The sequence below is a fragment of the Ursus maritimus genome, unplaced genomic scaffold (genome assembly GCF_017311325.1).
Source record: "Ursus maritimus isolate PB19 unplaced genomic scaffold, ASM1731132v1 scaffold_17, whole genome shotgun sequence".
NCBI lineage: Eukaryota > Metazoa > Chordata > Mammalia > Carnivora > Ursidae > Ursus > Ursus maritimus.
In genome coordinates, this window is record NW_024424119.1 from 13018658 (window position 1) to 13090746 (window position 72089).

Consider the following 72089-nt stretch of genomic DNA (forward strand, 5'->3'; position numbering starts at 1 on the left):
TAGTGGGGGAACTCAGGCAAGTAACTTAAACTCTTAGTACTTCCAACTTCTCAGAAGTTGCTACCCCCATAGGTTGGACACCTGCAGTCCTGGACCTTGCGGCTCAGTGATACCTAGTAAAAATGGCCAAATACACTATTACTAACTGGAAAAATGCATCTCAACCCAAACTCTGGGGCAGTGGCCCTTCTTGTTCATGTATTTTGGGATCACTTATGATATGTACACATTCACAGACTCACAATGTGGCACCCCTTCAAACCAATATTCTTTTTTTTTTAAAGATTTTATTTATTTATTTGACAGAGAGAGACAGCCAGCGAGAAAGGGAACACAAGCAGGGGGAGTGGGAGAGGAAGAAGCAGACTCCCAGCAGAGGAGCCTGATGTGGGGCTTGATCCCAGAATGCCGGGATCACGCCCTGAGCCGAAGGCAGACGCTTAACGACTGAGCCACCCAGGCGCCCCGTCAAACCAATATTCTTTGAATATTTATTCCAAATGTGGAGTTTGGGGAAAAGGAACTCTTTTCCTATTAACAAAAAAATGTTTTCTGAAATAGATTCATATTACTAATTTACTCTCCTTGGTTGAATTAGACTCAACATGCAAAAGAAAATTCAACAAAGTATAGTGGGAAAAGATGAGCGACTTAAAAATATTTTAAACATAGATGTAATGAGCTCTTAAATGAAAAAAAAGTACTGCTTACATCTTTGAACTACAAGTGAAGAAGCTGCAAGAAGTATGTCACAGGGAAAATCATCAAATTGTATCGACTGGAGAAGCGTATACAGTAGCCGTGAGACAGTAAAGCCTCCTATAGTCAAAGTGCTGAATGCCTGCTGGATGAAAAGTCAGTAAAAAGAATTCACAGCACTGCCACTTTCAACAACCCCATCACTTAATGAATTAAAGATTTAACTGGAAGCACGAAAACTGAGTTATTCTCTCTTCTGCACAATTGGACTTCTGCCTTATAAATGGAAGAGTCTAGAAACATGACTATATATTGCTTGTATTTATCCAGCATCAGCACTAAGTGATCATTAAAAAAGATCATCTTTTATGTGACTGTTTGATAACAATTATGAGTGGTGCTGAAAATATTCAAAGAGCTCAATCTCTTTTTTAAAAAATCTATCGATTAATCCTGGAACCACCACGTCCGCAGAGCGCTGATGTTGCAAAAGCAATAGTGGATAAAACTGCTGGTGTCGCGTCTGGGCACAAATCATGGCACCAAATTGTGCCAGGAGCCATCGTGTTCTTTACCACTACACACGAAAAGTAACGACAAACACTTTTTGCACTTACTAATGTTTAATAAAACAAGAAAAAGTATTCTGTTGTGAAACTTGGCTCTTTGGTACACATTTTTTAACTCTGTATGGCAAAATGGGAAGGACGCACAAAGCTCTCCGGCATATGGAAGTGTGATAGTTTACTTCCATGGACGTCTTGACGAAAAGCACTTGTGTGCTTGAGTTGCAGGCTCAACTTTTTTCATGGACTGCCACTTTTACTAGCAAGAATGACTTATGTAAAAACTGTGGCTATTTAGACTTGAGTATTTACCCGACATGTTCTAGAAAAGGAATAAAGTGAGCCAGTCACTTGTCACTTTAAAGGAAACAGCTGATGGTATTTGTTGCCAGTGATGAAACTTGAGCTTCCAAACACAACTTAGAATTTTGGTAAACTTGTCACCATGAGCTTTATAGCTTCCCAGTACTTACAGACTTTTCTGATGAAGTCAACAGTGATATTAATAAATCTTTAAAACTTTTATGTTCACTTATGATGTTTCATTGTTATTATATTTATATTATGTTTACATTATGATCCGATGTTTTATAATGAAATGTATCTGTGGTTTACTCAGTGAACCAATCAATGTTTTCCAAATGACTAGTACCTGATGTTACAAAATCACACCGAGTTGAAAGATCATTCGAAGTGCAAGGTAGACCAATAATACATTTTTATATGACAGGATACAAAAAGTGTATTAATTAATTTCAGATGCCACATTGCAACTACTTTTAAGAAACTATCACTTGTTAAGTTTTGGTGTAATGTCAAAGAGGAATATCCATCATTATCGGAAAGGGCTATTGAAATACTAACCACCCCCCCTTTTCCAACTACATACCTGTGTGAGCCTGGATTTTCTTCGTGGCCTTCAACCAAATAACATCTCACATCAGACTGAATGCAGAAAACAAATATGAGAATCCAGCACTTACGAAGCTAGGCTTAGAGACTTGTGAAATGTGAAACAACGACACCCTTTTCACTAAATTTTTTGTGAAAGAAAAATAACAAGATACAGTTATTTTCATTAAAATACATTATTTATATTAATGTGTAATTGGTTTATAATTTTTAATTAGTTAATAAATCTTTTTAAAAATTTGTTTTAATTTCTGGTGCTATGCATAGATAGTACTATATATGCCTCACCAACAAAAGTCCTTGGGAATCTTCAGTAATACTCAGGAGAAAATAAAGGAGTCCTAAGACCAAAATATTTGACAACTGCTGATTTACACTTTTATACTCGTTATTTTTTTATTTTAGTTTATTCTTCTGTCTCCCTCATTTATACTGAACTCCTTAGATAGGATAAACACTGTATCTTATTTGAATCTGTAACTAACTTCAGTGCTTAGTTCTCAGCAGATATTAAGTAAACATTCACTGAGGGAACAAATGAATAAATTATTCCACGTTAGTGTCTGAAATTTTCCTGCATTTTGTGATCTTGGCCTTGGTCTCACTGACCAAGAAAATCTTCAGCAATTACAATGTCCAGGTTGTAGAGAAAAACATAAAGGAAAACCACACATTCTTTTGTCTATCTCCTAAGATCATGCATGACTTACCCTTTGCCTCACCGCCCCCACTCCCTGCCTCATGCTTCACGTTTCAGCGACAGAAAAATGCTGCTGAATCATTCTTTATCATTGCCCCCCACCTCCAGTATCTGGAAGCTGTTCTCACACACACGCGCGCGCGCACACACACACACACACACACACACACTCTTCATAGTTCTAACTCTGAACTTGGAAGATTCAGATCAGGCTAGGCAATGAGGCTTCTGTCTGTTCTCTGAGCTACTATAGTACAGTCTGTATATCTTTTTAATTGTTCAGGCAACATTTTGCCTGTAATTTTCCCTTTGTGTGTCTGTCTTCCTTTCTGGACTGTCAGTTAACACATTTTTGTATCTGCAGTACCATCCCTAAGTCTGATGCTTAATGGGTGCTTAATAATATTAATTAGACTGAACTGAAATGCTCCCCATCCACAATGTTAAAGGTGAGGTGTAAGTCATGCAAAGTCCATTCCACGTCACTTCTATTGAGCACTTATATGTGCCAGTCACTATGATTGGCATTGGGGATTACAAATATTTATATCAATGGGGGGGAGAGAGAGAGAGAGAGAGAAATGGCGGCATATAATAAACAAGCTCCATGCACATGTTTCTATAGAGCCCGGGAAAAGCACATTCTTTCAACAAATATTTAGGACACCTTCTATGTAGCAAGACATGGTGCAAAATACTAATGGAAGTGTGTCCCTTCAGTGAACTTAGAGTCAAGTCTTGTGATGGAGACAGGCATTAAACAAACGTCACATAAATAAGTATATAAATTACAAGTGGTGTGCAGGGCCGAGGAGGAAAAAGAGTATAAAGATGCCATTATTAGGGGTCTAATGTAGAAGGAGGAGGGAAAAAGGATCAGAATAGGGGTTTCTGAGGAAATGATTGACATGTCCCAGAGTGTAGGCATGTGTAGGAGCAAGCCACAGGCATACTGGGAAAAGCATTCCATGCAGTGGGCAGGGTGGTTAATTTGGCTGGGGGGAGGGCATGACGTGACAGTAGGCATTTGCCAAGTGTCACCAGGCTAGCAAGCTAGGCAGGGAGGTCTGGAGAATAGGAGAGGGATGGTATGGTACAGCACAGAGGCCTAAAAGAAGCCTCGAGCTAAGTTTGGATACTTTGTTTTCCTCTCGTGATATGCAGAACCACAGTTCTGGGGGGTCTGTATTCATCTCACGTAAGCCCTCACAAGATAAATGGAGCCTGTTTCCTCAAGTAACTACTGCTAAGAGAAAAGTTTTCTTCAGATGTATTTCTCCATCAGCACTATCCCCATAGGGCACCTAAAAATCTTGATTTATCATAACTGTTTCACCCAGAATACACACACAGTAATACAAATGTGGCATATTTAAATGCACTCCTCAGAGAAATTTGCTGGCAGTGATCACAGACCATAAATAAAGGAAAAAATAGCCCAGTTATGGTCGTTTCCAGAATGAGTAGATAGACCCCTACTCAGGCTATTGCCTGGAAACTGAAACATAACTCAAGAGAATCATGGCAATGCTATGGGAACACCCATCCTCGAGCTGGGACCAACTCCCACTGAAGGGTCAGCCACTGGACTGGGAGGATACTAGCAAAGCTCCCTGAATTTCTTCAGCTGATTCGTTAGACACGGGAGGAAGGAAATGGAGGCGGGCTAGTCAGTGGCATAGGTCCTGTTGGTTAGTTAAGGTGCACTGCCTATGTTCAAACCCCAGCTCAACCATGTACTAGTTATTTGACCTATCTGTCACTTCTTTCCTCCCCTGTAAAACGAAGTCATATCTATTTCATAGACCATTGTGAGCATTAAATGAGATCATATAAAATCAATGCTTAGCAAAGCATTCATTAAATGTCAGCTATGATCAGGATTGCCCATAACCAGTCAGTCAAGAGTCTTTCCAAGTCTCAACGCACCAGGCCTCAAGACCAGCATAACTGCCTTTTTTATCTCCATCTGTAACCACTTGTTTGGCATCTTACGGACACAGTTTTTGTAATGAATCACCCTGTTTTTAGTCTGCTTGCAGATATAACACTCATTTGATGAAATCCTAGCCAACCAGCCATGCAAGAAAACTACTTGTTTTTTTTTTCCCCTTCCTTATTGCTCAGAACCTTTATATCCTGTTAAAAACATTCTAAGAAAGCCCTCTCTATTAATATCTAAAACATGATTCTAAGGAGCCCTTTCTTCACAGAATTTGCCAACTGCCTCCTTTCTGCTCCAAACAGACACTGCAGTCTGAGAACTGCAGTCCCCTCTGCTGTCACTCACCAACGTGAACCCCCACCCAGACGTGCGCATGTCGCGAGTCCTCATTTCACATCCGGCAACACCTTGAAACCAAGCGCCTGCCACACTTACCCTAAGACTGGGCAAAGCATGAAGTAATCACAGACTTTGATATTTTTCCAACCCCAAGGCCCCTCAAAGTCCAATGTGTCCGTGAGAGAAAAGTGACTCTTTCTTACCTAATTCACAGTGGAACAAGGGTCAACAGAGACCACATCAAGATTGTGCGGGGCAAGAAATAAGAAAGACTTTCACGAGTGTACATTTGGTTTAAGCACGCCTGGAATATGAAATAACTAAAACAACACCCTTGACCTTTGCATGAAGACTTTCATAGCAATATCTCAGCATCTCAAATGAAAGAAAGTACTTAGAACCTTGAAACACTTTTTAAAACCTGCAGACAGCTTAATTTAAGGGAGCTTGTGAACAGTTCATTGTCAGGAGTTTCTGACAACTGTTATTTCTTCCTGAATTCCAAGAACCAAGGACTCTGAAGTTTACATTCATATGGGATGAACGAACCCGCCACAGCATTAAAAGGGATAAAATACCTGATGTGGTTTCTTTGAGGGACAGGTTTAACACCCCTACACACACAAATACACACACACACGCAGACCCACTACCTGGCAGATGGCAGAAAGGCAGGTGGCCTCCCACGGTTGGGGCTAGACTAACATCACACCCGAAATTTAAAGCAAATGCTGGCAACCAGAAAAGTAATTTATGACAATAAACAAATGGCTCTCAAAAAAAAAAAATCTGTCAGGTGATAGAAAGCAAGGACAAAAGACAAATGTTTGGCAAAATAGCATTAAAAGAAAAGAAGAAAGGACGGACCAAATCACCATGCAGAAGGTTTCGTGCACCTGAAGGGTGCCACGTGACAGGGCTCGTAAGTCATGAAGGGAAAAGATGTCTGACATGAGATTATCATCACAATCACACGGCTGTGCCCAGATCCTTCAGGTCTGCCTCGGTCAGACAGTCAACATAAGCCCTTTGGGTCTTGAATGTGTGCCGGAAAAGGCAGAACTTTAGGTTTTATGAGGAGAAACTTGATTTTGGCAAGAGGAGGGGGGAAAAATTCCTCCTGTGACAGCCATGAAACATACATCTGATTCTTGAAGACCCCTCAGAAATGGCCCCTGGTGCTAAGTTCGAGAAAACAATGTGTAAAGTTTTAATAAGCATTTGCTCTCCCAGTTGGTATTGCTGCTTGATTCTTCTCTCTTTTAAAAAATATCCTTATTTTTGTGATTGTAAAGAGAATACATGTTAATTGCAAAACCAAGGGACTCAGAGTGAGTATTGAAACCAGTTAGCCATGGATGTCAGTCCAAATAACTGTATCAAATATGGTTGCAAAAACAAGGGCTTCTTCTATAAACTACTCTTGAAGGATTAGATAGAAAATATAAAAATATATAGTAATAATTGAATAAAAAGAATTTAGTGCTAAGGCCCCAAATTATATTTTCTCCAAAAATTGGGAAATAAGGGTAGAGCTTGAAGAAATATAAGAATATTAAATTCTTTGTTTGGAAAAGGAGTCTCAAAAGATTCATGTGTATTTTTTACTTTAATAAATAAAGAGACATTGGTCAAGGAAAAATCTTTTTAACTTAAAAAGAAAGAGAATTAAAGTAGAAAATGAACTTTCTAGAGCACTGTAGAAGATAAAAGAGAGTATAGTCTCTCTGAAGGGAAAAAAATGGGAAATGACAAAGAAGCCTAGAGAGAATAGTTAAAATATGATGTTAGAAGTAAAATCAAAATAGTTACATCAACAAATGGGTTGACATTCCCTATTAAAGTGCAAAGAATTTCAAAACAAATTTTTAAAATTCAGTGATAGTTTATTAAAAGTGTTAAACCTTAATTATAAAGATACAAAAATGTCAAATGTATTCCTTCCCCCTTAAAAATAGGTGCCACAATACTGATACAGAAAAAAAGGAAAATTTAAGGCGTAAACATAAGACAAAGTATGATTTCATGTTGATAAGTGGTTCAATTCACAATGAAAATATGAGTTAATAAATTTTATATACCCAAAACTCATTGCATCCAAATATACAAAAGGAAAACGTAGATGCCAGAGAAAGAACAAAAAAGTTTGTTAAAAAAAAAAAAAACTGGTAGAAGGGAGGATAACACAAATAAATGACTTAAAAGCCTAAAAAGCAGAATCAATAAACACATTCAAGCATAAAATAAACTTTAAAAAGTTCACGTAATTTACCAACCTCTTCTCCTTAAATCTAAAAAAGAAAAAATAAATTAGAAGGAAAAGTGTAGGCAACTACAGACATGAAGGTTTTCAAATGACAAGATAGTACTCTCTTTTATGCTGATATAAAGAAGTAGGCAATATTCTCAAGCAATTGATATTACTAAAATTGGCCGAGAAACTTAGAAACCAATACAAACTAATAGTTATTTTTTTAAAAAAATGGAAAAAGTTGTCAAATAGCGGTAATAATATTTTTTAGTGCCTACTATGTGCTCTGTCTTGTATCAGGGGCTTTATTCATTATCCCTGATATAACAACCCTGTAAGGCAGGTATTACTATCTATATCGCTCTGTCTCCACACCACCCTGTATTTCTGTTACCAAAAAACGTACCAAATTCTGTTTTTATCACCTGTCTTCCCTACTCAAGTCTGAGCTCCACCGGGACAGTGCTGGGTGTTTGTGCCTGCATGAGCATCCCTTTGTCCCCAGAACCTGTATTTGCATTGAGCCTGTCACACAGAGTAACTCAATAAACTATTTATTCAAAGAATGAGACCTCTGGGAGATCAGAGTAGAGTAGAGTAGAGTATAGAAAAATCACAGTCTTGTCTCACTTATAAATATGGATGCAAAGATCCTAACTTATATATCCTATCCAAAAGACAGGTAGGTAGGTAGGTAGATAGATAGATAGATAGATAGATAGATAGATAGATAGATGATAGATAGATAGGAAAGATCAATCAATCCTATAGATCCTATCATATACATATATATTTAACTAATAATGTAATAGTTACATTTCTAAGAAACCTCATATTATTGAGAACTATGTTTAAAGACAATTATTTCAATGGGAAGAATGAGAAGAGTCACAATAACAAAGTTACTCTCTTGCAGGAAGTTTAATAATATGTTTTAATAGAAAAAAAAATGCTTAGCTCTAGCAAACGTATACTGAGCAAATCTAGTCTTTGATTATGTTACGTGCTTAAGTAAAGCCTTGTCCTGTCATTAGCCCAGACTTTTTATACACACTTAACAACGCTATCATCTTTATCAGACCACTTTCCCTTTTTTCTTGTACTATTTCCATCAGTAAGCTGATACCTTCAGCTGTCACCCTTAAAGTGCTAGGCTATTGCTTTTGTCTGCCAGCACGTCCCCTGACCCTTTCTGGTAACAAACCTGCCCCTGGAGTGGAGGGCCCATGACCCAGGCTGAGCCCTGAGACTGCTTCAGTCCACACCAGCCCCAGCCACAATGAGTGGCCCCAGGAATGAGCACTGATCCAAAATGCATGGGTCAAACACCCTAGAGAGAAGACATGCCAGTGTCTCATGCTTGTTCCTGGTCCTGAGGTCTTACTCTTCAGCCATTATTTCAAGTCTGCAATGTTCCTAATATCCTCCCAATAAAACCTTTTGGTGTTGTTTTTGTTTTTCAAGTTACGCTGGGTCCATTTCTGTTACAGGGGTGGGAAAAAAAAAAACCTTAATTGGTAGATACATTTTTTAATGATAAATCACAAAGCCATTCAAACAAAATGAGAGGTTTTTTCTTCTATATTCTATTGCAGTGTTAGTTCCTGGTATCAATGTTGCCTTGGGCAGTCAGTCTAATGCAAAATGTGTTTCCTAAATAATACATCATATTGTATCCAGTTTGCCTCAGGAAAATGTGCGCTGTAAGGAAATGCCAGTGCTAGAACAGGATAACCTGTCAGAGATTAAATTTGATTTGGGTTTCTTTCCCTCTGTCCTCTCCCAAAGAGGAAACAGAGGACAGTGTAGGCTTTCCTTGGAAAACGAATTTCTTCTAAGAAAATTTCTTCTTCTAAGACAAGAAGGGGGGGTTAGAGGTTGGGGAATAGGCATATTTAAGAGGCTTGTGTTATACAAGTCTTGACCTCCCTTAGGTAATAAGCTCTATTGTTTTTATCAGAGAAGGGAGAATCATCAAGTGTGTCTGTTAAAGAGTGTCAAAAAAGGAGCATTCCTTTTCAACTTAATGGCACACACAGACCATGATATTTGAATGCACAATGGGGTAAACAAAGAGGTTGATCAGCCTCCTCGAGGTTGGTTGGGGGGTTCTCGAGACAATCCAGGTAGTAACTCTTGGTTTTGACCCTCTTTTATTGTCTCCTGGGACAGTGATGACATCCAATGTCTCCTTTGTGGTAGGTTCAGTATACAGGTATCCCTCTGCTTTTCAGTTGTGCCATTGAACAAAAAGCTGGCTCAATTTTTGAACAAAGGTTTTGCACAGGATGCTTTGTGCAACATTGTGTATTCCACTTGTAATAATGGTTCGGAGAAAGATATACAGAGATCTTGGTGTGCCTTAGTTGAGGATAATAGCTAATATTCACAGTTGGTTGTTTCCATCTTTTCCCAGGAAGAGAGAGGAGAAAAAATAATTAAATGTGTTTTGAGCTCATGGTGACTTCAGGCATAAAAAGGAATTTGGAGAATGTTATCTCAAAAGACTCTCAAAAGCTGATTAAGACTAAAAGAAATGTATACATATGCTCACCAGGAAAACCAAAATGGTCATGATAGACTAAACCTGAAACAACCCCATGTTCATCACCAATAGAAAGTGTAAATATGGTCACACAATGGAATACTATACAACAATGAAAGTGGAAAATGTAGAACTACATTCAATGAGGCACATGAAACTCACAAAGCTAATGTTGAGCAAAAGAAAGCAGACATAAAAATTGCCAAGTGGATGGTGAGAATGTGGAGAAAAAGGAACCCTTCATGCACTGTTGGGGGGAATGCAAACTGGTGCAGCCACTGTGGAAAGCAGTATGGAGCATCCTCAAAAAATTAAAAATAGAATTACCATATGTTCCAATAATTCCACTGCTGGGTATTTACCCAAAGAAAACAAAAACACTAATTCAAAAAGGTATATATACCCCTATGTTTATTGCAACGTTGTTTGCAATAGCCAAGATATGGAAGCAACCCAAGTGCCCATCGATAGAAGAATGGATAAAGAAGATGTGAGATATATATAGATATATATATTATATATATCTATATATAATATTACTCAGCCATAAAAAAGAATGATACCTTGCCATTTGCAATGACATGAGTGGAGCTAGAGGGTATAATGCTAAGTGACTTAAGTCAGAGAGAGACAGATACCATATGATTCCAGTTATGTGTGGAATTTAAGAAACAAAGAAAAAAGCGACAAACAAAAAATGAGATCCTTAAATACAGAGAATAAACCAGTGGCTGCAAGAGGGGAGTTTGGGTGAGGGGATGAGTGAAATAAGTTAAGCAGACTTAAGAGTATACTTAACTTGATGAGCATTGAGAAATATATAGAATTGTTGAATAGTATCCAAAATGTACAAAGAACTGATACAACTCAGCAACCAAAAAAACAAATAATCCAATTTAAAAAAGGGCAGAAGACATGAACAGACATTTCTCCAAATAAGACATACAGATGGCCAACAGACACATAAAAAGATGTTCGACATGACTAATCATTGAGGAAGTGCAAATGAGATGTCACTTCACAACTGTTGGAATGGCTAAAATCAGAAACACAAGAAACAACAAGTGTTGGCAAGGATGTGGAGAAAAAGGAACTTTTGTGCACTGTTGGTGGGAATGCAAACTGGTGCAGCCCCTGTGGAAAACAGTATAGAGATTCCTCAAAAAATGAAAAATAGAACTACTATAGGATCTAGTAATCATACTACTGGGTATTTACCTTCAAAATACAAAAATACTAATTCAAAAGGATACATGCACCCTTATGTTTACTGCAGCATTATTTACAATAGCTAAATTATGGAAGCAACCCAAGTGTCCACCAATAGATGAGTGAATAAAGAAGAGTGGTGTACATATATGTACAATAGAATATTATTCAGTCATAAAAAAGAATAGGATCTTGTCATTTGCAACAACATGGATGGAGCTAGAGGGTATAATGCTAAGTGAAATAAGTCAGAGAAACAAATACCATATGATTTCAGTCATATGCGGAATTTAAGAAACAAAACAAGCAAAGGAAGAAAAGAAAAGAGAGAGAAACAAACCAAGAAACAGACTCTTAACTATGGAGAACAAACTGATGGTGACCAGAAGAGAGGTGGGTGGGGGGAGGGGTGAAACAGGTGAAGGGGATTAAAGAGGATGCTTACCATGATGAGCACTGAATAATGTATGGAATTGTTGAATCACTATATTGTACACCTGAATCTAATATAACTGTTAACTATACTAGAATTAAAATTTAAAAACTTAATTAAAAAACAAAAAAATTCAAAATGCTTTATAGTTTACACTTGCAAATAAAAAAGAATTATTGAATGTTATATTGTACACCTGAAACTAATATTACACTGTATGTTAATTATACTTGAACCAAAAAAAAATTACCAATTTTATATGAAGTTCGAGTTCAGACAAAACTGATCTGTGCTGTTGGGGGGGGTGGGTAGTGATCAGGAAAAGGTTACCCTAGGGCATGGGGGAAAGGGTACGTCTGGAGTTCTACTGATGTTCAACATCTGAATCTGGCTGCTGGTTACACAGGTCTGTTCAGTTTTTATAATTCACTGAGCTGGAATTTGCTCTTCTCTATATGTGTACAATACTTTGATGTAAAAATTTTGATTGATAGTGTTTAGAAAGGAACAAGCAGAGGGTGGGGGTGGTTTTCTCGGCCAGTGAGTCCTGGCCTTTTTAAATGTATGGCACAGAGAGACCTTGATATTATTTGAATGACTATTGGGGTAAAAAAAAAAAAAAAAAAAAAAAGAGGTTGGTCAAGCCTGAAGAGCTGGTCCAGGGGCTCCAGCTGCTCTGAGGGCTGAGAAGATCAATTTCTTAGAACTGTCCCTTGTCTTCATTACCAGTATATCATCTGTGACATTCCCTTCTAGCCAGACGGATCTGAGTGCACAGCCAAGAAGGACTGGAAGAGCATGGCCTCAGACACTTACACTTGCAGATATGTATCCTCCCTCCATATTCATTGACCCTCTCCAGCTGTGGTTTCCAAACCCAGTGTGGCCAGTGTTGGCTGCTGCACAAGCATTAGAGACCCCATTTGTCTTCACAGTGCTATCCAGGTCTCACCACACTAATGCTTTCCAAATTGCTTTCTCCCGGAGAGTATCTGTTTCAAATTATTGTTCCCCAGATGTTTTGGGTTCTCGTTCTCCAATCTGAATCACATCTGGCTATTTCCTGCCCATATTCCTGATCTCGGTCTGCTTTGGGTATTGCCCTTCTATCTTCACTGGAACTTTCAACACCTCCCACTTTTGTATCCTTCAAGCATTTTGTTAAATCAATTATATCCATTTTTCAGCGATCTCAAAGAAAACAGTCAGCTGGAAATTAGAAGCCCCAGATTTATTTCCTGAGATGATGCTATGTGGCTTTAGGCAAACACTTTGCCTTCTCTGGGTATGATTTGTGAATCGAGGTAACCATTTTCCTAGCTCTCCAACGTAGGAGCATAGGAGTACCTATAACATTGAGCCTTGAGGTTCCAAAAGGTACTCAAAGAGAAAATTGATTCTAAACAAGGAAGTCACCACAGGCCACCATGATTAAAACCTACATCTCCAAATCAATCTACTCATTTGCTCTGATTGGTTTTCACACCAAAATCTCTATGAATTCTACCTCTCATATTTGTCCATTCGGTTACTGATGTCTCTGATTCAACCCCTAATAATAGAATTGTTTCCATGTCATTGATCTGTAATTAGATTTTGCTATTCCATTCTACATTCCCTTGGATTTCTAATGCTCCATCCAACTATTCTGGCCCCATTAAATAAGCTGCTTTACTACCACCACAGCACACACACTCACCTCCCCCTCACACACAGGCACTCAAGCTTGTGTTGGGCGCATTGCAAACCACTCCGGAAGTGTCTGTGCTCCATATTTAGAATGACTTCAAACCAGGGATTTTTAGACTTAGACTTTCTGGATCAGTACAAAAAACCAAAAATAATAGGGGTCACTATCACGAGATTGTTCCCTGGAGTTCTAACATCCTAAGAAGTTCTAGTTCTGATGCCGGACATAGTAAAAATAACTTATTCAAGTTCATATGGGATTGGCTCAAAGAAAGTAGTCCATGTCTTTTAGTACCCAGTTGTGTTAGTTTTCTATGTCATGTAACAAATTGCCAAAAATTTAAATCAAAACACACGTGTATTATCTCCCAGTTTCTGTAGTTTGGAAGTGAAGGTACAGCTTAACTGGGTTCTCCATCAAAGGATCTCATCAAGCTGAGGTCTGGCTGTTAGCCAGAACTGAGGTCTCATCAGAGGCCTAACTGGGGAAAGATCTGCTTCTAGGCTTTTGTGTTGTTGGCAGAATTCATCTGTTTGCACTTGCAGGACTGAGGTCTCCATCTCGCTGGCTGCTGGCTATTGACTATTCTCAATTCTGAGAGGCTGCTCAGAGTTCCTCATCATGAGGCGCTGTCTATGGGCCCTCTTATAATCTGACAGCTTACTTCTTCAAAGCCAACAATGGAGAGACATTGTTTTTTATTTCCAGTTTTACTGAGATATAATGTACATATAATATTGTATAAGTTTAAGGTGTACAACACATTGATTTAATACACTTATAGATTGCAAAATGGCAGTATCATATTAGCTAATAGCTCCATCCTGTTACACAATTAGCATTTCTTTTTTTGTGGTAAGAACACTTAAGATCTACTCTCTTAGCAACTTTTAAATATATAATATAGTATTATTAGCTATACTACATCAGGTCCCAGAACTTGTTAATCAAGATTAACTGGAAGGAGAAACATTTTCTTTGCTAAAAATAAAAATATACCATCCTGAGGCTCTACTAGGCTTCCTCCATTCTGCTATCAAAAGCTGGATAACTGACCACATGGCCCCTTTCTCTGAAAGCTAGGAAACTGAGTTACTCAATGAAGTTTGGTAGACCCCAGAACATTCCCATTAATAGATGGTTTTGCGGGCGCATTGTTAATATGGATAGCAGCAAGTATGAAGAAGACCATGTACACTTGCTGGTGAAATGAACTAAGAGGAAGCTTCCTGGTAGCAAGTGGATACCCCCAGTGTGAAGCAGGTTTCCACTTAGATATAGGAACACTCTGGAAAGCTACAGTGAGGTAGGTCTGTTACTTACGTCAGTGTTGCAGCTGGACACTGACTTGAAGAGAAAAGAGTGAGACTTTTCAAGGAAGTCACCTAGGACTGAAAAAAAATTTGTTTTGTTCTTCTTGATCCTCTTTGGCAATGCTTCTATGGGGCTAGACCAATTTTGGAGATTTTAATAAAATTTCCTGGGTTAGATGGGCTCAGACATTGGCTGTGCTAAGGTTCTCTTACTGGGCAAATTGTGCTTATGTTAAGCAATTCTTAATAGTGCCTTCACTGGTGGATGATTAAGCTTTAGGTAAATCAACAGTAGGTCTTCATCAAGATCAATGACCCCTAGCACAGGATAATTGCCATGAACACTTGTATTTCCTGTTCCTGAATCTGGTGTGGTCTTTGGGTGTTGGCACATTTGGCAGGGCACATGATAGAATATTCAGTGCACAAAACTTAAAATTACTAGACTTGCTGCCGGGTCCTAGGTGGGCCATGACCATGACTGGTTTTGTGGTGTTTGGCAACTAACAATAATTATAATTCATAATTCCTCTTGATCTTAACTGTAAAATGGAAATTGATATAATAAAGTGTGATTAAAAGCACTTCATTCACCCAGAACTGTTCTAGATTCTGGTGGGGTGAGGAGGGTAGGAGAGCATGGCTAAAGAATTATGGCTCAGTTCTTGCTTTCAAATGAGCCAGCCTATCTACCTCATAGGGTTGAAAATATCAAGTGAATTGGTTTATATGCTTTGAAAAAGTGGAACATGCTATGTAAATGCAATTTATTATTGCTTTTACTGAAGAAAACATGCTGGTTCCTATAGTCCAAAATACTTTGTTTTCCTGACAACATGATGCTTCCATGTATTTTTGACCAATTCCCTATCCCCCCAAAATGTGTGCCTCTTTAGGTCAGTGATAGCATCCTCTAACGTTGTCACCTGGAGAAATGGAGGTCATTCTTTCCTTCTTTGTCATTTCGTCTTCAGTTTCCAAGACTATGACTACCCTCTGCTCTCCCTTACAAGGGCTTGGTGGAAAAGTAATCCCTTTGTTTCAGCACCACCTTTGATGCACCCCCATGCTGACTCCAAACAGCTCATGTTCACTAAAATTGAGCTTTCCTCTTATTCTCACATATTCAATCAGAGCTCCATATGGGTAAGCAGGAGATCCCAGATGGCCTGACCACTTCCTGGATCATAAAGCTTCTCAGTATATAAAATAGAAATCTCTTTGATGATCCGTGTATTTGTCAGGATTTGTTACACAACACATGTCCCAGGAAAGTCTCCTGTGATTTCCAGCACCTCTATCATAAGCCCAGAAAGACAGTTGGTTGGTTTGTTTGTTTATTTAGTTTTCACTTGGGCAGTTGGTTGCAAAGTTTCCTATTTCTTTCTCTTCTGCATGCCTCATCATCTCCGAACTTAGAATGCAGTCATGAAGCCCTTACTTTTAAAAACACATGAATGCTAAGATCCAGGATGGAATGCTAATTCTCTGAAATAGTGTCATGTTCTTAGTTACTTGAAATATATTTCTCATCATTTATTTGAGTTCCCTGGCTCTCATCTACGTAAGTGGCAAATACCCAATCTGAATAAATTATAGCACAACAGGAACTGCCCAAGACTTGCTAAATCTAGGATAAATTTTACTTTACATATATGTTTTTATTTAACAAATATGTAATGGGAGGCACTTAGGTGGCTCAGTTGGTTAAGTGTCCAACTCTTGGTTTCAGCTCAAGTTATGTTCTCAGAGTCCTGAGATCAGACCCCATGTTGGGCTCCCTCGTCAGCACAGAGTCTGCTTGAATTCTCTCTCCCTCTCCCTCTGCCCCTTCTGCTCATGTTCCCCCTCTCTCTGTCTCTCTTGCTCTCTCTCTCTCTAAAATAAATAAATAAAATCTTAAAAAGAAAACAAAAAACAAATATGTAATGAATTCTTACTATGTATGACACTGTTGTGGGTGCTGAGCAGAGTAACAAAATAGACAAAAATCCTTATCCTTCTAAGCATCCTATTCTTATCTCACTAGAACTTACAAGCTTGTGAGAAAAAGGAAAAGGCTATGACAGAGAAGAAGGAGGAGGAGGAGAGAAGAAGGAGGAGGAGGAGAGAAGAAGAGGAGGAGGAGGAGGAAAAGGAGGAAGAAGGAGGGGAAGGGGAGGGAAGGGGAGGAGGAGGAGAAGAAGGAGGAGAAGGAGAAGAGAAGAAGGAGGAAGAAGACAACAGAGAAGGAGAAGATGAGGAGGAGGAGGAAGAAGAAAACAGGTTAATTGTGATAAGTACCAAGGAGGAAAAAAAAAAAAACAGGAGCAGGGATGAAATTTAACATTTTAAATGCTAAGAATAGGCTATGAGGACAAAGGAGAAGCAGAAGTAATGGTGGCTTAGGGTAGTGGTGACAGTGAGAGTGGTGAGAAGATATCACTTTCTGGGTTTATTTTTAAATTAGTGCCGACAGGATGGGTGATGAAGTGAATTGGAGAGAAAGAAAAGGCAGTGAGCATGAGAGAACCTAACATGGGGTAGAAGGTTAGGGACTTGCTCTGAATGACGACGGTAGAGGAAGCGTTAGATGTTTGAAGAGGAGAAAGTATGAGATAGAAATTTAGGAAGGAACAGAAAGGAGAAAACAAAAAACCATAATAAATAGTCATTTTCTAAAACTGAAAAAAGACATAAATTCTTAGATTGGAAGTGCATCCTCAAGTCTTGAACAGTTACGTAACAATAAATTCCCATCAGGGGCTCCTGGGCGGCTCAGTCAGTTAAACATCCAACTCTTGATTTTGGTTCAGGTCGTGATCTCAGGGTGGTGAGATCGAGCCCCACATCAGGATCTGCACTGAGCATGGAGCCTGCTGAAGATTCTCTCTCTCCCTCTGCCCTTCCTTCCTCTCTAAAAATAAAACAATAAAATAAAAACAAATTCACATCTGGACACATCATTATGAACCTGCAGACATCAAAGAAAACTTGAAGACAATTAAAGCTCTCAGCACACTTTTCCTTCATGGCAATCAAAGCCAAAAATAATAGAATAAGACCCTCAGGGTTCACAGGAAATAACTGTCAATCCACAATTTTTATGCCCAAACAATCTTTCAATTGTATAGACAAATAATGTCATTTTTCACCACAGAAAGACTTAGGGCTAAGTTTACCACCTACGGACCCTTACAAAAGAAACTATTTAATGATTACCTCAATCAAGAAGGAAGAAATGAAACAGTGAACACACACACACACACACACAAAGAACAAAAAAGAACTATTTTTGAATTTTTAAAGGTACAACAAAAACTCTAAACAAAATTCAAAGATGAGAGTGGGGCATTTATTCATTGGTGGTAAAGGCAGGCTATGGATCTTGTTATATTTAGCAGGAAGACAAATATTAAATACTGAAAGCCGGTAGAAAAAGATATGCTTAAATATTTTGGCAAACATCTAAGAGTAGCAGCTAACATGGTAGACAAACAATCTAGCTTATAAAATAGCAGAAGGGAGGGGAGCCTGGGTGGCACAGTTGACTAGGCATCTGACTCTTAGTTTTGGCTCATGTCACAATCTTAGGGTCTTGGGATCGAGCCCTATGTCAGTCTCTGTGCTCAGTGCAGAGTCTGCTTCAGACTCTGTCTCCCTCTGTCCTCCCCCTGTTCCCTGCTCTCTCTCTAAAATAAACAAATAATCTTCTTAAAAAAAAAAAAAGGCAGCAGAAGGGAGAAAAGAGCGTAGGAAGAATGTAGGTATCCTATCAGTCCAGGAGAAGAAAGGAAGTAAAGGAAATAAGCAAGAATAAAGATGCAGTCAGAAAACCTATAATAAAAGGTTAGAAATAAACTCAAATATATCAGAAAACACAATCAATGTAAGTATTCCAACCTACCTAATAAAAAACATCGCTTGGCTTCCAGAGTCTTTTGTAGGCAATATAAAACTAGACTGTGTCTTTGTATACCATATGGTAATCTTTGCTTCAGAGAATAAAAGAAGAGGTAACATTTTCAGCTCATTTTGCAAGGCTAGTATAGTAACATTGATATTAAAACCAGACAAGGAGCGTAGGATTGTATAAAAAAGAAGACATATTTGCAAAAAGATGCAAAATCCTAAATAAAATACTGGCAAATCATTAAGCAGTGTACAAAACCAAACAGTTTATCTCAGGAAGGGTCAGGATGGTTTAACATAAGGAAATTTCTCATATACTTTACAGATTCAAGGAGATAAGTATATAATCATCTCAATAGATGCAGGAAAAAAATCATTTGATAAAATCCAATATTTGTCGATATTTCTAAAAATCTCTGCAAACCAGAATAATAAGGGACCTTCCTTAACACCATAAATCTGTAGCAAGCATTATCTTAATAAAACATTTCACCTGCTATAACTGATTCACTTCAATATTGTAACAAAAGTCCTAACCAATAAAATAAGAGAATGAAAGGAAATAAGTCTAAAACTTTGGGAAGGATCAAACCAACTTCTCTTTATTTGTTGATGATTTTTTGATTGTCTAAGAAAGAGTAGAAGGCAAAGTTAGAATCGATAAGAGAGGTTTAGATATACAAACATCAGTGGTGTTGCTGTCGACTAGCAGTAACCCCATAGAAAATGTAACAGAGGGGCACCTGGGTGGCTCAGCCAGTTAAGCGTCGGACTCTTGGTTTAGCTCAGGTCATGATCTCATGGGTTGCGCTCAGCAGGGAGTCTGCCTGAAGATTCTTTCCCTCTGCCCCTTGCCCCACTCGCACACGCTCATTTGCTCTTTCTTAAATAAATAAATAAATAAATAAATAAATAAATAAATAAATAAATATTTTTAAAAGAAATGTAATAGAAAAAGAAGATACCACTCAAACATCAGTGAAATGTAAAAAAAAAAAATCTAGGGATAAACTAAGGAAAGATACGCTGCAACTTTGTGAGGAAGGCTTGAAAATAGCATTGAAGGACACAGACAAAGACCTGAATAAATACAGAGACATGCCATATTCATTGATGGAAAAAATTCAATAACAGAAGACATCTAGTCTAATCAAATTAACATATTAACTAAATTCCGATCAAAATCAGAAATTTTCATGATGCTTAAAAGGCTGATCCTAGAATTTATATGGAAGAAAAAGAAAGACAAAAAATATCCCAGAAAACTTTGAACGACAAAATGAGTAGATTGGCCCTATCAAATATCATGATTTATCATAAAGCTGTAACAAGAGACTGTGATACTGGTACAGGGAAATAGACACATAGATCAATGGGACAGGACAGTAAGACCTAAAAGCACATCTGTGTGGATCCAAAAAAAATGACCGATTACAAATTAGTCAAGATAAGACGGTTTATTCAGTAAATACTGTTAAAATAATTGGCTTTGGCGGGGGGCGGGGGGGCAGAGGGAAAGGGAGAGGGAGAGAGAGAATCTTAAGCAGGTTCCACGTGGGGCTTAATCTCACAACCCTGAGATCATGACCTGAGCCGAAATCAATAGTCAGACGCTTAACTGACTAAGCCACCCAGGTGCCCCAGAATAATGGGCTATTTATATAGAAACTAAAATTATATGCTTTAATCTACACCCCCCCAAATTTGTGGATGAATAAGGATCTGACTATGACAAATAAAAACTTAAACTGTTTAGAAGAAAACGAACTGTCTTTCTGTCTCTGAGCTAGAAAATAATTTCATAATAATTGCAGCAAAGAAATGCATAAAACCTAAAGGAGAATATAAAGTCGACTTTATAAAAATATAAAACTTATGCACATCAAAACACACCACAATGTAAAAACTTACACAGAGGGAAAAGGTATTTGCAACATATTAATGTATATGGATATAGATAGATACACATTAAACTGCTTGAAGGGGCCATGTGAGAGTATCTACTAGTATGGATGTTCGTATTCAACATTTGTAAGGACAGTATTTCAGATACGCGTGAACACTCCTGCCACCTCTCCTCACTTTCATTCCCCTCTCTCCTCCCCTTTGCAGGAGTCTCCCTAGAGCTGAAGCGCCCAGAATCTTTTTTGTTTTTTTTAAGGATTTTAGAAAGAGAAGTGGGGGAAGGGCAGAAAGAGAGGGAAAGAGAATCTCAGCACCCAGTGCCGAGCCTTAGTGGAGTTAAACCCTACAACCCGTGATATACCTTCTAGGTATATCCTAGAACAGGGTTTTAAAAACTTTAGGTTGTGCCCCCTTGACAGAGAACAAAATCAATTTTAGCGGGCACTGAACGGAAGGGAACGGTAGAGAAAGAGAGGGAAGGGAAGGAACAATACATTTAGATCTTTATTCATCCATGCATTTGTGTGTATGTGTGTACACTAGGGATACAGTTTTGCTTTGTTTTCTACATAAATAGCCAATTATTCTAGCACCATTTATTGAATAATCCATTTTATCCCCCCCCAATTCACTAAATTAATGAAATCCACTTAGTAAGCAATGTATAGAAGGAAGGGGGAGGGGAGGAGGGAGGAGCATCGTATCAGAATGTATCACAGGTCGGAACGTGTAGTCAATGCCGGTGCTGACCTGCCCAGATTCCTTTATGGGGCCAGTGCACTCACCCCCAGCTGCTGCTAACTGCTTACAACTGCGCTCTTCCAGAGACTGGCTGTTGGCTGATGGGAACTACTTCAACTGGAAATGCCTGAGAGGTTACAATCTTCCCCCAGCCCCCCCACCAGGTGGCCTACAGCCGATGGCTTATAAATAACAGGGCGTGGGGGCGCCTGGGTAGTGCAGTCGTTAAAGCGTCTGCCTTCGGTTCAGGGCGTGATCCCGGCGTTCGAGGATCGAGTCCCACATCGGGCTCCTCTGCTGGGAGCCTGCTTCTTCCTCTCCCACTCCCCCTGCTTGTGTTCCCTCTCAAGCTGGCTGTCTCTGTCAAATAAATAAATAAAATCTTTTTTTTTTAAAAAAAAATAAATAAATAACAGGGCGTGAAAGCCAAGCGCCTTTGCCTCGGTGAGGCAGATCTGTCTCTCCTCTTCACGGCCCAGAATTCCCTAAGAGCTCAGACTGAGGCAAGGTTGGCAGAAATCACGTCTTTGCTTAGCTCCTTCGTCTCTTCTGTCTTGCTTCCTTCACTTTCTTCAAGGTTTTCTCTTGTGTTGAGCAACTCTGTCCCAGGCCCTGCTGCTAGGGAACCTGACCTCAGACAGCAGGCAAATGCTTTTAAGAGTTTCTGTAGGTGTAGAGGGTAGTTACGTAAAATATGTTGTTAAAGTTTGGGGGGCGCCTGGGTGGCTCAGTGGGTTGAGCGTCTCTTGGCTCAGGTCCTGAGCTCACGGGTTGTAGGGTTTAACTCCACTAAGGCTCGGCACTGGGTGCTGAGATTCTCTTTCCCTCTCTTTCTGCCCTTCCCCCACTTCTCTTTCTAAAATCCTTAAAAAAAACAAAAAAGATTCTGGGCGCTTCAGCTCTAGGGAGACTCCTGCAAAGGGGAGGAGAGAGGGGAATGAAAGTGAGGAGAGGTGGCAGGAGTGTTCACGCGTATCTGAAATACTGTCCTTACAAATGTTGAAGAAACTTGGAAGAGTTTGGGTTTTACTAAAGCTGGGACATGAGTGGGTACACCTGGTATCTTCTCTATTTTATGGGTCTGATGATTTTTTTCTGATTCTTGCTCTACTTACCTGTTAAAATGTTTCAGAGCGGAAAAAAAGAGCTAGGGGGCTCTAAATCCTTCAAACCTGTCTCCCTCTCCTCCCCTGGTACACTCCCATGGATACATCTATGTGGAAGCAGTTGGCTTTTTCTTTTTTTCTTTTAAAGATTTATTTGCGAGAGAGCAAACACAAGTCGGGGAGGAGCAGAGGGAGACCATCTCAAGCCAACTCCCCAGTGAGTGGGGAGCCTGACCTGGGGCTTGAACTCACTACCTTGAGATATCGTGACCTGAGTAGGAAACCAAGAGTCCCCGCTTAACCGACGGAGCCACCCAGGCGTCCCACTCTTTCTTTTTGATAACAAAACCTTATGTAAAATGTTTCCCTGCTTCAGTCTTTATTCTAAGGTCACTCACAGGAGAGCTGAGTTCTGTGGAGGCTCCGTAATGCTAACCTCCGCTGGTCTTTACCGTCGGCTTGTGCTCTGTTGCTGTGGTGCTGAGCTGATTAATTGCATCTGTTCTTGTTTACGATCCCAAATCCTTTTATGAAGTGAGCAAAATGTGTACGTCCACAGGAAGGAGGGAAGGGGAGAGGACATGGAGGGAAGAACAAAAGGAAAGTTCGAAAAACAAACTGGGAATCACATTTGTCAGGGGAACAAAACCTTACATTTCCTTTCAGTTTCTAAGGCTGAATCAGAACTAGCCACTTTGGAGAAAGCCCCAGTGGCCCATTATATCTTGACTGCAGGTTGGCTTTTGTTTTTGTTTCCTCTAGTTGCTTTTTGAATGTCTAAGGAAATTCAGGAACAGTTGTCTTCCCACCCCCACCCCCCAGGGCCGCGGCCCACTGTAGCTTCACATACGGTGGTTCCACGAGTAGAGGCTTCCCGTATTTTCTGTCCAGAGCTCCCCATACTGCGTGTTTTCCTCTACCACATTTCGGAGTAAGGTGAAGCATGTGGGGAATTCGCAGGAGATCAAGTCCATCAGCCAGGCATCAATCTGTAGTGATTTGTGGCCATGTACATATAAAGAGACCATAGTTGTCTGCTAACTGCATACATATGGCATCCGGGAACGTAAACTCCTAGCCTTTGCCTTCAAAACCACATGCTACCCAGGGAGGTAAAATCGTGGTTCACAACATGTGGGTTGTGACCCTGAGTAGTCTGCCAACATTTGGCAGGTGGGCTAGAGATGAATTGTGTGCCTACTGCAATTTCCTTTCTTTGGGGCTCCCTTGGGTGTATGTGTGCCCATACTCTCAAGGCCATGATCTATACCTGGCATGGAGTTGAGGCCATAGTGACGAGACCGGCAACAATATACATACATATTCCTGTCTTGTCGTCTCGCAGGCACGTTCTTCCATCTGTCTTTATTTTAAATACATTAGATACGTGTTTATATATTGCATGGGCCTATGCAACTTTTGTAATCTCTCTCAACCATGTGTGCGTGTTACAGCCCCTATGGGGAAACTTGACCATTTGCAAATATGTACGTCCAGGCAGTGAGATGGACTCTAACATCGGGGAAATAATTTAGGACTAGAGTACTTGTTCTGATTTGAGTTAATAGAAGGGGGCGGGGGACCTCATAGTAAGGACCTACTTGAATAGCTCTTTTTTCCATCCAAGGGAAATTCCCAAATCTTTTCTAACAGATTACATTGTTCATTCTATAAGTCCAAACAGCAGTAACTTCATCTTAGCATTATTATTAAGCTCTTTTTAGACGGCTTGTGCTCTGGTTCTGAATGCCTTGAAATGTTGCCTCTTTGCAAATGGTCAGGTTTTCATATATGCCAGGACATAGTGAATTGTTTTAAAATATAAATATGAAATGTTGGTTTTGCTGCTGGACTCAAATATTTTAACTACACTTTGCCAACGAAAATCTCTGGTTTATTTATGATTTCTTTGGTATGTGATGGTGTATAACCTCACTTTTCTGCAGCCTCGTGATTCTGTAATAACCTGGCAAAGTGGTCCATACCTATTTGCATCATCTTCCGGGTGTTTTAATACCCAGTCAGCCATAAAAATACTCAATGACACCTCAGCCGGTGGAGATGAAGATCTAATGGAGACCTAAAAGCATAATCTTATGCATGCTTAGATATCTCTAAGGAAAAGCCTGAGCAGAATGAATTGCAGATAACGTGACTGCTTCATGGTACCAGTTTCCATAATAGTCCGTTACAAAAATAGTGTCTTCTCTACCCTTCCATGTACAGCTATCAGCGTGACCTTGGGGCATTCCAGAATAGTCTAGGCAGCCAAGTAGGCTCAGTAACCACCCGAGCTCAGGCTGGAGACTTGATCTCTTAATATTGCTTCCCACAGCTCTACTGGGGCAACCTCCCCAACGAAGTCTTGCACATGTCTCCCAACAACTCAATGGTCAGGGACTGTATGCTATGAAATAGACCATTCCACCCTGCAAAGGAAATAGTTACAGAACGTCCACTCCATCCAGGATGAAAACAACCTGCTCCGTTTTCTTTTTGGAGTTCAAATCTGGACCCTCTTTGTTCCAAAACCGCATTTTCACTTGTCTTTGCAAAATTAAAAGGCTCAATGAAGTCCACAAAAACCGGTTATATTTTTCTCCATATCTCCACCTCCTGTACCACAAAGAAATGCTAGAAGCTTTGAAATGACAAATTCCTTCACTTGCACATTCTCAGTTTACAATTCTCAAATACTGTAAGCCAAGCTTTTTTTTGTCACAGGACTTGAGAACAAATGAAATTTGGAACTGTTTTCACATAATCTCCCCATAACTAGGGGAGAGTCTAAACAGTGTTTTCTGAGGATCAAACCTTAGGGCTCAAAGTCAAAGTCCTTGGGTTTCCTTTTCTCCTTTGGGAGGTGAGCTCTTCTACAGCTCTTGCTCTCAGGTACAAAGACCAGCTCTGATGGGAGGGTCACAGGTCTGTTTTCTACTTCTATGGTAAACCCAATTGACTTACATATACACCTGAAGCAGGAAAATTGAGGCTGGAGCATGAATCCCCAAGTAAGGGAGTAGGCACCCAAAGTTTAAAAAAAAAAAATCAGCAGAACAAATGAATCTGGAGAACAAGAGATTAGGCCAAGTCAGAGTGGACAGGGTGGACTGACGGGCTGGAGCATGGGCACTTGGCTGTAACCATTTTCTCAGCTCTCTGCTATTGCCCCAAGAGGGAAGGAGAGGAACACCCCTATCCTTCTGATCCAGGTAGATGCTGAGACCTAGAAGAAAAGCAGATTGTGACAACCCCAATTGTGGGTACAATCCAGCCTATACCCAGGCCCCAACCTGTCGTGGCCCCCCACTGCATATATAGCTGGAAGCATATGGAAGAGAAGAGCCTGCAGCAGAGGGAGGAGAGGCGGGGATGCTAAGGGCCTTGCCCTGGGTACGGGCATCTGACGGCAGTAAACAGAAAATCAAGCATTATGGTTGTAGCATGTGGATTCTCTAGGAAGCCCCAAAGGCCACCAACTGGGGCCAGTCACCCCTGGGAACATGGACTTGTGTGGAGTTATAGAAGTAGATACTTGCTTTGGGTCGAAGAAAGGGATTTAGTAAAACTGCAGAATCTGGGGCAGGTGATGGGGGCAGGGGGTTGTGATTTAGCCACACTACTACTCTATTGCTCTCCTGTAACCCCCAGTGTGCTAATCTTTGGGGGAAATACAGGCTATCCAAGTTTCATTTCCATTTGTTTCTTATTAAACACAGCTCATCACATTCCTATGGTCAAGACAGAGCCCATTAACTTGCAGGAAGCAGTGTAGTACTGTGATTAAAAATTGAGATCCTAAAGTCTGAGCCAAGGTTCAAATCCAAATTCTAGCACCTAATTATGTGACCTTGATCAAGTACCTTAGCCTCTTGGTGCCTTAATTTTCTTATCTACATAATGAAAGCAAAAGATTTCATCAGAGAGAGCGCATGAGCCAGGGCAGGGGCAGAGGAAGAGGGAGAATCCTGAGCTGACTCCGAGCTAAGTGTGGAGCCCAACATGTGGCTCGATCCCAGGACCCCGAGATCATGACCTGAGCCAAAATCAAGAGTTGGATGCTTAACTGACTGAGCCACCCAGGTGCCCAATGAGGGCATCATATTAATACCACCTCAGACTTCTGAGGAAGTAGTGAATCAGTTCATAATCATATGCTTTTTTTTTCTTTACCCTTATTTTTGCATCAAAGTTTCTAAACTTAGATTTTGTGTAAATTTTTTTCTTTTTAAACTATTTGTCTCCCCTTCCAAGAGCAGGGACTAGGATCTAGAGATCGTTGTATCCCCCTTGTCCAACCCCAAATCAACATCTTAGATGCTCAAAGAATGTTTGTTGAATGATCCCTAGTTATCTTCAGTTCGTTTACTTTCTAGATGTTCTCATTAGAACGCAGCACAGGAAAGGGGACAAGTGGTGAGTGTTAAATATCTTAGCACCAGCAGCGCTTTCTTAACAAAAACAAAAAACAAAACAAAAACAAAAAACAAAACCACATGCCTCCTTGTGCTAATCATTTCTCCGAGAGAAATCCTTTTTCCAAAGAGAACCTGGAACCCCTGGTACCTTAACCTTAAGCTGTTTTCTCATCTGAAACAGGAAAACATGGCATCTTGGTCGGCAAGCAGGTAACTTAACCTCCATTTGAAATTCTCAGGAGGAAATGTTGGTACTATTTTAATGGAGGGTAGAGAGGAAGAACTTACTGGAACTAAATGTCTATATTATACATAAATAGCTGTTTGATTTCCAAAATCTTTCTGCTAATGTTGGCTTGAAAGGGAAGGGGTTCTCATGCATGTAAGCACTCCCTTTGTATTGGCAAGAGGCTGCGAATCAAAAATTTTCAAAGATAAATTTTCCTCTGCTTGATTCGTCAAAGGGATGTCCACTTCCCTTGTCCATATTCACTGTCATGTTTGAGACCTGAGCAGGTTAGATCTAAACCAATCGAGTCCGAGCTTTAGGACCAGCAAATGCTGAATTTACAATCCTGTACTCAGAAACCCCTGAATAATTGAACTAAAAAAGACCAGCCTCCTGAATAATTGAAAGGCCTGTGCTGCACAAAATCTGTCTTCTCCAGCCCTGAAAAGTAGAATTGTTTTCACCTGCGGTGGGTGGAACTGTTTGCAGAGGGGACCGCAGCAGGAAGCTTGTCAGGGCACTGGTACCAGACTGTGGGGTGATTATGCGATGTGGAAAGTATGTGCCTGTGATGTCTTAATTATGGCTCCCTACTTGTTTGGTCCTGCAGGTAATCAGGGATGGTTACAGGAAAACGTGGCCCAGATCAATGAAGGATGGAGGAGGTGGGGACGAGCACAGTGAGCCAGCAGAAGTAAGGTGTGTCTCATGCTGTCAGGCCAAACTAGAGACTGAGTCACAAATGTGAGACCCAAAGGAGCCCACCAGTCTGGGGGCTCAGGGCAGGAGGGACCCCCCCCCACTACTCCTTTGGCTGTCTTGCTGCTTTTGTGTAAATCTTGCAAAGAGAACATGTCAGGAAGTATTCCATTCATTCTTTTTTGAAAAGATCTTATTTATTCATGAGAGAGCATGCGTGCATGAGCTGGATAGGGGGGTAGAAGCAGGCTCCCCACTGAGCAGGGAGCCCAAGGTGGGGCTCAATTCTAGGACCCTGGGATCATGACCTGAGCTGAAAGCAGACACCTAACCATCTGAGCCACCCAGGTGCCCATCCATTCATTCTTTTATGCTTTACCGAGCACCTACCATTTATGCTTTATTGAGCATAAGGTATCATCTTATATATATTAAACATCTTCAATAATGGACACCATTTAATGAGCACCTTCTAGGCACCAGGCCTTGTGCTAAGTTAAAGGAGGTTGTATAACTCACTGTTACAAGAGAAACTGAGGCTCAAAAAGGTTAAGTAGCTTACCCATGATTACTTAGCCTGCAGATGGCAGGGCTGGCGTTGGGACCTAGGTCTCTTGGACACCAGAGTCCACCTTTTCTGCATCACAATATATCACCTTCCTCTTAAATCTTTTCACAAGGATTGCTGGCAGACAACTGGAAGTTAATTTGGGTGGGGGGGGGTAGAAAACGTCGAGAGGGAAGGCATTAGGAAGGTGTTAACACCAGCTAGAGGAAGCTAGAGCAGTGCCAAGAACACTGCTGTACTGTGTATTGGGAATAATGTTTCTCATTTCCCATTTTGCAGTTTATGCTTAAGAAAGAGCACTTACCTGGCGCTAGAAAGGAGTTGGGTTTCTGTTTAATAATTTTTAGTAAGACTTGATCTCAGCAGTCTTCATGGGAATGATTCAGCTTTCTGTTCTGATGAATGATTGAGCTCTGTCTCGGTGGACAGGGTCTTCCTTGTCCTCCAGACATATGAAACGGCATAGTTCCCACGGTGGAGGGTAATTATCAGTTGCAGCCCTAGAGTCAGATGCTTCTGGAAGGCCACATCTCTGGGTTCATTTATCACAATGCTCCAGAGGACTGGGATGGAGGTGCCATCCCTGCTCTCTGATTTAGGAGTCCTCTCCGCTTCCCAGAAGATCCCAGGGGCCCCCAGCTGGACACGGATGTCTGGGTGGTCCCGCTGAGGCTGAATAAAAGGAGAGGCCTGGGTTCTATTTCTACCTATTCGGATTCAACTACATTTATTGGAGGCTTGACACCTGCCAAGGACTCTCATGCTTTCCCATGTTGTTTCATTTTACCCCCACACCTCTCTAGGAGGCAGGGATATTTTTCACCTGTTGGGAATAGGGAATAGGGATGAAGCATCCTGCTCATTCAGGCACCCTTGATAGAGGAAAACCCAAAAGCTTCGACCCTCACATCCAGGAGTTTTTCCATCTCCTAGACTGAGAAACTCATGAAGCCATCTGTACCAACATGTACGTTTCCCTTAGGGATTCTGAGCAGCTCCTTCTAGCACCAACCCCCGCCCCCCAGATGAAGTCAGAGGTGAGCAAAATACAAGGGGCCTGTTCTGTGAGCTCAACGGACCATGGAAATCACAAATGAAGTTCGAAAATCAATCTATAAGGTTTAGGGAGCCGGCACACCCCTAACAAGGGCACATCTGAAGGGTTCCTGTCAGTCCCCCTTCTCTCCCTCCTCAGGCTCCTTCTAGCCCTGAGACGGTTCTTGCTTGCATGCCTTTTGGACGCCCAAGTGTGACTATCTGAGCTCTTGTGCACATCCCTACCCAAATCACCACCAGGAAAAAGCCCACCAGGTCCTGGAAGTGAGCTGAGGCGAAGATTGCCAGAAAACCTACAGGATTCCTAGTTAAATTTGAATTTCAGATAAATAATAAATCATTCTTAGCATTAAATATGTTCTAAATATTTCATTGGACATATTTATACTAAAAAGTTATTTTACTGCTTATCTGAAATTCAAATTTAAATGGGCATCCTGTATTTTTCTTTGATAAATCTGGCAACCCTAGCTGGAGCCCTGTGGTCAGGGAGTTCCAGGAGCCTGAGTATCCAGAGTAGAGCCTAAAAGGGAAGGGGATCAGGTAAGAGGGAAGGTGGGTCCTGGGTAGGCAGAGCCTCCTGGGGAGAATTTAATCCCTGTGGCTGTAACTCAGGGCTGCAGACTCCTTACCTCTAAAGCTCTGGGCCAGAAGCAGGGACCCCTCTTGCCCAAGTCTAAGGGCAGTTACTGGTAGCAGGAGGCTTGGATGGGGACACAGGACAGTCACCCAGCTTGAACTTTGGAACAAAGAGACTTGGGCTCCACCTTGGGCCTTGGGTACAGTCTCAAACTCTGAGCCCCAGTGTCTGAACTGTGCATAAAAAGGAAGTTTGCTCGGATTAATATTTTAAGAAACCTAGCCCCACGCTCAACGTACTGTAGGTCTCAATACTAGCAGCTTTCACCCTTACCTTAAAAAAAGCAATCTAGGAAAATGCTTTGAGTTTTTTGCCGTTCGGTGATTTGTTTGTTTTTGTTTGTTTTTTTGGGTCTTGTTTTGTTTTTGCCATTGAGTCGATTTGCCTTAGCTGAGCTGAAGAAAGGGGTTTCCATTGCCCATTCCTGGACTGGGAAGGTATCACTCTGTTCGGTAGTAGCTGCCAGTGAAGCTTAGGGAGAGAAACTGGGGCTTGAGTATCCCAGGAGAGGTGAGGACTTGAACTCTTCCCTCCGGGAAATCCATATCCCTTTCTCTCCCTCTCCCCTTCTCTCCCCCAGTGTTCATTCCTGTCCCTGGGGCCTCATGGGAAGGTGCGGCCCCGTCCTCTTCAAGGAAGTAGGGAAGGAGAGGGAGCAGAGCAGCCACGTTCCCTGGCCTGAGGTGCTATGATGTAGTTATTTGCTTAATTCACATCCTTGCTCTTCCATCTTGGAAGAAGTCTGCCTTGGATGAGAATTTAATCCCTGTGACTGTAACTCAGGGCTCCACACAAAGGCGGCCCAACAAGCTCACCCCAAGGCGAAGCGTGAGTGTTGGAGGAAAGACGTAAATGAATTTGGAACTTCATGAAAGCTAAGGATCCTCTTGACTTCAGTTTCGCTGCTAACCACCACTCAGGGTATCTTTCTGCTTGAAAGTCAAGAGGGAGAAGTAGAGGAGTGGAGGGGGGCTTTGAGGGTCAACTGGCTCAGAGCCAAACTGAGCCACTTCCTTTTTAATTCAGGAGACGTAATGGAAATAGAATTATCTTCAACTGTAAGGCATTCGGGTTCATTTCTTTCACAGATTATAGCAGGGTTTAAAATGACTAGGGACTGAAACAACCTTGGAGTTCTCTCCTAACCAAGTCCAGTCTCTGCCCTGAAAGCCCACTGCATTGGTGGCCCTTCTGCCATATACATCTAAGTCAATCGTGAGTCTTCTCCAAAAGTGGAGCTTTCTCTTCCCTCCTCCTCCTCCTCCCTTCAGATCCATTCTTGTCCTAGAAGGGATTCTTCACCTTTTTTTTTTTTAAGATTATTTATTTATTTATTTGACAGAGACAGACAGCCAGCAAGAGAGGGAACACAAGCAGCGGGAGTGGGAGAGGAAGAAGCAGGCTCACAGCGGAGGAGCCTGATGTGGGGCTCGATCCCATAACGCCGGGATCATGCCCTGAGCCGAAGGCAGACGCTTAACCGCTGTGCCACCCAGGTGCCCCGGATTCTTCACCTTTTAAATTACAATAAGAAAGAAATGATAGGAGGAAAAATGTAGACCCCTAAGCCAAGAAAACCCATGTGTCTCCAGACTTCACCACTGCCTTTAGAAACATGCAAACATTTTGCTCACCTGGTGGTAACGGTGAAGTTTTTGTTCACCTATTCATGTTAGAATCTGAGAAATGACTCCTTTAGAGGAATACACAACTTTTCCACTTGAGTGAGTTCTGAAATCCTCAAATAATTAAGCACCCACTACATGTAGTAAAATAAGCACTATACAAATTACCAGCTCAATTTAGCAAATGTTTATTGAGGGTCCGCTAGGGAAGTGGGAAGCCTAATGATTAAGAGCATGGGCTCTGAACTCCTTACCTGTGGCCTCACCTTGACTCCACCACCTACTAGTTGTGTGACCTTGAGGAAGTTACTTTTAATCCCTTTGAGCCTAGCTCCTTCGTAACATGGACTACGAGAGTACTGCTTCATTGGGTTGTTTTAAGGACTAATTGAAATATATGGCAAGCATCCATAGTGCCTGGCACAAAGTAATTGTTCAATAAACTAGTCAGGGCCTACAAAGATGATCGCATGGTCTTTGTCCTCAAAGTCTTTGTCTCTATGCTTACTACCTTGAGTAGGAATAAAAGCTGGAAATTGCCATCTATCTTGGGAGTAGGGTACACCACCATGTTCGAGGGGCATATTAGGTGTGTGTGTAGGAGATTGAGGGATTGGCTCGTGTCGGGTAATCATGGGGACTGAGAAGTCCCACTATCTGCCGTCTATAAGCTGGAGGCCCCGGAAAGCCAGTGGTATAGTTCCACCCCTAACCTGAAGGCTTGAGAACCAGGAGAGCTGAGGAGATAAGTCCTGATCAGAGTCCTAGGGAGAACTGATGGGAGAACCCATGGGAGCCGATGGTATAAGATCCAGTCTAAGTACAAGAAGACCCAGGACCACCGGCAGGAGATGATGGATGTCCCAGCTGAAGCACAGAGCGAATTCACCCTTCTGCCTTTGTTCTCAGGCACATTGGATGATGCCTGTCCACATTGGTGAGGACAGTCTTTACCCAGCCTACCAATGAAACCCTGTCACAGACACCCCCAGAAATTGTTTTACCAGCTCTCTGGGTGTCCCTTCACCCAGTAGTTGACACACAAAATTAATGGTCCCATGGGGCCATGAGCCACTAAAGCCAGTATAGAGATGGTTGGAGGGGAACTGGAGGAGAATAGGGCAATCGAGCCAAGTCTTGAATGCTTATTAGCCTGGATTTAGTAGCAGCCAGAAGGAACAAGAACAGCAGAGGCAAGACCGAAGGTTATGGCTTCTTAAAAACAGGATTGCTGCATTTATTGCTGTCTTTTCTCCTTTCCACCAATACCAGATCCCCTCCAAATTAAATCTAGTAGCTACTACTCCCAAAGTTCACCTCTTCATTCTCCTATAAAGTCTACTCTAAATTCCAATGACCTACAAGCCTTCTGCACCAAACACAGCTTCCGCCCAGAGCACCCTATCCCTCACTCCCCATTCTATGCACTGAAGCACCCCAACCCAGTAGGTTCCAGCTACCAGCCCAACTGCAGGAGACTTGCCATTCTTTGTCTTTCCTCCCCACAACCTGCAACATGAGCTTGGCTAAAACGCTTCTTTGCCTCATTTTCCTGTCCATAAGATAGAAGTACGTGCTCTGGCCAGTTAGATAAAAGGAGACTCGTAAGCTACGATGGCCCTTGAAGTCTCGAGAAATAGGGCTGAAGAAACACTACTTACAGGTAAGAAGCAGCGAGGGGCACCTGGGTGGCTCAGTTGGTTAAGCATTTGACTCTTGATTTTTAGCTCAGATCATGATCTCAGGGTCATGAGATTGAGCCCCATGTCAGGCTCTGTACTGGGCATGTAGCCTGCTTAGGATTCTCTCTCCCTCTGCTTCTTCACCCCTGTTCATGAGTGTGTGTGCGCACACATTCGTGTGCGTTGTCTCTCCGCCCCACCCAAAAAAACAATAAACAGGCAGTGAAAGAGGAAGAGCATCTGACTCCATATTTTGTTGGGTTAGTAGGTTGGTTTGATCACATCCAAGGTTGAATAATTGTTCTCAATCAACTACAAGCAAGGAAATCCAGAGCTTGGACTCCAGCAAGATAAATCTGCATATGTTCAGAATTATCCTCCAAGTCCACTAACTGCAGCCGCTCCAGCAGGAGAAGCCGGCTGTCCTACAATAGGGCCTCGACCTCTACTGCCGTACACGGGAGGGGAGGAGACCGGGGGAGAGGTGCCTGGTAATTCGGGCACAGGGGTGGGTATGTTGGGGGTTTTCCTCTTCTCCCCAGACCTGACTCTGGGATGCAACACCTGAGAAGGGAAAGAATCCCCACCCCCAAATGGCTGCAAGGAAAACATCCTGATGGTAATTAAAAACAGAAGTTAGCTAAAGTGGAAGTAAACATCGCTCAATGAATGGCTTTGTCATTTGCCAAAACCTTAGTTCTTCGCTGCCTTCATTTAGTTAATTAGTCTTTCACTATTGATCTGCTGCTGTCAACTAAGCAGTATATGCAAACCACATCTCTAACTCCAGCCTGTTCTGTGAGCCTTAGAAAGATGGAAGGGAGGGCCTTAGAAGAAATCTACAAGCCCGTTGCAAAATGAAAAGTTTCATTTCCCGTGCATAAGGTGCCAAGACCTTTCTTCAATAACCCAGCAGTGTTTTAGTTCTCAGCTGGTGGAATTTCAAATTAGCAGAAGCTTCTGTGGTTTCTTACAGACCTCCTTGGTTAGAGGAAGGGACTCCGCTCCCACCCCTATATTGTTTTCACTTCTCTTATTGCTAAGCTTGCACTTACATTCTTTTTACTTTCTCTCTGCACAATTTTTAAAAACTATAAATTAGCACCTTCATTCCCTCATGGCTGACATCTGCTGCATTTCAAGTGAGCAGGCATTAAAATCCTCTTTTCATGAGACTGTCATAATCGGAAAAGTACATAAGCAGAATGCTGATGGACTGGCTTCCTTTTTTGTGATTATATTTATGAAATACTTGATACAATGAGGTACCATTTAATTTTGTCACATACTAAGTAGTATAGGATACTTTGTTTGTAATATGTACATATACGAGTAGTAAAAATATTTACACATAGGGCGCCTGGGTGGCTCAGTTGGTCAAGCATCTGCCTTCAATTCAGGTCATGATCCAGGGGTCCTTGGTTGGAGTCCCAGGGAATCTCCCTCTCCCCCTCCCATTGCTCCTTTTCTCTCTCTAATAAATAAAATCTTTAAAAATATATATAAACATACTTGGGAAATGATAAACACCACCTTCTGTAAGTGAGGAGACTTTTGACCTACGATTATTCTACTAGCCAACTTGTAAACCTGCTTACACACACACACACACACACCCTTACATGGACATACCCATTCTCTCTCAGTTTTGTTCTGTGTATGACAAAGGAACTCTGGAATTTGCTTACTAACCTAGAGAATGTCTTAGAAGACTTAATTTTTCCTTTAAAGAAAAGGCAGAGGAAATGAGTTTGTTGGTGGCTGGGGTGGTTAATGACCCCCGATTTGGGGGGGCTTTGATGGCCTTCCAGTAACTCCCCTCATGGCCTCATTTGGAGGCTCAGACTTGGCTTGAGGCCAGCGTGGCAAATCAAGGCTCATGAACTGTCCTCTTTGGGAGATTATTTCTTAGGTTTCTTGATTTTTATTGGTGGACAGGAGGAGCAAGGAACAGGGAACAGGAAGGAGGACCAAGCTGGGATTTCTAAGCTCAAGCAGGATGTCCTGCTGCCCTCCCAGCCGTGAAAGTGCGCTCACCTTGGCCCAGCGGCCCATGCAGGAGGGTTTAAGTTAATTCAGGGAGTCTGGACAGCTTTGAAGGGATTCCTTTACGAAGCTTCAAACCTCCGAGGAGCACCCCTGACTCTGGCAGTCCAGTCAAGGTAGTTTCGAGGAACAATGAACTCCGAGGGGAAAAGAAAAAAAAAATCACGTTAAAACATGTACCTCTAAGCAGCAATGGGCCAGACTCCAAAATGAATCTTTATGAGCTTCCAAGGAGACAGTGAAGGGAAGTGGGACCACGTGAAGAATCAGATGAGGATGTCAGCATTGGAGACTGCAGAAAGGCGGAAGCAGTGTCTGTGAAGGGAGCCCTCAAGCCAGCAGCAAGGGAGAAAGGAGGCCAGATGGCCCTCACCCCCAGGCCGGCCAGGGGATCCGCCCAGCCCTCCACGCTGCCCTCCTGTGAAATGCGGGCGGGCAGCCCTCCCATCCTGCCAGATTGACGCCCTGCCTTTAGTGGCGACTCAGAGAGGGAGCACAGGCGCTGAACATCCCTGAGATTCTGCCTGGGTTCCCAATGAAAAATTGTTCTGCCTTCAAAGCCAAATGGAAGTTTGGTAAAAGCATGTGCTTTCCCCTTAGGTTCCGAAGAGAAATTAATACCCCCTGTCTCAATGTGCGTTTGTGTTTTCCTTTTTCAAGTGGAGACGAGAAATGATGAAGGAGCCATTCTATGAAAACAAAAGTATTACAGAATAACAGTACCATTTCTTCACAGAAGCAAGCCCGTTCTTTTTTGGGGGGGGTTGTTTTGGTTTTTTTGTGCTTTTAGTTGTTGTTGTTGTTTAAAAAAAAATGTGCGATTTACTCTAAAGTCCATCAAACCTAGCACAGGTTTACCTCGAATACAAAAAAAAAAAAATCCTGTTTTTGATAGGGCGTCCTCATGATGATTTACCCCCATTCCATTTTTTTTTTAAAGATTTTATTTATTTATTTGACAGAGATAAGAGACACCCAGCGAGAGAGGGAACACAAGCAGGGGGACTGGGAGAGGAAGAAGCAGGCTTACAGCGGAGGAGCCTGATGTGGGGCTCGATCCCATCACACCAGGATCACGCCCTGAGCCGAAGGCAGATGCTTAACCGCTGTGCCACCCAGGCGCCCCTACCCCCATTCCATTTTAAATGCTGTGCGGTGTTAATGTTCTCAAAGCAGACGTCTGAAATGATGTCCATACACGTTGGCAGGAGTTAGCACCAGCCAGAGAGTTCACAGGAAACTCCCATCCTCGGCCATTTATTCCTACAGAGATTTTGATTTTGCCCGGAGAAAATCTTGTAATAGGAAAGATGGAAAAAATAATTTACTGCACTGCAATCCCGTATTAGGCGCTAGTAACACAACAATGGATGGAGAAAATTCTCATGGTACATGGTTCCTGCCCCCTAGGAACTCCTACCTAATGCGGGAAGTAAGGAAGGTGGCGAGGGGCAAGAGAATAGGCCTTATTATTGAGCCGGGTTATCAAGTTGTGTGGAGTAGACATGAGGAACAATGGTTTCTGGAGGACCATAAATGTTTCCAGGAAAACTACACTTAGATGATACTGGTGAAACAGAGGGAAGGGCATGCCAGAGACCAAAGGCCAGGAGGAGTGGAAGTGTGAGCTTCTCTGGGAGCGGGCAGGAGCCCAGTGTAGCCAGAGGGTGGGGACTGGGAGGGGCCGGGAATGGCTGAAGACAGGCTGGGAATGTGGGTCTGGAGCCACAGAGCAGTTTGTCAGAGGCTTGGATTGCTGTGCTAAGCAAGGTGGACTCCCAAGTTAGAGGGAGGGCAATAGTCAATGGTGAACAAACAGCCCAGTCTTCACGGGTTGCGTTGGAGGGGAAAGAAGATAAAGATTGTGCAGTAAGGAGCGCTTGAACTATGGTAGTAGTGGGGGGAACCAAAACAGGGAGAGATGAAGTCTGACTGGATTTGGAGAGAAGGAGGAGGTGAGCTTGCGAGAAAGTTCCTAACCAGGTGCTTGACTAAAATAGGAAATAGTAGTTCACATCTGCTATGTGCTGTTCCCTGCCAGATGCATACTCCCCATTCTAACTTAATTCTCGCTACATCCCTCTACAGCAGGCACTACTGTCCTACCCACTTTACGGGTGAGGAAAAGGAGGCAAAGAGAGCTTTGGTAAATATCCTAAGGTCACAGATGAGTAAATGAGGAAGCCAGAATTCGAACAAAGTTTGTAGTGAGTGTCCAGGGAGACTAGACATTATACTGCCCACAAAGGAGATGGGGTGTTTAAGGGAAAGAAGTTAGATCACGTGTATACGTAACTGAGATGGCAGCAGGTACCAAGACAGAGATGGCCACTGAAGAGTCGGAAAAATAGGGTTGGCACTTGGAGATTCATTCAACAAGTAGTTTTTTAGCATTTACTATGGATGTACCTGGTCCTGTGTCAGAGACGGAGTTAAGACCTCACCAAAATATTTACTGAACACCCACAAAGCAAAGTATACACTTTTAGCGTATATCGAATTTTAGTAAAGCAAATAATTTTCATCACACAGCTGAACACATGCCCTTTAAAATAATCTGGAGATAGCTCCTTCTATAAAACAAACAATTTACCCCTTAAGTACCTGTTTTTGCTATTTCAGAATTACTCATACTGGCTTTCCTTAAAGCAAAACACCCTATAAATGTATAAAAACTCAGTCAGGAAGAAAGAGTTCATTTTTAACTTTATGAATGATTCAGCACATGTGTTGGGCTCAGGAAATAATAAAATAAATATATCTCAGTTATGTTGATAGAATTTAACAGGAAGGCCACAGTAATGAAGGGTTACCCCTAAGTAAACAGAATGCAGATTCTACCCACCCCCAAGGAAAAAGAGGAAAGAAACTCAATCCTGAAGTTCATGAACACTGGCGGGGTGGGAACAGGGCCCACGTTTTGGCCTGTCCTGGCCCCTCTGCCTCGGTTGTACCATCTGCACAACCAGGCACACTAGCTACAAGCATACCTCAGATGTCCTGCCTGGCCTAGCAGAAGAGCCCATGAGGGTTTCTAGCAAATCCTTCTAGACCTTCCACCTGCCCCCCCCCCCCCAACAAAACCTCTGAGTGAAATCTGTTCCAGGTCAGCCTCTAAAGGGGGAGAGGGGAACAGCACCAGGATCCCTGTTTCCAGAGAACGCGACTTTCTGGTACCTATTTTCTGTACCAAATGACCATTCTACAGTGTGCTGCATAATTATACGGTGAGATTCCTTTCACAGAAAAACATCTGAGACCGTTTATATCTTGAACTTAAATAACATCTTCTGCTAAGTACTTCAACTGACTTTCAGCTATCATCCTATTAAATCTCCGTAGATTTCTATATTGAAAATATTTTTCAGCAGTGGCCTGAAAATCAAGGCAATTCCATGAATCTGCACTCTAGCTGAGAACCTTTACTGACCGATTCGCCCACTGGAGAATCGACAGATGGTTTCCTTCTAGAGCAAATCCCATGGCGCTATCATTCTCGTTCCAGCCATTATGGACCTTTATCAGGAGCTCTAAGATCGTACAGTCAGTCTGGCCTCTCACCTCACTCCATACTTCAACTGTGTTCCAGTTAGGGGCTTTTCAGGTGACTGTCACAAAAACCAAGAGGCCATTTAGTGTAACAGTTAAGAGCATGGGCTCGAAGCCAAACTCCCTTCCTGTGCAAACTTTCCAATCTCTGTGAGCCTTAGTTTCCTCGTCTGTACAATGGGAATAACAGTGCCTCCGACTATGCTCACGAGAATCAAGTTACTACAAAGTGCTTGGATAGTGTAGGCACATGGGAAGCACTCAACAAACACTGCTTGATCAGATCTACACGCATAGGAAAGGAAGAACAGCAGAAAACCTGGATTCCGGGCCCAGACCTCACACCAACTAGGCATGTGTTCTTGAGAAACTCAACCTCTCTGAGACCCCATTTCTGATTCTTGAACTGGAATGGATTATTCTAAGCGGCTGCTTTTGGAGAGATGGCTGTGGCTGGCACCAGTGGTGACGCCATGGACCCCTGTGGGAGTTTCCACCAGGCCACAGTTTGGCTCCTGTAGGTCAAGACTTCTGCAGTCTTGCCTCAGGGCCCTAAGAGATATTGAAGAAAAATCCCTAAAAGGAAAGAGCATTTCTCTGGCTCTGCCTCACAGAACTTCCCCTCTTATCAGGGACAAATGAACTAACCAACCACAATCCTGTGTACGACTATTTCTGGCATTTATTTTTCTGAAGAACCTACATGGCAGAGCTCCTAAAGAGCCTTCTAAACAATAAACAATGAGGGATCCTCTAAACAGTTGCTTCCTCCGGAGATCTGCCCACGGTTCTTCCTGCTCCTCATCTCTCTTCCTCTCCCCGTGGAACCTGTTCGATGTACGGCCACAGTCTGCCCAGGCAAGGGAGCATCACAGACAGAGCAAAAGCTCAGATCCCACAATCCTGTGCTCAAAGTAAAGACAACAGTGTCATAGACCCTGGTGTCAGCCTCCCTGCCTAGGAGTCCTACAAGCTGTGTGACCTTGGGCAAGTTGATTAACTTCTCTGAGCCTCCATTTTCTCAGGGGAAAATATGTGAATAATAAAGGACCTACCTAACACAACTGCCTCAAAGATCAGATGAAATAGTGCATGTCAACACTTAGGGTTGTGCCAGCCCAAAGCGAGTGCTCAATAACCATTAGGGTTATAACTATCGTCACTTGGCCATTTTGTAGCCATGAACTGTGGACCCGTTCCCTAAATTCCCTGAGCTTCCGTTTCCTTATCTGTAATCTGGGGGACAATAAAGGGCTTCCAGGTTTATCATAAAGATTAGATGAGATGATCCGTCTGAAGTGTCTTCGCTCCTAGTAAGCACTGAGACAAGATCTGCTGTTATCCTATTAGCGCGACAATTACATCAGTAAGAAGTGAGGAAGGGGTGGTTACCATGCCTGAACAGACTCCCAAGGCTGACCTCTCGGAATCAGGAAATAGATCTATATAGATTCCTGCACTCCCCCCCGACTCGGCTCTACCTTTAAATAAAAGAAAATGTGTCTTGCAGAATTTCCTTAGGGATTCAACGAAAACCAAGAAAAGTTACATCTAAAAGTGGTTTGGGGTGAAGGCCCATTTCCCAGTTTTGCTGAATGATGCTCTTCGGGAAGGATTTCAAGCCAAATCAGTACAAGAAAACTGCAAAAGCCATTGTTGTTAGGGTTAGCCCAGCCCTCCTGTGTGCAGCATCTTACTGCGTTCGCAGAGCAGCCCTAGCCCGTAGCTAGAGAAAGGATCACTAACCCTGTTCTGCAGGTGAGAAAACTGGGAACTGGAAAAATCAATCCTTCAGCTCTGGCTAGGGAGGGATAGAATCCGAATTAGAACACAGGTTGCCCAGGGCATTTGGGTGGCTCAGTCGGTTGAGCCTCCGACTCTTGGTTTTGGCTCAGGTCATGATGTCACGGTCGTGAGACTGAGCTCAAGCTCTTCACTGGGCGGGGAGTCTGCTTGAGATTCTCTGTCCCTCCCTCTGCCTCCCCTTTTGCTCACCTCCCCCCACTCTTTCTCTAAGTCAATAAATGAATAAAATATTTAACACACACACACACACACACACACACACACACACACACAGTAGCCTAGCCCACTGCTCTGTAAGCCATCTGCTCAAATGTTTAGTGGTTGACCTTTGGACCACAGGTGATGAGCCCCCACCTGGTGCCCATAGCAGACACCACCAATCAATAGTAGTTCTTTTCTAATGAACCCCAGCATCTTTTCAACACAGTCCTTTGGGACCCATCAGCACTTGATCAAATCTGTCAGGTGAGGAGAAACCTCTCCATCACCCAGGCACAAAACCTTAAAGAATGAAAACTCCAATCCCTCCAGCAGGGACCCGTCAGCTCCTAGAAATAGTGTGTGCGTGCACATCTCCTGTGAGCGCACTGAACACTCAAGCATAGGTCTTAGATGAAGGAGAAGCCAAGTCACCTTTAGCTAATGTCTTCCTATGGTGAAGGGCAGTGTTGAACTAGCCCTATCTTCATATTTAAAAAAATCTTCCATCCGGGCACACATGTAAAATCGCCCAAGTCTTCAATACTAGGCAGCCCGAATAAAATGCACGTCTGGGTCACGCACAGCTCAGAGGCCATCATTTTGCACCTTCTGCCATAAATCAAGTCTTGTGATCCTTGCCTTCTCTAAATTCTGAGCATCCGTTTGAGCTTCGTGCCCTGATTCCTGGAAGCACAGCTCTCACCTCGATTAATGAGATCACTAAGATGCATCTGGAAGGGCTGCTGAAAATATGCAAGGCGCCAGCTGGCTCCAGTGTTGGCCTTCTCCAGACAGAGGGGTCGGGGTTAGTTTCTGCCGGGCGTAGCCCACAGGGAAGGAAAAATAGTGGAAAAGGAAAGACCCCTCCTCTTTAACGTGGCAAGGAAAGCCAGAGAGAGAAGCGCAACCAACCTTTGGGAAAATCTGGAAGGTTACGTTTTGTCTGAGAATTTCCTCTCCACTTCCCTCTCTTCCCAAACCTCTGATACTCCTTGGTATTTCCTCCCAACAAAGTTTCCCGGATTTCCCCCCACCCTTATCCCTTTTTCAGCACCCCTTCTAGAAGAAGGACATGAGTCCAGTAAATCCTGTTAAGTTTCCTCCCTCCCTCTCCAATCTGTTCCAGCAAGTAAAATAGATTAATGTAAACAACAAGGAGAAAATGATCAAACTGTTAGCCGAGGCTTTCTCCAGTGCGAGCTGTTATGGTTTATATTAAACACTTCCATATTTGCCAACTCCACGGTCATTAACAACCAGCATTTTTATAACAGGGGAGTTGTTTTTCCACAAAGAGAAATTAATAAGGAAAAGTAAGTGTCAAGGATTAATGTTATATTACTACAATGATTACAACTGTAAGATTTATCAGTTAAGATACCTTGGGCCACAGTGTGTGTGTGTGTGTGTGTGTGTGTGTGTGTGTGTGTGTGTTTTAGAGGTGGGGGAAGGGGAGAGAGAAGTGATCTTAAGCTGGGCGTGGAGCCCAATGTGGAGCTCAATCCCACAACCCTGAGATCATGACCTGAGCCACCCAGGTGCCCCTAGGGTTCTAGCAATTTTTAATACCTTCTCAAACTGACAAGCAAAAAATATTTTTTAAAATAAAGGTCTAGAGGTGGGATGGTTCCAGCTCAGTGATTCTCAAAGGGTTCTTGCTGTCTTCCCTCTGCCACACACAGTGTATCAGTTGTGCCAGAAGCAGCTTCCCGCATAGACTCAAGATGCTGCTGTGGTCCCAGACACCCCAGCCATGCACCACCCTGCCCAGTAGAGTGGTGGTATGTTCTCTGTCTCCTGGGAGCAAGGACATCTTTCCCAGGAGCCCCCAGCTGACTTTGCCACATGCTTCACTGACCAGGACTTCGATCACCTGCCTGTTCTTAGATGAATCATTGGCAAAGAGAATGACGTTGCCATGAATAGCTTAGGCAAATTGTTTGGGATGGGACAGGTATCAGGAAGCCAGCCCGAAGGACTACAAGATACTGTGTTCACATTGTAAATAAAAGATGGCTAAGGGGGTGCCTGGGTGGCTCAGTCATGCCTTAGGCTCAGGTCATGATTGGGATTGAGTCCTACATCATGTTCCTTGCTCAGCAGGCAGTCTGCTTCTCCCTCTGCCCTGCCCCCCCAACTCATGCACGTGCACGCATGCTTTCTCACTTGCGGTCTCTCAAATAAGTCTTTAAAGAAACTGCTGTGAACAATAAGATCATTTTAAAAGTCATTTTGAAGAGCTCAAAGTCTACAAATAAGACCGTATCAGTCAAAAGGATGAGTCTGGAAAGGCATGTGGGTTGTAATTCTAATATTACTCTACATTTATGTAGTAATTAATAGTTTGCACTTTTCTCACCAGTTGCACCATTGAGGTGCCCTATCTCTAGGGATAGCGCCGCAACCGTTATTCCGTCTTCCAGAAAAGAAAGCAGTTGATCATTTTGCCTGTTGCCAAATGACTAACGAGATCGAGGGGGGACATGATGCCAGGCTTTTGGCTACTAGTTCGCACATCCTTCTGATACACCATATCCCTCTCTCCAGAAAAACGCCGAACAGGGGCAGAGCACTCTGATTCTTTCCCCCAAGTACACACATCTATAATCTCGTTTCCTTCTCAGCACAACCCTGTGAGACCTCCAGCAAAGGTGGAATTACTTTCATCTTACAAATAAAGGATATCAAGGTCCAAGCAGGCTGATAGCAAAAAACTCAGGTTTGGGTGAGTTGAACCCATTTTTGTTTCGTTTCTTACTACCAAATGGTAGTTTTGGTTTTCTTTTTTTTCCTTCTTCCATACCCCTAGTTGGCTCTCCGAACCTAGTCCTAAATAGGCAAGGATGCCTCCAAAATATGAGACCCCATTCCAACTGTTGACTCTCTAGAACCCCTTCCAGCTCCAGGCTCCACTGGCCTTCTGGTGTGCCTGACTCAGCAGCTCGTGTTGCCCCATGAGCTCCCGACAGCTTTCCCTCCTGCTTGTCTCAAGGCTCTCTGACCTTCCAATGGGATCATTAGCTAATCTTACCAACGAATCGGCTGTGGAAAGACTCCAGCCTCATGGCCTTCTAGGAAAGAAGAGAGGCATTCTAGAGAAAAGGCTCCCACTTGGTAGTCTGTCCCGAGGCAATCATCCCTCCAGTGAGCATTTTAGGGCAGGCTAGAGGGAAGTCTTGCCCCTTGGAGTTGAGGTGGGAGCCGCCACTCCTGTGAGGATCCTAGAGGCCGGCAAAGGCAACGATGTGAGACAGCCAGAAAGAGCCTTGACCCGAGCGTAGGCTTGCCTACTCTACGATCCAAGTACCTGAGGTCCCATTTGCAAAAATAGATTAACTCCAGCTCAGCCCGCTCGGAAGAGTTTTTATAAAATATTATCAAATCATTTGTGACTGAGATGGGAGTCAAACAGATGTATAGTTATTTAATTTCATAGCTACCTCTAAGTGAGTGGATGCCTTTTCATTTGGCATTTCCCTGGCAATGGTTGCTTACCCTGTCTCCTTTCTGAGTGTAACAGGAAGACAAAAGCAGAAAGATTAGATCCCACTGCTATTTATCCAAGTCTAAGGTTCTAGGGTAGGGTTCTTCACCCTGGCTTTATGTCAGAATCATCTGGGGAGACACTGGCTTGTCCGACAGTCTGAACTCTATTCCGAACCAATTAAGAGGTGGCGTCCAGGCATCTGCCCTCTTAAGAGCTCCTCAGATGATTCTCTGAGCAGCCAGGGTTGAGAACCACTGCACTGGGGTGATCCGGGAGCAGAGAGATTAATTAGAGTCTTTTTCCTTCAATCATGCAACCACACTTGAGGGACTGCGTGACAACGATCCATTCACAAGGGGTCAGAACATCCTCGGTCTTCCTGCTCGGCAACTGGGTCAGCGCAGGCAATGCTGTGTCCTGACCCATTCTGGGCACGGCAATTACTCTCAGAACTACTGGAGGTTTCCTCTCAAAAGCTTTAAAATGTGACTTGGGCTTGAAGAAGGGAAGCCATTGAAGGAGCATCGTGTGGGAGAGAGGGAATATGAGGTTGAAAGAGCTAAAAGCAAAAAGAGAGACAAAGGCAGGCAGGGGGTGGGGCGCAGAGAAGCGGCAGCAGAAAATAAAACTGCTGATCGTGGCTTTCAAAATTCAGACCTGCTTTCAAACCATATGGCGGAGACATTAGCTTGCCTGTAATTACTACAACATTCTCCACTGCAGAATGACTTTCATTAAAACCCATGGATTGAGGCACTTGGAATTTGTGAATAATTTTGCTTTGAGCTCTGGCTCTATTATGCTTCTGTTTGGAGTTGATATTTTTTAAGGAGAGAGATTCCACTTGTTCATCAAGCAACTATTTTGGAAATAATGCCATCAAAATCAATGTAATGAGCATTTGTTTAGCACCCATTGTGCGCCAGGCTCTGTCCTAAGAGCGGAGAGTGAGACTCGATGAAGAGTGTTGACCCCATCCCTTGGCCACATCCATTTGACAAATCTATTCATGTCAGCGTGTCAGGCCCCCTGCGAGGTGCAATGGAGCTGGGGTATCCCTAGAAGATGATACAGACGATGACTTGTAGGGTCACGTGGGCATAACCCCTCAGACCTCCATTAGTCTGTTTCAGGTAGCAAGAAGAGAAGGGCAAATGCATTCATCCGTGACTCCAGGGGCACCCGGGCTAAGTCGATAGTGACCCCCAGCCAGTGAGCCAGGAAATAGGCAGGAGTGGCAACTTTTGGTGTCATGATACAGTGAGGTTCTAAGCAGGCTCCTGGATGGGGGAGCAGGGGCCATTACTCTCTCTAGAATGGAATGTGAACAAAATAACCCCTAAGTTCAGGGTTTAGCACATCTAATATCTATACCCTATTTCTCAGCCATGTACCACTTAGCCCAGAGATGACCAGCGGTTTCATTTTTCATATCCTCTCTGATCCATTGGTAATGACTGCCCCGGGTGCTGCTGCTGAGGTTTCTGGGCTCAGTGAGGCAAAACGTTCTGTGACTGATTAGTAATGTCTGCCATGGGAGGGGCATAAAAGGAGAGTTTCTATCCCTCACTTATGGCAGTCTCCTTTGTTCTTGTTGTCTGTGGCTGTCCAACAAACCCCTGCCCACAACAGTCCTTTAACCAGTGGCTTCAAACAGCAGTTCTTTATCTTTTGTATGAGTCTGCACTCTAGGGAAAAGCTCGGAGGAGACCGTTCACGTCTGATGCACACAGCATCAGTGGGGCAGCTCATTTGAGGCTGGAGGATTCACTTCTAGGATGGCTCGCCCGCATAGCTGGCTAGGTGGTCCTGCCTCTTGGCAGGGAGCTCAGCCAGGGCTATCGGCCTCAGTTCCCCTCCACCTCCGTGTAAGCCTCTTTAAGGAGCAGCTTGGATTTCTTCACAGCCTAGTAACTGGGTCCTGAGAGATGACGGCAAGTACAAGAATCTTAAGACCTGGTCCTTGAAACCTACCTGAGGTCACTGTTGCCATATTCTATTGAAGATTTTTTTTTTTTAGTTATTTGACAGAACACAAGCAGGGGGAGAGGCAGGCTCCCCACAGAGCAAGGGGAGCCCGACGCAGGGCTCGATCCCAGGACCCCGGGATCATGACCTGATCCTGAGGTAGCTGCTTAACCAACAGAGCCGCCCAGGCGCCCCTCACACTCTATTAATCTACCACACTGTTCTTATATCTCCGGAAGCAGGCCGAGCCCAAACTTCAATTGTTGGCTAACATTACGATGAAAGAGTGTGGGGAAGTTCAAGACAAATGGATTGGGGAGAAAAATGGTTTAGAATGTGAGACTTGTGAGACTTACTGTCGCAGTCGACTCTGCTCTGCTCTGTCCTACCTGCTAAGCCTCTGCTCTGTGGTACATTCTAGGAATGTCAAAGGCTATACAGTGAAGGCCTAGAGTCCTGCAAGGCTTTGTCAACATTCCAGGAAGTGGGGTGTCTGCTCCTGTACTTCATGACTTCTTCTCCCTCTCTCCCTTACCCACTGAGCCCTACACTTTCCCTAGTGTGGCTTCTGCCCAGCCACCACCTTCTGGCTTCTCTGCTCATCCAGTGCTTCTCTTCTCTTCTCCTACCCTTACAGGCTCTGTCATCACGCATTATAAATTCTGTGGTTTGGCAAATCCAACTTCCAGGCATTGGTGTGTGCAGGGGAGAGACTAGGCTCTATCTAGAGCTGTGCACTCAGGGAGGGCTTTCCGATGACCCTGTTGATGATTCTTCTATCTTAGCCAGGTACTAAGGCAACCTTTGGAGTCCATGAATTCCAAACAGGCTTGTGGCTCTTTTTATTTGCTGCTGTTGTGCCCATTGAGCATGAAATGGCTCACAAGGGAAGAAAGAAAAGAAACTGAAAAGAAAAAAAATAAAACCCTAAGACACACACACACACACACACACACACGCACACACACACACACTTCCCCAAGGTGCATAAGTGTGTGTACAGCAGTATTGTTCTCTTTGCATAATAAAAATATTCATCTATTTGCCTTTGGTTACCAAAAGCTTAATCATTCTTAGATTATCAGAGGATTCAGCACTTACGGCTAGCATAAATTAGAGACTCCATCAACCTGGTTTTAAAATTGGTTGTGGGTTTTCTGAGGCCTAGTGTTTCAGCTTCTACCCAACACCTAGAAATTCTCCCAAGCCTCCTGGTCTGTCATGTACATGACCAGATTGATTTGATCCTAATTGTAATTAGTATGACTAAATATTTTTCAAAGCTTAGAGATTTATAAACAGACAAAAGTAGAAGCAACACTCGCCTAACCTTTAGAAATTTTAAGCTCCTGAGATTAAAACCTGCCTCATTATAGTTGTCAGCCAAGCTGAAGAGTCTTGCATCCTTCTGTAGCTGGCTTACTCTACGCCAGTGGTCCAAAGCCTTCTACTCATGCCAGATGCATTCATACAGCAAGACAAAGAAGCATTGGTGCTAGAATTAAGTTCCTCCTCAAACTAGCAGTGCGAACTTGGCCTCTGGGAGATGGCATGTACATAAATAAGAGAAGAGAACCGTATTTAAAACAGACTGAATGGAGTTTGAATCCCTGCTCTGCCACTTACTGGCTTTTTTAACTTGGCCAGTTTACTTAACATCTTCGACTTTCTTTTCCTCATCTGTAAAATGAGGGCCAAAGTGCTTGCTTCATCAGTTTGTCAAGACAATTGGGTAAAATAATATATAAAAATAACCTGGCACATAGCAAACCCTTAATAATGGAGTTCCCCTGGGCCTCTTTTCCTAAAATAAGTAGGCCCATTGGATCTAGATCACCAGAGAAACTGTGTTCATTATGACCCTGGCGTGGGCCCTCAGTTTGTAGTCTGGTTATGAGTAATTAAGAAGGGGGCCATCCAGAAAGATCCCCTCAAGAACTAACTTAAAAGAGCAAGCTGAGTACTGAGAATAAGTCTATGGTTTCTGTGCCTTAAAACTCTTTTACATTATAAATTCCATCTCCCCAATTCCCTCCCCTACCACACACACACACACACACACACACACACACAATGTGGTAGGCACAAGGCACAATAATGACCCCCCCAAAGTTGTCCATGTCCTAGTCCCAAGAACATGTGGATATGTTACCTTACATGGCAAAGGGACTTTGCAGAGGTGATAAATTTAAGGACCATGAGATGGGACAATTACCCTAGGTTACCTGGGTGGTCCCAATATAATCACAAGTATCCTAGAAAGTGCAAGAGGAGTCAGTCAGAGGGAGATGTGACCATGGAAGAATGGTCCGAGAGATATAATGTCCCCCTTCCTCTGTCTTCAAAGACTGCAACCTGAGCCAAGGAATATGGGTGGTCTCTAAGAAGTGGGAAAGGTAAGAATGGATTTTCTCCTAGAACCTCTAGAAAGAATCACAGCTCTACTGACCCCTTGCTTTTTTAGCCCAGTATGACCCCATTTTAGATTCTGGACCTCCAGAACTGCAAAATAATGGATTTGTGTCTTAAGTCAACAAATTTGTGGTATTTTTTGTTATAGCAGCAATAGAAAACCAATATACATGGATACTTACTATGACTATTTTGACAAAGTAAGCACCGAAGCCCCAGAGAAAATTCTAAGGACATTACTACCATCGGAGGATGAAAATATCCTCAACCAAAAATTTTCTTTTCAATAAAACGTTGCTTTTAATACATCCACAATGCCCCCTCCCCCAAGGTTGGGGGTGAGTGGGTATTGAAGAAAATCAATAGATCAGTGAATCCTATACCTACTGTTTGGGAAGTCACCAGAAACAGTACCTGGAACTTCTTCTCAAGTAATTATAAAATCCTAGAGTCCCATTCAAAAGAAAGCTTTCTCATTGAGAGCATTAAAGAGGAAATTGATAAGTTGTTAAGGTTGGGGGTTGGGGAGGGACATCTTCTATTACACTAGAGATCTTCGGCTTCTGGGTAACTAAATACAATTAGATATCAATTCTCAGTTTCATTTTTTAGAAACTTAAAAGATGTAGGTCAGGATTAAAATTCTATCATAACTATTTTCTTTTTCATGTACAGTTTACTGTTTTCTATTGGTATAGTAAAGCCTGGCCATTTTGGAAAATGAAGAAAACTCCAAATCATTTAATCACCCCGTAAACAAAAGACAGCATTGTTCAGATTACATTTCCTCTAAACTGAAAAGGAAAAGGCAAATAACCCTGTAGTACCATTATTCTCCGACCAAGCTTGCTCCCAGCTTACTCAGAATTTTCCTTACAGGGAAGGAAAACTGACCCTCCCAGAGAAGGGTCCCACTGGGGTCAGGCACACATAGTTGAATTTTTGTTTTGGCTTTTCCTACCTGTGCAAATCTGTTCTCTCCAGCAGGCTCCGTTTCCTCATCTGTGAATAAAGCCTCTTTGGCTTTTTTGTGAGGGTCGGAGGTATCTTATGTAAAGCATTTAGCACATTGCTTAATAAAGGAAAGTGGTCATTGCTGGATCAAAAGTAATTTTTCAGAAACTTGTCAACTGGGATCTTCCAGGATTCCTGATGGCTTTGCCAGCCACCGGTCCACTTATAACTCTGCTGTCTACCAGAAAAGGACCTTTCCCTCAGCACAGCCCAGAAATAGTCATCTCATACCTAAAGCTAGGGGCTGTTTTCCATTTACGAAGCCCTATCACATGCATTCTCTTATTTCATATTTGGGCATCAGCCTGTATGAAATGGAAACCACCAAGCTAGATTTGTTTAGAATCCACCACGTGGGGCAGCTGGGTGGTTCAGTTGCTTAAGCATCTGCCTTCAGCTCAGGTCACAATCCCAGGTTCCTGGGATCGAGCCACACGTTGGGCTCCCTTCTCAGTGGGGAATCTGCTTCTCCCTCTCCCTTTCCCTCTTGCTTGTGCACGCTCTCTCTCTCTTTCTCGCTCTTTCTTTCGCTCTCTCTCTCTCTTTCGCTCTCTCTCTCTCTTTTGCTCTCTCTCTCTCTTTCACTCTCTCTTTCACTCTCTCTATCTTTCTCTCTCTCAAATAAAAATCTTAAAAAAACTCTCTCTTTCGCTCTCTCTATCTTTCTCTCTCTCAAATAAAAATCTTAAAAAAAAAAATCCACCATGTGGATGTTTCACTCTGGCTCCCCTTAATGGACCCCCTCCACTGGAATGTTCTCCCCCATCCTCCTCCCACTCCCTACCCTCACCACACACTCCTTGGTGTCCACATTGGAGTTTGTACATTTCTCTACTACTCAACAGAGTGTCTCTTTCTTCTCAACAGAGTTGGTTTTAATTTTTTCTGATATTTCCAGAAACTATAACCTTTTTATCCTCATCCCCAGTGCCTGGCAGAGAAACCCTTAGTAGATGTCAGTAAATGTTCACAGAATGAATAAATAAGAGTTGAGTAAATGGGTGGATAAATGGAAGGAGTGGTTTCATGGATTCCTTCCAGACAGTTGGAGTCTGTACCTCTGGTAACACTGGGTCTTCTCCATAATCCAAGACCCCACCCATTTCCAGCTCATAAAGAATTCTAGAATTCACATGTAGTTTTCCTTCCTTCACTACTGATTTGTTCTGAGATTAACCTGGGGGGCCTATAGCCAATGAGATTATGACCTGGGTGGGGGAAACTGAGGGGAAGGATTCTTCAGGTCATGTTCTTTCTAGTGAGAACCTAGAACACTTGCAACCTTCCAGAGACCTCCTTCATGATGGGCTCCATGAGCACGGCAGCCCTTGAATCACCATGCCCTACGTGTCCATATGAACAAATGATGCCCTCTGGAGCAGTGCAGAGTCCAACCCTAGTTTTGCTCCATAATATGTGTCCTCTTAGGAAGACTTTCGCAATGTTCCTTGGTGTCACTAGGGCAAAGCCAACCCTGAACACTTCCACTGTTGTAGGGAATAAACTTGTTCTTCTCCCCTTGTGCCCTCCTGGATGTGTTCCTTCAAGACCCTGCACAATGAAGGCTCTGAGTAAACTTCAAATCTGGCTGAGAGATACAGATCTCCTCCTTTCTCGCCCTGGGCTCTTACTGGTCTCCTCCTTGCTCTGCACTTCTGGGCCGGTCAGGTGTCTAGAATGACTAACTTTTGACAAGAGAGACCCAGATACCACTTCCTCCTGCCAATCTTACTTCTATCACTGTCAGCCCTGAGGGCCTCCATCTCCAGCAACACAAGGAAAACTGTCAGGGCTCAATAAATAATGCAAGAGACCATGAGGAGCTGAGGTATAACAAAGGCAGTCAAGAGCAGGGGCGCTGAAGCGACAATGGTGCCTTCAGATCTCTGGTGGAAGCTGAGCCACTGAATGGGGCAGGTCCCATAAACCACAGCTGCAACTTCCACACCTGTAAAATGAGGATAATGAGATCTACTTCACAGGGTCATTGAGAGAATTAAATGTGTTCCTACTCCTTGAAAAGGCTTGAAACAAAGCCTAAGCCCTAGATAACCAAGAATTTCAGCTATTATTTCTCAGATAATTCAGTTATCTCCTCCACAGTGCACAGAACCAGCAACACGATAAGTCAGGGCAGTTGACGCTGGTTCACCTACGATAGTGGAAACGTGTCCTGGCTCACAGTTTCCTGAAGACACCAAGTGAAGAGTTTCTAAAACAAGTCTTTTCTTTATAGAATGGTGGAGTGACCAAACGTGAGCAGAAGTACGAGACACACGGACTTCAAACCCTGTATCCGTCACTGGCTAGCTTACCACTGTGGAAATTTGTGTGAGAAGCAAGCTCCGTTTTGCGCTCCTTCCCTGGAAGATGGAAGCCATCAATAATATCACAGGGTCCTTGTGATTAAATGAGATGATCTGGAAGATCATTTACCTGCGACAAAACAGAAGAGCTTGTTATCTGTTCTTCCCATCCCTAAAGTCTTCATTTCATAGAAGACTGAGGTTTAGAGAGGTTAGCAAGTCACCTAAACAGTATAAACGGTCACTCCTGTAAAATAGAAAGGTTAGGATCTATGATCTCCTGGGGCCTATCAGTTCTAAAACATGTAGAAGTGTAAAATTACATATGTAAAATCAAGTATGACCTGCGGAGTCATCATTGTTAGATATCTTCTTGAAGGGAACGTGACACTTTTTGCCATTCCAGCAGTGAGCATGGAGGTCTAGGACTGAGCGCATAACCCCACCCTTTGGGTCCATCAGCACAGGGCTCTCACCACCTGAGGGTTACTTCCAGGCCAGCCAGAGAAGCAGCAGCCTTCAAATGTCCTGTGGTATGTCCCTGCTCTGGTAGCAGGCTCCCACAAGAGCTCCACATAAATGGCTGGTGCCACTGTGGCCTTCCTAGGTCATGAAAGGATTAGAGCAGAAAGACGAGATATGGCTTCTGGCAGAGAGCTGAACAGACACTGCCATCCATGTGGGGATTCTGGGCAAGGGCAGGGAATCAATTGTCCTGGATTATTACCAACTCTAAAAGAAAGCTGAAGAAATGTCACCCAGTCCCTGCCCTCAGATAATTCCTTTTTTCAGGTTTCACAAAGACCCAAGTTGTCTTGTACATCTGCAAAACACCTAATTCATGTTTCTTTCCAGGACAACTCAGGAGACACACGCCATTATAAACCATGGAACCCAAAACTTCCTGAATCATCAGAACTACATTGTACAACCTATATTCTTTTCTTTTTTTAAGATTTTATTTATTTGAGAGAGCAAGCATGAGCAGGGGGAGGAGCTGAGGGAGAGGGAGAAGCTGGCTCTCTGCTGAGCAAGGAGCCTGATGTGGGTCTTGATCCCAGGACCCCGGCATCATGACCTGAGCCGAAGGCAGATGCTTAACCAACTGAGCCAACCAGGTGCCCCACAACCTATATTCTTATCACCAAGAGTCTCACCAAGTTCAGTAGGTCCTACACAAGCGAGTTTGAAAATCTCTGCATCCTGAAAAATTCACAGTATGCTTTATCCTAGCAAAGGCACTAAACAGTTCTGAATTAAAAGAAAGCTAGCTTGATTTGGTTTAATGAGCAGATCAAAAATTAACATAAAACATAGAGCCCCTTTAAAAAAAAAATTTCCGTGGATCTACAAGTGTTCTTCAGACCCAGTTTGGAAAACACAACATATAGTATTTTTAAATGGAAATGAAATTAAATGGCCTCTTCAAAAATATATCTTCGAGATGTTGCAATTCTAGTTTTCACCATCATGACCACCCCCCCAAACCCACACACACACATACACCCACTTCAGACTTGACAAGGTCTCGTGTTAAGTTTGGAATAACAATATGGCAGCTGCTTGTCCATATCCTGTCGGGAACTCCCCCTCAAGGTCCTTGTGGCCAGAGCAGTGAGCTCTCTTAGCCCTGTGCACAGGCAGGCCCCCTTCTAGGTCTCTACATCCCACAGCTGTACTTTTCCTGGTGTTTGTGGGTGGCGGGGGAAAAAAAATCACATTCTGTCAAATAAAGGGGCCCCATCCTTTAAAGGGGCCTAGAGTGGGCAGTCAGGGGAGACTGTGAGGTGAGTAGTTAGATGCCCCACCTTCCCTGAGGCTCCCATAACAAGTTTTCAATGCACATTCCCAGAGCCTGGAACAGTGTCTGCTGCATGGTAGGTGATGGACAGATGGATGAATTGCACCGGGCACGTTGCAGGACAATGTTCCACTGATGGGAGAATCTTTCCTCTCCATGAGCTCCTCAAGGGCAAATAGGATTTCTTTTAATTTTGTGTGCCTAATATCTGTAATGGGCCTGGTTCATGGACTTAACAAATGAGTGGGTGACCGAGTGAATGAAGTGAGTGAATGACCTTGAGTTTCTTCTTGGTCCTTCCTTCTGGGTGCCAAGAAATGGGACTAGAGCACCCAGCCTTCTTCCAATTACTCAAAGCTCCCCATCTTGCTGGGTGTGCCTGGTCCCTCACTTCTGTTCCTCCCCCAGAGCTATTTCTACCACCTTCCCTTCCGGCTAGGTTCTTTGCTATCTTGTTCCTTTGCCAGACAGAGGGAATGGGGAGTCACTGGCCTGAATAGCAAGCCAACCACTTTAGCCTCATTTGCTTGAGAAGATTAACACTGATGGGGGAAGCAGGGCTCGGGGAATGGCTCCCTCTCACACTGAGGTGAGACTGTAAACAACACCTGCAGAGGTCACACTTGGAAACTGAAGGAAGGGAGGGGAAGGAGGAGAGAGAGCTGCCTCAGTGTAGAGGGTAGTAGCCCCAGAGACTTCTCCCTTTACAACAGCCTCACCCACCTCTTCGGGATGTACACTCTTGTGTAAAGAATTCTGGCATTTTTCCAGGGCCTATTTTTTTTTTTTTAGTATTTAAATTACTTTAATATACATAATCTTATCTCCTGCCTCCCTCCTTCTATTTTCCCTTCCCCCCTTCTTTTTTTTTTAATGTTTTTTTTTATTATATTATGTTAGTCACCATACAGTACATCCCCGGTTTCCAATGTAAAGTTCTATGACTCATTAGTTGCGTATAACACCCAGTGCACCATGCAACACGTGCCCTCCTCACTACCCATCACCGGTCAATCCCATTCCCCCACCCCCCTCCCCTCTGAAGCCCTCAGTTTGTTTCTCAGAGTCCATAGTCTCTCATGTTTCATTCCCCCTTCTGATTACCCCCCCCTTTCTTTATCCCTTTCTTCCCCTACCGATCTTCCTAGTTCTTATGTTCCATAGATGAGAGAAATCATATGATAGTTGTCTTTTTTAAGATATTTGGTTAAGATATTCTCCCTCCTGCCCTTAACTACTGGAAATAGGTGTTGTGGGAGGGGGGGAGGAAGAGAAAAGAGGCCTCTTAAGGGAGTGCCATTCTGGGACGACATCTCCAACAATTAGCTGGCAAGAGTGGGACTCACTATGGACCCTTTTCAGTTAGGGATTGTTGTAGTTGTTGTTTGAGGTACAATTTTGCAGCCAAGGATTTAAAATTTGCTGCTTTGACCCTTTGCAAATGACCCCAGTGGGCCATGAGAGGAGAAGAGCCCTTTACTTTGCCTGAAGCATGAATTTCAGTGCTCCACAAATCCAGGCTGGGTGGAGGGAAAAGTCTTAGCCAGGGAGCAGTCTAGACTTCACCTAAATCTCAACACTTCTGATTTTATTTATCAGAGTGAGAGAGCATGCCCAGCCCGTACACAAGCAGGGGAAGGAGCAAAGGGAGAAGCAAGCTCCCCACCAAGCAACGAGCCCAATGCGGGACTCAATCCTTGGACCCTGGGATCATGACCTGAGCCAAAGGCAGACGCTTAACTGACTGAGCCACCCAGGTGCCCCTATGTATGACCTTTTTAACCACCCTAGAGGGTAGATACGTTATCCTGGTTGTATCGTTAGGGAGATGAGCTATATCCATGATTTGGAGAATAGGGGATAGAACTGTCTCTGAAATATTCCCACTATACCTTGGTCCTGGATCCAACCTCAGTGCCCCATTCCTCAGCTCATCTCCCCCTCCTCTTCTGACTTCTTACCCACCCAAACTTCCTTCTCTTTGCTCTGCTCTCAACTCTTAAAAGTGTCAAAGGGAGGTAGGGGCCAGTTAGAAAAGGAGAGGGTGGAATTCTGGGTGCCTCTCTTCATCCCCAGCAGCTCTGCTGCTTCTACTCTCTGTGCATTCCTGATCTCAGCTGCCCTTTAACATCCATACAAGGGCAGCCCCAACCTCCGTTCTACAACCAGAAGAAAATACAAGCTCCCCTCAAGATGTCCTCAAGTACTTAAAGGCCTACTTTTTCTAGTCACTTTGATCTCCTTTTTTGGTTTTACTGAATTTGTTGATCTGGGCCATAGAGCTTTTTATTTTGTTGTTTGTTCATCTTCTTGGTATTGACCCAAGATAAGAATGCAGCCCCTTTCCTCTTGGTATCCTTCCTGTTCTCATCCATAAAGGAAGATCTCTGGTCTATATCTTTACTGGAGAGTTGGGGGTCATAGTATGAAGTCTCCACATAGTACTACACAGCCTATAATTCAAGAGTACTAGTCATAACTATAACAAGCCCTCAGCCTCTCTATCCTTCTCCTTCCCCTCACTTTGCTACCCATCTTCCCACCACTGACTCGAGGTTATTACTTCTACAAAGCCTTGAGTTGTATCTTGGTTGCCTTCAAGTGACTTATCAAGGTATTCCACTAAAATAAGGTTCTCTCCCTAAGGAATCTGTATGGAAAGGGGCTGAGATGGATCATTACAACTACATACCTGCTCATTCATTCATCCATCCATTTAACAAATATTCTTTGAGTGCCTACCAGGTGAGAGACCCTGGGGATGCACAAGTAAACAGCAGGACAAAAGTCCCTGTTCTCATGGAGATGACATTCTAGTGGAACTCTGCAGAAACTACATTTAGAAAATAGAAAGTCGTCAACACAATAAAAGCTGGAAAGCTGAAGTCTGAGAATATTTTTAAACGTTGAGTTGACCATCATGGGTTGTTACTATTGCTGCTTATCCTTCTTAAATGGAATAGGGGATGGAGGGGGAACTTGGTTCTGTTCTTCAAAATCCCAGTTTTCTTTTTTTTTTACTCCTCCTTTTTGAAAAGACCATTTCCTCCTCTGTTCCCCTAGGTGGTACTAGCCTCCTCCTGTCTCTTGCCTAACCCTCCTTGAAATGCACAAAGCAGCACAACCCCCTTCACTTGGTCCACTTTTGCCTTCAAGGTTATTTCCAAGGAGTTCTTCCCGTAAGCACTTTTGCCCACTCATCCACCTCCCCACTCTCCCTCTTCTCCCACCAAAATTAAATTTCGTGCCCTATTTTGAAGATGCTATCTGTGCTGGGTGGGTGTGCTGCTTTGTAGATCATTAAACTGTCCCCCAGATAATTTACAGATCCCTCCAATGATGCATGTCTGACTGTAGATGTCACCAACAGATGTCTGGGGAGTTAACATCCTACCCAGAATATGCACTCCTGCAGTTTCAACAGTTAGACTGTGTATCTTTATTCTTCCCCCTCCTGGGCTAGTGGGTTTCACCAGATATATGCTGCTGTTTCTTTTATGGGATTTCCTTTTTTATTTCTCTTGCTTCTACCCAACAGATCATCGTTGAAGAGTAGCTTTACAACGGACTGAGATTCTCGGCACACAGAAGGCCTCTCTCACAGTGCTACGAGGTGCAACAGACAAATGCATTCGATGTATTTCTACAAGTGCTTTTATTCCCAAAACATCTTAGGAAAGAAAAGCTCAAACAAGAGACTGGCACAAATGTCATATATAGAAGAAAAGCCTCCAAAGCACCAAATAATTTTATACTAGTTTATTTACTTGGACTCCATCTTAAAGATTTGAAGAGGCTTACAAAAATGCATATAATATGTGAAAAGAAACAAAAAATGATAAGTAAATGCAACTGAAAAGAAAATGAGGAAAGAGGAAATACCCTTTTGCAAGGATAATAGAAAATTTGCCTTTTAGGAGATCCTTTGTTGTAGTTCTTGAGGATGCTTGCCGGCTATCTTCCCGAGCTTCCTAATGGCCAAAGCAAAGAGGAGAACCTGTCAGCTTCAGAAGTTCCCTCTCAGGAGTGGGGAGGGTGGAACTGTAGCACACTTCTTTTCTCACCATGATTTGGGGCTGCTTCTGCCTTTAGTGGATGAGGTCAGCAAGGCTACATACCCCGCAGTGCATAGCACAGTCCTACACAGAATTGTTCCATCCAAAATGCCAGCTACACACCTTGGACCAGCTTGTGGGATTCATAGAGTCCAAAAGTCACAAGCCAGTAACTTGAAAGAAGCGCCAGAACTGAGACCAGAAAACAATGTCCTTCTGAGACCTAAAAGGGACACACATTGAGACCGTCTCACAGATCTAAGGAGATTCCTGTGACTATCCCTAATATCCTCCAGGAAGAACTGCTGTTGGGAGTCTCATGGTTTGACCTGTCCCTTAATGCGGTTAAGTCTGCTGGTTCAGACTCCCCTGTTTCCATTTTAATCCCACAAATGTGGGCTAGAGTTACCTAGTAGCGTTCCAGACCCTGCCCTGGTCCCCTGGGAGTTGCAAAGCTGAAGAGGACCCCATCCCTCTCTCAAGGAGCAGGTCTTCTACTAAGGCCACAATCCCCTCTAAAGCAAGTTGGTAAATTGATCGAATAAGACACCAAACTGTCTCCTCTCTCTCCTATAAGTCTATAAACTAGCCTTTGAAATAAACCAATAAACTGACCAGGTGCTTCAAAACAATGAGAAGAAGAAAAAGCATGGCAACTGCCTCTGATAATGATACCTATTGTTCCAGTCCGGATTCTTGGTGGCAAGCTCTAGAAATTGACTCTGGTTCTCTTCAGAAAAGATGTTTATCAGAAGATTATCCAGGGCCCAGAATACACGAGAAGCTCGAGCCCACCGAAAAGGCAGTAGACTTGCCGTGGAGACCCACATTTGTTCCCAAGACCTATGCACTTACGTCTCTACTCATTCAATCAACAAATGCATGCTAGACCCTATTCTGAACACTGAGGTTAGGAGAGTGAGCAGACCAACATTCCTATTCTCCTGAAGCTTCTATTCTAGTGTGTGGGTTGGGGGATGGGGTAGACAATGAGCAAATGAGTAGATAAAGATGACCGTTGTTATGGCCTCCAGGATTATGGGCTTAACTAGAACAGAGGAAGTGGGCTGGGGAGTGCTGGGAGCTGCTATCCCATATGGTGTGGTTGCGGAGGGATCATGCGGACATCTGGGGGAGAATACCCCCAGCCAAGGGGACAGCAAGTGTAAAATTCAGGAGAACACGTTGAAAGACCAGCAAGGGGGCCTGTGGCTGGTGTGGAGTGAGGACAGAGAAGTGGGAGGTGAGACTAGGGAGGAGGTGAGGGGACAAGACGGTGCAGGGAGGTTTAGGCCATATTAGCATATACTGCAGAAACGTGGTCCCAGACCCATCAGTCACTGTTCCTGCCCCAGCCACCAACCAGATGAAGAGGCCGCCCTCACTCTGCAGTGTTTTATGGCACATGACTTTCTCCCTTGAACCTCACCCCTGGATGATAGGATCAGGGCTGGACTCCTGATCTAAGGCAACAAATCTGAAATCTAGCCAGGGAGCTATGACCATGTCGCCTGGCATAAACAGCTGAGGACGACCAATCAAATTCTCTTCCTGGAATCCCGACTGAGAAACACCAACAGAAAGAGGTTCTCAGCAGAGGGATCTGAAGCTAAAAGTAAACCTAGACACAGGGTCAGATCAAGGCTTATGGCCAAAAAGTGGTGAGAGAACAGACATAACAGAGTAAAGCAAAGAGGCCATGAGTGAGGATCACAGCACTCCTGACAGCCACAGAACGTGACAGTGACATCTGCTTCTAGATGTTCAAGCCTTAAAAGTGTCCGCCTCTGCTCAGCCGGTCTGGACTCCATCCCACCACCAAGATCACACCTAAGATAGCATCACACCTCGTCCTTCTTAAAACCCCACTCGCTTCCCAGCTCTGATTATGGATCCTCGAAAGCTTCTTCTAATGCTGCTCTACCCAGGCCAAGTTTACAGTCACTGTCGTTTTACTCTAAGCATATGTTGAGATATGTCTGTAGTGCTGGGTCTTTAAAATACTGTGTATATTGTTTAACTAAAATGAAAGCTATCTTTAAAAGGGCTAATACGAATGATTTGGTAGGTCCATCAGCAACTCATTGATCCATTTCTAACCAAGATGTTTGGACAATCCTCCTGCCAGACTAATAGTTTGCTTGACTAATAAAATTAAATGGCAAGTTCTATATTCTTATTATTTTCTGGAAAGTATAATTAAGATAAAATCACACTTTAAAGGACAGGAAAATCTTTGCTCAGACTAATGGGCCGATTATTTCACACCCCCGCCAACACACACACACACACACACACATACACACACACACAACAAATGTTCCTTCTAGTGGCTTGTGTGGCTGGTCCCAAGCAGGTCTCCAGGCCTCAGGGACTCACTCGTTGACATCAATGATGTTGATCTTCCAAGATGGGTATTTATAAAATTTGTCAGTAAAACCATCAGGGGTCAAGACTAGAATTCAGCTTACTAAATGGTCCCAGACTTAAAATCTTCATGTGTGCACCTGCCAAATAAATAAAAGCAGCAGAGTCTGGCAGGCAAGGTGGGCCATTGCCAAGGGCAATGGCATTGTCTTAGGATTCTCAAGAAGCAGAGTCTGAGGCCAGGGTTCTTGAAAAAAGTGATTTATTAAGGGAGTGTGCTTAGGAGAAAGGAAGCAAGAAAAGCAGAATAGGGCAAAGTTAAGCAAAGATATGGTTTCAGGGTGGTCCCATAATGGAACACAAACTCCAACACAAAGTTGATCCCATCTCTAGACAAAGGGCCACCTTCATCCCTTGTCAGTCATTGGCCTCCAGTGGGGAGTGCATAACCTCCAGACTGAGACAGATTCCATCTGACTAAAGGCAATTTTCTGAAGAAGCCAGTGGCCGTGAGCTGTCAGACACCAAAGTCCCTGGACCACAGGATGTGTCAACCTGGTGAAGGTCTGGGCCAGGCACCGACAGCATCCTCTACAAACAGTGAGAGTAAATGGGTAGCAAATTTCCAAGGCCTTTAGTCTCTTCATTAAACTCTGGCATATCCAAGGAGACACTTTGGGGCACTTCAGAAGTTGCCCTGAAGATTGTACAAGAACCAGCTGTGAGCATTGTTAACAAAGAGAAGACCTCTCTAGTACTGAAGCTACATCAGATCTTAGATTTAGGGGGTTGATACTGTCTTTGCTTTCATTTGTAAACTTCAACTCTAGCGGGTTGAATGGTATCCCTTCCAAAAGATATGTCCACATCCTAAATCCCAGAACTTGTGAATGTAAGCTTATTGGGGGGTGAGGGGGAGGGCCTTTGCAGATGTAATTAAGGATCCCAAGGTAAGATCATCCTGGATTATCCAGTTGGGCCCTAAATCCAATACCAAGTGTCCTTATAAGAGACAGAAGAGAAGACACAGCACTAAGGAGACAGCCCTGTGAAGACAGAGACACATCAGGGTTCTGCAGTCAAAAGCCAAGGACTGCATAAAGCTAGTAGAAACCAGCAGAGGTGAGGAATGGAATCGTCTTCCCTAGAGCCTTTGGAGGGAGTACAGCCCTGCCAACTCCTGGATTTTGGACTTCTAGCCTCTAGGAACTATGAGAAAATAAACTTTCCTTGTGTTAAGCCACCCAGTTTGTGGGGATTTCTTTCAGTAGGCACAGGAAACGCCTCCAGTCCCCTCATCTTATCTGTCTGGTCTTGACCAAGTTAACAAACTACTCAGAGCCTCGGTTTTCTAATATGTGAAAGAGGATGAATAATCTTTTCCTATTTTGTCATGTGAATGAAGAGATGGGGGTGGGGGAGAAGCACATGGATAGGCAGGAATTGACACAAAACAGATGTTCAATAAATCTTCCTTTCCTGTCTCTCTTCTCCTAACTATATTGGCTCCCAAGCAAAACTTTTTGAAGTAGATTCTGACTCTGCCTTTCCATTGTGGAAACCTCAATGCCATAATCACTGCTCATTTCCTTTCTCAATATAGGACAGTGGGGCTTTGCCTCCAAAGATTGCAATAAGGCCAGACATGAAGTCTTCAACAAAATATAACTTTAATGAGAGACTTTGTCTTCAATTTCATTTTTTTAGTGTAGTTGACAATGTTCTACTCATCTCAGCTGTACGACCTAGTGAGTCAGGTGTACAACATAGTGATTCAACAAGTTGATACCTTATATTGTGTTCACAGGGGTAGCTCTCATCTGTCACCATACAGCACCATGACCGTATCATTGACTCTATTCCCTATGCTGAGCTTTTCCTCCCCGTGACTTACTCCTTCCACAACCAGAAGCCTGTACCTCCCACTCCCCTGCACCCATTTTGCTCATCCCCCCCACACCCCTTTCCTTCTGTCAACCATCAATTTGTTCTCTGTATTTATAGGTCTGATTCTGCTTTGTTTGTTTGGTTTGTTTTTTAGATTCCACATATGAGTGAAATCATATGGTATTTGTCTTTCTCAATCTGACTTCACTTAGCATAATATGCTATAGGTCCAACCATGTTACCATGTTGTTGCAAATGGCATGATCAACTTTTTTTTTTTTTTAGAGCGAGAGCATGCGTGAGCAGGGGGCGGGGGCAGAGGGAGAGGGAAAGAGAATCTTAAGCAGACTCCCCACTGAGCACGGACCCCAACATGACTGAGATCATGACCTGAGCCCAAATCAAGAGTTGGACGCTTAACCGACTGAACCACTCAGGTGCCCCAAGTACCTCCTTTTTTAAAGCCACATAATGTCCCATTTTATGTATATATACCCCATCCTCCTTATCCATTTGTATATTGATGGACCCTTAGGTTGTTTCCATATCTCTGCCATTGTAAATAATGCTGTGATAAACATAGGGGTGCATGTATCTTTTCAAAAGAGTGTTTTCATTTTCTTTGGGTAAATACCCAGTAGCGGAAACCTAAGGAAACAAAGTTTTTATACTCTTTATCGAAGTATCAAATATATTCAAATATATGCATAATGGCATGGACTCCTTAGTATAGAGCTTGATGAATTTTTACAAACCAAACACACCCATTTCACTAGCTTCCAGACCAAGAAGCAGAATGTTACTAACACCCCAAAAACTTCCTTCATGCTCCTTCCCAAACGTTACTGCCCCACAAGGGAAACTAAGATGCTGACTTCTAATTACGTAGATTAATTTTGCCTGTTTCTGAACTTTGTATCAAGGGAGTCCTACAACATGTATTCTCTTACGGGTCTTTCCTTGTGTGCCACGTAATGTTGATGAGATTTATCCATATTGCCTGTCATGGTAGATTGCTCATTATCATTGCTGTGCAGCATTCCATTGTGGGGATATACCCTAGCTGATGTACCCATTGCAGTGATGATGGGGATTTGGGTTGTTGTCAGTCTGGGGCTATTACAGATAGGGCTGCTATCAGCATTCTAGTTTAGTCTAGAAGATATAAGAGATGCTGAAAAAGATAATCTGGGGGAAACTGACCTCTCTCCAGCATTAAGTCTTCCACAATATGAATATGGTACATCCCTTCATTTTATTTAGGTGGTGGTAAAATTTCTGTCAATGTTTTGTAGTTTTCTTTGTTGACGTCTGGTGTATTTTTCATTAGATTTATTCCTAGGTGTATAACATTTTTGATGCTATCGTAAATGGTATTGGGACTCAGTGGGATTTTAAGGAGATGGAAAATTTTAATAGTCTGAGCTTTCCTGCCTCTCTAGATAAGGATCATAAGATTTTTCTTTTATTAAAATTGTGGAAGAAGGAAAATTATTTAAATATTCCAAACTGTTAAAGCTGAGAAAAGGCAAGACAAATAGGGCCAGAGGCTATAATTAGCCAATTAGGATGTCAATGACAAATCCCAGTTTTTGCTTCCAACAGTATCTAATATGCCCTAAGAACACTTTTCCAGAAAAAGTATCCAAAAGAAACAACTTGAAATTCCATAGTGTGTGTAAAAGAAATGAACTCTTTTGATCTTTGGCCAGAGGTTAGTTCTTTTTCTGATTTCAAAATTTGAAAAGGGAGATGAGATCCAGCATTTATATACTCTATTATGTGTCAAGTGCATTTACATAATTATCTCTTTTAATTCTCATGACAAACCCATATGCCGGTAGCATTTACTCGATTTTTACAGTTGAGGAATCTGAAACATGGAGAGATGAGTGCCCCAAATCACACTCCATCAGTGATGGAGATGCAAATCCAGCCCTGACAGATGCCAAATGTAATTTCCCCCCCTTCTTAAAAGTAACCTTCATTAGTAACTTTCCAACTATTAAAATTAAAGACCTATTCATTATACTTTTCTGTATTTTTCAAAGTTTCAATTAACGATTTTTCTAAAATTTTTTTCATTTAATGACACTTTGCGATAATGTCCTCACGACTTCCCCTATTCAACGCCATTCTAACATCTGCGTATTAGTTCATCAGTTAATCTACCATAATTTTTTAACCAAAAACCTGTCATGTTGGATGCTTCAACTATTTTTCATATAATAGATAATTCTACAGTGAACCACGCATCTGTATCATCACAATTTTGCACATACTTGTGATTACTCCTTTATGGTAAATCCCTCCTTGACCTATTCATTCTCCTGGGTTAGAACGTGTTGAGGCTCTTTAATACCCATGGCCCATCTCTGCACCTCTCCCCATGCCCCTGAGACGGGTCATAGTTCCCACTCCCTTAGCCGGAGAGAATGGCCACCTGCTTGGTATCTGCCTGTGCTGGGTATTGCCATGTAGGAAAATACTTGCCAATTGGATAGGCTTCAAACTCCTATTTTAACTAAAATTTCTTTAAACAATACTGGTTTGGAGCGTCTACTTGCTGATCATGTGTATTTCTCCTTTTGGACATCAGTGTTCCTCCAAGAATGGTCTCTGGATTACCTGCATTAGAATGCCAAAGTGTATCCTAAATGGGCAGATTCCTGAGTCACAACCCAGACTATTAATCAGATGCCGGGGGGGGGGGCTCTGAGGGGGGGATCTGATTTTGTTTATGCTCTGCCAGCAATTCACATGCTGTTAGATTTTGCTAACCGTTGCCCCTCTCCATCTCACGTCTGTCCCTTCCGTACTTAGTAGCAGCAAACGAATGGCCAAGGATTTGATTCTGTGATGAGTCAAAATCAGCCACGATCCTCACATGAAGCTCTTGTTCATCCATATAATCTCAAAATGTGCTTTCAGGTACACTCATGGCTGCAGACAGATCTGTGGGGATGTGATAGTTCAAATCTCCATGTGAGTAAGTTCAGAACACATTTTTGGTGGCAGAGTCAAGTCAGTGACTGAGGAGTCAGCATCTGTGCCCAGCAGGCTAGTAACTAGACGGCAAAAGAAAGGATTTTCAAAGCAGAAGCTAAAATTGTTCTTTTGAAGTGTTCAAAACAGTCTGTGGAAGCCATGAAACCCAGGATCTCGCTATAGAACGAAGCAAAATAGCTTGCCGTCCACTGCTGGCTTTTGTGGTCGGGTGAAAAGTACAGCAGGATGGGCACCTTGGCCCCTCCTATCTCTCATCTCCACCCTGTCCAAGGTCCCGTGAAATAGAAACAAATGGACTGTTTTTCCTGAGGATAGCATCTGTATATTTACAGGCATTTGGTTCCTATTTTTAATGGCTTACAGGGAGTTTTAGGGTCATAAAATCTACAATGGTATTGTTTGGGAACCAGCTTTTTTTCTTATGCCTTTGCAATGCAAACAAACAAAACTGCATTCCATCCGCAATTCTGAAACGGTCTATAGTCCAAGGAGACCCTGCGGTTGTGGACTACCAGGCCGGCAGGACCCAGACCATAGGCCGGAGCCGCTAGGATGGGCAGAAGATGACATGCCCTGTTCACGTGCAGGAAACAAACATCCGTTTCCTGGGAAGGAAGAGGAAACTGTTTTATTGTTGCCGACCATCCTGTACTAAGCCCCCCTTTGCCTGCAATGTGCTGTGTGCTTTCGTGCCCTACCTCCTGTATCCGCATGACCTTGACCACAGGTGTCTCTGTATCCGTTAGGAGTAGGTCTGATGGCACCCAAGCCAGCCTGGCTGGAGCAAAGGAAGGGTTGCTTTTCTCGTCTACAGTGAGTGCTGAGAACACACCCGGGACAGAGTTGGTGTTCCACAGATGGTGGTGGGTGAAATGAATGAAGGAAGGAAGGAAGGAGGGAACAGTAGGACTTGAACTCGGGTCTCATGACGCCCAAACCTCTGCTCCCATTCCATCATGCTGCTGCTCGTAGGGCTTGGGGCTGGCGGAGCTGCCTTTCCTGGCCAGAAACCGTGTGTGGGCTTGGCCTGGAATGGAAACACTGAAAGTTTTCCCCATGCTTCCATGAATCTAGCATTCACAGATGCAGGCAAAAGTTCAGACTTGAAGCATATGCAGTGATCCAAGTCGGGGCTGGGCTGCCCACCCCTTGAGCACAATTGCCCCAGCCTCGGCCGAGCTCTGCCCTCTAGGGAGGGGCGCAGTGCCCCCTCCACCCTGCACCCGCCCCAGTGTGAACCCCGCCACTTTCCCAGCCCGGCAGAGCTGTCCTCGTCACTCCCTGCTGAAAACAAGGCACAGAAACCGTTGTCCTCCTGGCGGTGCAGAGCGCAGCATGCACCGTAAGGCCCAACTCTGTCAAACAATGTCTAAAACCCGAATTAATACTGAGATGGACCCAATTCTCTGACAGGCGTGTTAAATGTGATTAAAGCCGCAGAGCATTCCCCGCATACCCATCTGCTGCGTTGAGGAGCCCACAGCTGTTCTGATTTCCGACGTACAGTTTCTTGTCAGTTGTTTCAAATAGATCTCTTCTTGCACGTAATCGGGGCCCTCCCTCATCGGGCCGGCCTTGGCCAGCATCTCTAAGCAGTCCCTGATACCCGCATGCCTCTGGCCGCCGGTCTGTGGAGGCATGTGCAGACTCTGGCTGGTGCAAAAATGTGTGATCACAGGGAAAGCTTAGCGCTTTTGCGGCTGGAATGAATCTCTTGGAACTGAAGCCATGGTGACGCCACCACCTGCGGCTCCTGCGAGCAGGGGGCTGTGGGGTGAGAGGGAAGAACGGGGACAGATACGTTTGGGGGCTACAGAGAGCCGCCCTTGAGATGCCCACCAGCTGCCATAGAAAGAGCTACCATGGAATACATTCTGAAAGCTCTAGAAGACGGGTGAGCGCACTGTTTGGGGATTCTGGGGGAAAGGCAGAGGCAGAGATCAAGACGGCTTTGCTGGGCGAGGGACAGAGTCCACAGAGGCCATCAGAGATGTTGAGGCCAGAGGATGTGTCTAAGAACTAAGCCAGCCAGCACTGCCCCATTTGGCATCATCATGAGAGCTTTTTAACCGCCCCCCCCCCCCAATGTGGCTATGATCCTGCACCACAATACATAGGCTGGCAAGCATAGCAAAGGCTGAACTTTTAGCCCTACTTTCCCCTTGACCAGGAGTCCTTGTGCAGTGAGCAACATGTGCAACCATACACACAAGCTCTAGACAGGGGAGGAGTTCAAAGGTGGCAGCTGAAGGAAGTCACTATCAGAAACAGGGAGACAAATGAGTGAAAAATGCCTGCCCTCAAGTCGAGTAGAAGCAACACTAGCATTGAATGTGGAAAATACAGGTGAGCGCAAGAGGAAAAACCAGAAGAGAAATGTGAAAAGAATACCAGGTGGATTCAAGGTTGAAGTCTCTTTCTAGCTTCTGGTAGTTTGCTGGCCATCTTCAGTGTTCCTTGACTTATAAATGCACAATGTCCATCTCTGCCTTGTTTGTCTCATGGCGTTCTCCTTGTGTCCCTCTGTCTCCACGTGGCCATCTTAGAAAGACACCAGTCATGCTCGAAGTTATTTCAAAAAGACTGGTCGTTGCTTTAGAGCGCCGTGCGAAGCGAAGCATCCTACCTTGCTCCCCCAGCCGACCACGGAGCTGCTGCTGCCTGGCATCCTGGGAGAAACCTGGAGCTCTTCCTGGTCTCTGAAACCAATTCAAACCGTTCCCTCAAAGCCCCAGTTTTGGGGAGCCTGAGACGCCAATACTATCTTAGGATTCATGTTGAAAACAAGTCCGGGGGCGCCTGGGTGGCACAGCGGTTAAGCGTCTGCCTTCGGCTCAGGGCGTGATCCCGGCGTTATGGGATCGAGCCCCACATCAGGCTCTTCCACTATGAGCCTGCTTCTTCCTCTCCCACTCCCCCTGCTTGTGTTCCCTCTCTCGCTGGCTGTCTCTATCTCTGTTGAATAAATAAATAAAATCTTTAAAAAAAAAATGAAAACAATAAGTCCGTATGAAGAGAAAAACCAGAGTATATAGTCACTGGAGTTCTGTTACAGACATCAGAAAGCACTGATGGATTTTCCTAAAGCACATATTACCTAAAGAGAATCTGGTCATTACACAACAGCTGCAGTTCAATTCAATAAACATTTGCTGGACAGATATTCAGTGTCAGACCGAAAGGATGCAAGAAAAATAAGACCCCATCCCCACCATCAAGGAGTGTGTGTTGGCGACAGGAGCGCACCTGCTACCTGGGACAGACTCAGGGGCTTGGGCAAGTTCTCTCACTGGGCCTTACAAGTGGCTGGCACCTCCTTTGCACCTCTCTCTCCGTGGCACGGAGACCCACTGAGCCAAGAAAGAGCAGTGGTGGGCCTGGCCAGGCAGCTGCCTGCAATCCCATGCTGGATCCAGCGGCGCTGGCTCTGGCCTCTGACAGCTCTCAGACACAACCCAGGTAGCTCCCTGGCTGTTTCCTTGGGGAGGCTGAGCGCAGTCCAAACAATGGACAACAGATTTCAAGGGCCCTCCCAACCAAACCTTTTTAGGTCACAGACGGTGCTGTGTTTATACTCCCAGGGACGGAACATCCTTTGCTCACAGCTCCCCCATCTCCCTCCCTTCGGCAAATGTCTGGACTCTGAGCAGTCCATGCAGATGTGTTGTGAATCACTGTCAGTTCAAGTACACAATATTCCTCGACTTGAACCCCCATCTGCCTGCCCTGCATACCTCCCCGTTCTAAGTGCCGGTGGAGGCCAAGTCCCCAGAGCAGCAGCAACCCCCCAACACTTTGGAACATTCGGCAACGGCAGGCGAGACCGCTAACAACACTAGGTGACTGAGAACCACGATGCATAGTTTGTGCTGGGCAGAGTCCCAGACACTTGACATCCCCACTGCCCTGGGAGCGAGCGACTGTCAGGTCCAGTGTCAGGATGAGCGAAGAGGCTCTGCGGGGTTGTTTTGCACAAATATTCCAGTGAGTGAGAGCGTGGAGATTCAAAGTCAGATATATTCTTCCTACTGTAGGATGTTCGCCTCTAATGGTTAGGTTTCCAGCTCTATCTACTGGCAGTCCTAGTAGCAGCAGTGTGTGGACCAGATACTATGCTAAGTGCTTTGTAGGTATTGGGTCATGGGATCTTTCCAAAGAGCCCTGAGCAAAATGTGATTGGGATCTTCATTTTCAAGATGAAGCAAGGCACAGAGGTTAGCAGACCCCAGAAGGTGAGCGGAGAGTGAGCTCTCCCCTAAATTCCATGTTCCCTTTGCCCTTCTCCAGACTGGAGGCCAGTCGGCCATCAGGGGCAAACCCAGGCCTATAGGACTTGACGTCTTTCTCAAGAGGATGTGTGGCCATTGGGTATCTGAGATGTAGCTTGGAGGTTGGGGTGTACATAAATTAGCCTCATAACATTGCTCCCTAAGAAAGGTAGAAAAAGAAAAGGTTGGGGCAGGGGGCTCTTGAACTAAAGAGGCAAGAATGGCTGCATGGAAAAGCCTGGAAGTTTCTGAAGACCCCTAGAGTGTGCAGGAGCAGGCAGGGCAGGTCCATCAAAGGGACAAGACAAATCAGCCCTTCCTTGTGGGTACCCCTTGGTCCCAGATCACAAAGGACTTTCACAGAGAGGAACACATATTTGGAGAAGATGCAAAGGTTTCATTTGGAAGGCAACCTCACCGCTAGGGAAGAGGGAAGGATGCGGCTCTGGAGCAGGTGGGTACACACGGAGGGTGGTCCCACGAGGGCCCAGCAGAGCCAGGAAGCAGCCGATGGGTCTGGAATGAATGAAATGAACGCCAGAAGGAGCCACACCAGCATCAGCCACGTCCAGCCGCACGCCTTATCGCTGGAGCAGGATTACCCCAGCGGGGTGCCCGTTATCGGATGTGGACACGTCTCCACCTCCAAGTCTGTCGACTTGACCATCACTGGCCAGGATAGGGAAGCTCCTGACGAACTTTCTGAAATGATGATCCCTAAAGACCCAAAATGGTCCACAGGCGACTGAAAGACCATGTCCTTCCTACTTCCCACCCCACGGCTAGGACTAAATGCAGCTGTAACTCCCCTTCACTGAGCACCTAATGATGCCGAATACACTTATCATTTTGAAGACGGGAACCGTGCTCAGGGCGGGAGCTGCTCCGTGTCCCAGGGGGCAGAGCCAGCATCCAAACCTGGACTTCGGGCTCCAAGTGCAGTTCTCTTCTCACCATGCTGTGCTGCCTTCCAGAATGATCCGCTACCTCTGGGCCTCCATAATAAACCCTCTGTTCAGTAACTCTGATTACTTTGAATTTAGGGAAAGGTCTGTCATTTGGACCGGGATCTGCTCTATAAATTCATCTTTGTTCCTTCTACTTCCTGAGAGAGAGTGCAGTACTCTGAACTAGGGATAGGTGACAGACAGACTTTCAATGGAGCTTTGGAGCTTAGCTCCACCACCACACTTTGTGACCTTGGAAAGCCGCCACTTCATTTCTCTGTGAAATGGCCTTGTCCAAGCCCCTCTCACAGGACTGTTGTGAGAAACCCGTCTCTGAGAGTGCCTGCTATACTCAGACGCTCACCATTCTCCTCCGTGGCAAAACCACCCTAGAATTGTGTCCAAATTCCACAAACATTGTTTGAAACATTCAGAACGTCTGTTTTTGACATCGAGTTGGCCCAGAAGTTTGACAGCCTGGTACCCGTAGAGTCCCGCCCAAGAACATTTCCTTCCAAACAGGTTCCTGTTACAGAAACAGCCCTGGTTTTAAAGACACTCCCTCCCCTCATAAAAATGCCCCGGCCAGCTCAAGCCATTCGGCTTAAAATATTTAATTAATCCCTTCACAGGGGTCTGGTCCTTATTAAAGACTCTCGGGGACCATGTCTTAGGGGCAACGCTTTGTTCTAAGCAGCTCTATGTGTTACAGATAAAATAAAGTGCTGGAATGTGCTTTCCATTAAAAGCAGAGAAGCTCGCCTGCCCGCTGCTGCAAACCCCTTTGTCATCAGAGCGACCCATTAAGGCATAATCCAAGTACAACATACAAACCCGAGCAGTGCAAATCCGCCCACTTAGTAAGGAGCGTCCCAGTGAAACCACAAGAAAGGTCTGGTAATTAGCTGAGGGGATTAAAACCGGGATGAGCACTTCCTTTACCTCCTCTCTCTCCTGAGCAGGTCACAGGCAAAGCAAACGAGAGCCAAGACACGACGCGCTGCCCTCACTCTGCTCCATCCGCCTCCAGCATCTTCTGGGCTCCTCAGCCTGGGGCAGGGATGCGGGGCCTTGGTGCCCAGTCCCACCTTCCCTGCAGACCAGCCCACACGTCGCCCACCTTTGTCTCAGGGGCTGAAGAGCCACGAATGTTCGCTTGCATTTTACTGGGAGGGGAGTAACTTTTTTTTTTCTTCTGGTTACAAAAACTGGGGAGGCCCAATTTTGAAATCTTGGGAATATCCAGGAAAAGATGAAAAAGACGCCTAACCCCAGCCCCTAGAGATGACTGAAGCATTCTGCTCCTTCTGAATGTGTGGTTTCCCAAAACTATTACCCTCATTTACACTTTCTGTCCTGCCTCCTTTCCTACTACACCCTGGCGTTTCCCTCTGTCCTTTATTTTTAATCACCAAGGAGGATGTCGGGGAGGGCTAGACCAACATGAATAGAACCAACGATTCCCTATGTGCCAAACACGGAGGTCCTCCGCGTTCTTCACTGTTGTAAACAATGTGATGATAGCATCTTCACACATCAGTGTTCTGGTTAGCTCTTTCAGATCGACTCCCCAAAAAGCGAATGACTGAATCAGTCTATGGGGCTTGTCAAAGTATTGACCTAGGTTTAGCAAAATATCTCCCAAAGGCTATACCGCTCTGTTCCCCTTACCTACATGTGACAGTATCTACCTCACCACCACCCCCTTTTGTTTCCACTTTGACTAAGATAGATACAGCTACATGATTTTTTAAAGCAGAAAACCTCTCTTAAACCACCATGCTGCCCCTTTTCATGCATTACA